This window comes from Macrobrachium rosenbergii, chromosome 48, assembly GCF_040412425.1.
Source record: "Macrobrachium rosenbergii isolate ZJJX-2024 chromosome 48, ASM4041242v1, whole genome shotgun sequence".
Lineage (NCBI taxonomy): Eukaryota > Metazoa > Arthropoda > Malacostraca > Decapoda > Palaemonidae > Macrobrachium > Macrobrachium rosenbergii.
In genome coordinates this window covers 8,828,900-8,900,988 of record NC_089788.1, presented here as the reverse complement: position 1 = coordinate 8,900,988, position 72,089 = coordinate 8,828,900, and the positions used below count along the sequence as shown (strand labels likewise).

The 72,089-nt window shown below is 37.0% G+C and overlaps 4 protein-coding genes across 10 annotated transcripts in view; 1 reads left to right on the top strand and 3 right to left on the bottom strand.

Moving 5' to 3' along the window:
• Positions 1–11,832, bottom strand: part of bigmax (helix-loop-helix-leucine zipper transcription factor bigmax) — a 39,507-nt gene extending 27,675 nt beyond the window's left edge. For 3 of the 5 annotated variants that reach the window (XM_067091307.1, XM_067091303.1, XM_067091306.1), the window contains exons 1-3: positions 11,703–11,832; positions 8,191–8,260; positions 3,052–3,144 (exon numbers count right to left, since the gene is read on the bottom strand). In XM_067091307.1, coding sequence (XP_066947408.1) covers positions 3,052–3,144; positions 8,191–8,218 — 121 coding nt within the window. In that variant the 5' untranslated portion in view covers positions 8,219–8,260; positions 11,703–11,832. Of the gene's footprint in view, positions 1–3,051; positions 3,145–8,190; positions 8,261–11,432; positions 11,557–11,695 lie in introns of those variants that run through there. The other 2 variants (XM_067091304.1, XM_067091305.1) reach the window with 2 other exon arrangements.
• Positions 11,833–12,119: 287 nt separating this feature from the next.
• Positions 12,120–19,768, top strand: LOC136831245 (coiled-coil domain-containing protein 32). 2 transcript variants are annotated; one of them, XM_067091298.1, is made up of 5 exons: positions 12,120–12,253; positions 14,672–14,744; positions 15,932–16,049; positions 17,792–18,034; positions 18,930–19,768. In XM_067091298.1, the coding sequence occupies exons 2-5, from the start codon at positions 14,736–14,738 to the stop codon at positions 19,184–19,186; spliced, it is 627 nt and encodes a 208-aa protein (XP_066947399.1). In that variant the 5' UTR covers positions 12,120–12,253; positions 14,672–14,735; the 3' UTR covers positions 19,187–19,768. The 2 variants fall into 2 exon arrangements, with proteins under 2 accessions (XP_066947399.1, XP_066947400.1); XM_067091299.1 differs by lacking the exon at positions 12,120–12,253 and adding an exon at positions 12,288–12,326.
• Positions 19,769–26,056: 6,288 nt separating this feature from the next.
• Positions 26,057–43,833, bottom strand: LOC136831237 (zinc finger protein 664-like). Its single transcript, XM_067091274.1, has 2 exons — positions 43,734–43,833; positions 26,057–33,009 (listed from the first exon to the last, which is right to left on the bottom strand). The coding sequence occupies exon 2, from the start codon at positions 32,942–32,944 to the stop codon at positions 31,766–31,768; it is 1,179 nt and encodes a 392-aa protein (XP_066947375.1). The 5' UTR covers positions 32,945–33,009; positions 43,734–43,833; the 3' UTR covers positions 26,057–31,765.
• Positions 43,834–46,501: 2,668 nt separating this feature from the next.
• Positions 46,502–69,716, bottom strand: LOC136831236 (uncharacterized). 2 transcript variants are annotated; one of them, XM_067091273.1, is made up of 16 exons: positions 69,670–69,716; positions 67,290–67,392; positions 66,440–66,578; positions 61,060–61,163; positions 58,718–58,836; positions 57,565–57,683; positions 56,320–56,415; positions 55,735–55,784; positions 54,879–54,955; positions 53,510–53,684; positions 52,373–52,534; positions 51,850–51,971; positions 50,669–50,793; positions 48,636–48,662; positions 47,034–47,144; positions 46,502–46,830 (listed from the first exon to the last, which is right to left on the bottom strand). In XM_067091273.1, exons 2-16 carry the CDS (start codon positions 67,359–67,361, stop codon positions 46,652–46,654), a joined length of 1,677 nt encoding a protein of 558 aa, XP_066947374.1. In that variant the 5' UTR covers positions 67,362–67,392; positions 69,670–69,716; the 3' UTR covers positions 46,502–46,651. The 2 variants fall into 2 exon arrangements, with proteins under 2 accessions (XP_066947374.1, XP_066947373.1); XM_067091272.1 differs by having other exon boundaries at positions 69,551–69,689.
• Between the last annotated feature and the right edge of the window lie 2,373 nt (positions 69,717–72,089).

Below are 72,089 nucleotides of genomic sequence, written 5' to 3'. Positions count from 1 at the left end.
CCATCACCCTTTCTTGAAACTCCTGAAGTGCTAGGAAGGGCGCTTTCAACTCTAGCATGTTGATGTGAAGCTGACTGTCCTGAGGACTCCACACACCAAAAGTCAGGTCTTCTAGATGTGCTCCCCAACACTTGGAAGTGGCGTCCGAGAACAGAAGTTCCTGAGGGGGTGAATGAAGAGGCACTCCCATTGCCAGGTTTTCGTTGGCCAACCACCACAGAAGGTCGCTTCTCACTTCTGTCGACAGAGGGACCTATAACTGGGTAGAGTCCCTTGTTGGGGACCAAAATTCCTTCAATCTCCATTGCCTGAACCAGTTAGGTTGTGGAATACTTTAGGCATTAGCCTCGATCATTCTGCATTTGCAAATCCAACAGCTTCTGATCACAATATCTGTGTCTTTTCTGATGCTCCACACTTAAAACTAATAAAGAATAATTTTCATGATCATGGATTTCAGTTACGTGACAAGAATTTTATTAAAAAGAGTACCCATGAGAGAAAATATACAGAGAAGTAAAAGCAATTTAAAAACTTCATATCAATTTTCAGAGCAGCATGTAAGTGCTTTTTCATGAGGACAGTAGAAGCTAGAGAAGTAGGCGAAGCAGGCATGAAGAAGGGAAATTATCCAGGAGGAAACGCAGAAGAGACGAGTAAGCAGAAGAGGGAACCACATCCTGAACAATCTCATCCTCCTCTGAATAGATAGGAGACAATGATTTATCCTTGGACTCTGGAGCAGAAGAGGATTTCTTCAAAAATCCCATGAGCTCGGTCAATTGGCACTTGAGTAGGGCTAAAGAATCTTCCTGGACCGATGAGGAAGATGGATTAACAGAAGAAGGTGCATGGGCTCCAGAAGCAGAAGCTGGGAGTTTGGCTGTTGGCATCGGAAGTTTGGGAGTTGGCGCCAGGCGCTCTAGAGTGGAAGTCTGGCGCGAGACGGCAGGTGCTCATCAGTGGAAGTCTGGCGCAAGTCGGTGGGCACTTGGCTCTCGGAAGAAGTCGGCCACTTAGAACACTTATAGCACTCAGGATGGTCCCCGAACAAATGACAACGATGCGCAGGTGTATCAGGCTGGACTTGAAAATTGCAGGAAGGTTGTGGGCTAGTCTCCCTGTACCCCTTGACAGCCAGGGGAGAGGTTTCGCCAAGATCCGCATGTCTCTCGAGCGGGCGTGAAGAAATAGAGTAGTGATGTGGGAGCTTCTTCCACGGACTGGAAGATTCCGAACCTGAAGAAAGCTGATGCACAGGAATGTCTTTCCAATGGTGTTTATTCAAAGCCTGGGAGCAAACGACAGGCTCGACTGCCCGTCGGCAAACCCCGCCAGCCTCCCTTGGACCTCCAGTACGTCTTCTCCCCTGTGTGGGGGAGCGGGACAGTGACCTTCATCTAGGAGCACTGGTGGGATGGGCAGCCACCACCTCAACATTCACAGCACTATCAATACTCACATTTTTCTCCATTAGAGATTTAACAGCTGATCCCATTTCCATACAGTATTAGGCAGTACACTAAATTTCTGATCGAACCTTGATGCAAGGCTGGCAATGGCACTAAGAACCTGGAACAGGAGTAGATGATAAAATAGGAGGACTTAGGATAGGAGAAGGAGGAATTGGAGGAGTGGTAGTTCTATCATTCCCTACATTATCCAAAGGAATGGAATCTGCATTGGCCCTATTTTCAGCCCTAATGACTGCTTTCCTCCTCCTATCTCTTTCTAATTTCTCTAGATGAGATTTCAAGGTTCTCCATTTCTCATCCTCCCAATCCTGACACTCTATGCAAGTGTTATCCTTAATACATTCTTGCCTCCTACATTTAGTGCATTTTGTAGGAGAATCATGTGAAAACTTAGTTAGCCTAGGTTTACAACCCTCAGAACAAAATCAAATACTGGATGAACTGGAATCCGACATTGTTAACTAAAGCACTTCCTAAAGTCGACTCGAACAACAATTCAGCAATGATAGCAAGCCACTAAGCAACAACTTCTGAATACTTCGTGCAAAGAAAAAGCCGAAAAGGGAAGAAGCAGCTGCATGAAAACTTCCGATGTCGACCAGAAGCCGGCAGGAAACGAATTGAGCTCTCCGCTGGATTGTTCCCTTGAGTCCCGGATGGTGGGCAGGACCTTGTCACCTACACACTAATGATAGAGGCGCCACCACGCAAACTTTGAATTTTTAAGCTGCTGTAGGTTAGGGAACCAACAACTATGTAATTACTTGGTAAGTTACTTATATAAAAACTAATATTAAACATTTGGTAAAATATAATGAGCATTCTATATGGATGATAAAATGAACATTCCATATGGATGATAAAATGAACATTCCATATGGCTTGTTAGTGAATGGGGTCACTGATGACGTCACAGAACTTACCCCTCAGAAGGTTCAACCCCATTTACCCTCAACTTCCCCCAAATTTACCTGTGCATGGGGTGACTTAGTATTCTTTAGACCTTGGCATAGGTAATATTCAAAACTCTTATGATTTAACATATAAATCAAATGCTACAATAGTTGCTTATTTCTATATGAGGAAAAGATAACTGCTATGTACTTGTAGCCTAGAAAATAAGCTACTGACAGCTGTATTATACAGTTGTTAATAATAACAAGTGATAAAACTTCAGCACTCAAGAACTAACTTATGATTGAATTCTGTATCCAGTTGTATTTCACTTTGAGATCTCTGTAATGGGAAAAAGAATGTTCAAAACTACAAAAACATTTGGTTACAGGGCTCTTATATCTGTAGCTTAACTTGGTGGATAAGAGACCACAGCAGTTTGTTTATATCTGAGGTGAGGTTTGTTAATGTAAGCAAAACCTGGTGCTGATAGCCACCTGACTTTTACCATATGGGTGCACTGTAAATTTTCTGACTATTTATTTGGAAAAGAGGGTTTCTATACACTACTTGCAAATATGACATATACTGTAGAATCCTTTAATGGCATAAAAAACTTTTATGAACATGTCTTTGCCAAAGTGAATGTGAAAGTTCAATAAAATACAGACTAACTGATTACCTGTATTATTAGCTGAAGATGTAAGTGTGTGGATGGAACCTGTTGAACTACATCTTGAGTAAGGATATCTGTGATCTGCCTCACGCTCGTCACCTGAGTGAATAATTAAATATTTTTTGGTTAGAACAATGGCAAATATAAATTACACTTTTTGAGGCTAATTAAGACAGCACCAATGATAAATTATGTGCCCACTATTAAGCATGCAGGGTACAGGTAAAAGGATGTGTAAACGAAATAGCATGATCACCCTGAGATGACTGTCAAGACCAGAACTGGTAGGCAAGAGTTTTTGGAAATTTTTAATAAGAAAAAATCAGATTTCAAATATTTCATGTGTCCTATGAATTGTATAAATCTCCTACTATTACTCATGCTTAAATTTTCAGTTATGGTGGAGAGAGGGTATATGACTAGCTGAATAGTGGTTAGAAATTATTTTCTTGACTATTACATTAAACTAAAGATGTGTGGCAATCAAAGGAGATGGAGGGAAAGTCCTCTAGAATACAGTATGAGGTTTGTATTTATAAAACAAAAATGTTATCACTTTAAATCACTATACACTGATTGGTGGCTTACAAGGGCAGTATACAAATGACTTGTAAGCTTATCAACTGTCACTTCTTTGCGAAGTCACCGTTAGGCACCTTCTTCTTTCTAGAGGAACAGGTCAAGTACTCAAGAAAGAAACTTATGAATACAGCTACAAGGGCAAAAATGTTCAACAATGGGACCATACCTGCAGACATCTATATTCACCCTACTCAACTAACAAGTTTCACCAGCAATGCACCCAATACACATCCTTTCATGCCAACAGGGGAAAAGAGACAATGGAAGTCCCCAAGAAGAGGCAAGGAAAGAGGAATTGCCCAGCCCTCCTCACCAACTCCACCTCCTACAGTAGAGGGAGGTTTGTCTTTAGGAGAAACTGAAATCAGGAGCTGAACTACAAGAAACAGAAGTCCTACATCGGGGATACCGATTCCCCTCTCTGAAACAAAATCCCCTTCTCACAGGTGCAATTCAGACCCAGAAAATTTCCATGTGCTCGACAAAGCAGCTCAATCCATGCTGAGGAAAGAAACTATAAGGGAAATATTACTGGAGTCACCAGGTTTCTTTAGCACCACTCTAGTGCCAAAAACCTTGGGAGAGTGGCAAGAGATCACCCATAGACCCGAGTCACCCAAACAAGTTCCATCCGAAGGTCCATCCCCACAGGAGACTTCTAAGCATCTTTGAACCTGCAAGCTGCATACTTTCAATTCTTCATCCATTCTTCATCCACCAAATTCAACTAACTATCTTTGATTCATCTTGGAAGAGAGCTTTCCAAGTCAAGGTCTTATGTTCTGATCTGTTAAAGGATGTTTTGGACCAACAAGATGAGTACTAGCCTCCATGAGCACTTTCATGACTGGCTGATCATGGCCTCTTCATAGGACAATGGCTGATCATGGCCTCTTCATAGGACAACAAACTCATAAGGAATTTATGTAAATTATTACAACTACGCCAGCATTTAGGGCTTAAGATGACAGATAAAGTTGGCCGAGACCCTTAACACATTGGCTACATAAATGGACGTGAATATGGACACTGCAGAAGAATTAAGTTGCAGGACGGCAGGCTACAGCAAATGATTTACGCCATACATCTGTTTTTAAACATACATTTCAATTCAAATGTTTTTAAAAATGCGTTTCCATTCACATGCTTTTAAACACACATTTCCATTCACAAAGACTTTGATAAAAGCAATATGTCAAGTGGTTACACTGACAAATACATCCTACTCAGCAGATTCAAGACTGATTCCCTCAAATAAATTCAGCAAAATGCTCAAAAGCATCTACCATTTGCTTGCCATGGAAGATGCTTTCCATAACCTCTTATGCTACTTTAGGGTGACATAAGAGGTTATAAAGGGTTATTGTTGACAGACAGAAAATAAAAATTTGTGGTGGGCTGTTCCAGTAGTTCCATGGGAACCAAAGATCCTTTTACTTAAGAATGCATCCATCCAAGGTTGGTAGGTTTACACGATCAATCTTCATTCCCACATAAAAAAAATTCCACAGGTTAAAGAGTTGATTTTATTGCACACAGTTCTCTTCACTATGAAACGAAAATAAATCTGTTTTCTTAGTTGATACAGCAGCAACTAATACACTTGATATTTTTGGATCCAGCAGTATAAATTGCAGTGAGGGCCTAAACATCTTATGGTTTATGATGTTATTGATTATGATATATTTCTGGACAAATAATACACATACAACTTCAGACCTTACAGGTAGTCCAAGAAGGAGGCAGTTCTAGTACTGATAGAAATGTGATCTTCATATCAGTCAATATATTAAGAAGATTAGCTCTATATGGAAAGGGTAGGGAATGTTATTCATGGGTTTTTGATCAAACTTTTCAGTAGGAGAATCTCTTCCTGGTACAGTATAGTATTTATACTGCATTTCACATAGTTACTAAGTTACAGAGTGGCAGTTGAGGCTCAATGCTTTCAATTTACCGTGATGTAGTTGTAGACAATTTTAAGCTCCATTGCAGTCTTAATTCGTCAGAATAAGAAGACTACGATTTTAATGTTAGGCCACTACTGCTAATACTGATGCTTTACATACAAGTAAAAATGTTAATCTATCAGCTCCCCTGGCTGTATGAGATCTGATTAAAAACATCTCTGCTTGTACATTTTATATAAGCAATGTAGCTTTCCAGTTCAATTTCGTATTAAATTCTAGGCCTAAGACCTTGATTGACCGATTGGTTGATACTACTTTTCCTCTAATTTTTTGTTTGATTGCACAGTTTTGTTTCAATCTGACCACTATTATGAAAAAAATAGCAATTGTTTTCTCAACAAAGAACTAAAGTTCAAATGAGGCAGAGCCAACTTCAGTTAAAGCCACATTAGGGATTCTTTGTGCATGCTGCAGCCTGTATAAAATATGACAAGGTCACCTATGTCAACTTATTTTTTTTTTAAGTGTGCTATGAAGAACAGGAACTCCATTTTCTAGTTTGTATCTTTTGAAGTAAATATCTGCATTATATCCTTCATACAGTTCAAGGTCGAGAATATTGTTGTGCCTGAGGTGTAATAATTTAAAAAAAACTCTTATCTGGAACTACTACTTCTTCCTGGATTTAAAGAAGAAAATTCCTTGTGTGCAATTCAATGAGTTCCTGTTTTGTTACATTAAATTCCAGAGATTTCTTTGGTATGTAAATGAATTGAATTGAGTATAGAATTTAGGCCAAAGGCCAAGCACTGGGGCCTATGAGGTCATTCAGCGCCGAAACAAAAATTGACAGTAAAATGTTTGAAAAGTGAAACAAGAAGAAAACCTCGCAGTTCCACTATGAATCAACTGTTAGGAGAGGGTGGAAAGTCAGATTCAAGAAAGAGAATATGAAAGAAGGCACAGTAAAAGGAATGGAAGGCATTGCAGCGAGGACCCGTAGGCACTCTGCAAAGAACCTTAAGTAAAGTCTACGGTGCACCGCATGAGGTGCACTGACGGCAATACCCGCCACACGGTAGTGCCATCAGGGGTTTCTTGGGATTAGTGTAATTAACAGCAACCCCTCAAATCCTTTGCACTTCCCCTACCTGCACTACTCTCTTAATCTCTTCTGTCTCAGTGCAACAGTGTTCAAGTACCAAATCTTACTGAATGGCGAGAATTTTCATAAAATTTCCCAGGTGTCAACAGATGTACAAAACTAAGATCAAACTGTGCATTGCTAGCTACACTGGATACTACCTTCAAGTAAGCACACCATTTGAGGGAAAGAGGATTTTTGGTATATGAAAAATGATATGCTGATGGGTTAGTAATGAGACATGCCATGTGGAATGAAAAAATCTAAATGATGCACAAAACAGAAATTTGTTTTATAGAACAACTTTCTGTCAAGAGATATACAAGATACAATTATTATACTGTAACTGAATGTCACAACCCACAAATGATGATTGAGTTGAAGGCCTGTCACAAAAGATATAATTACTGCAGTGTAAGAGAAATACAAGGCACTAAATACAACTTCTTATCTTTCTGACTCATACATTCCCACACACAGACTAACATCCCATTCTCGCCTCACACAGTCAGGCACTACTCAATAGTAACCAGTCCCTTCCACCTCGTCCAGATCAGGTTGAGTATCTTGGTTAGACACACTGTTGTGTAGCCCTTAGGGGAAAGGCTAATTATATATCATGCAACCCCCAGACTGGGCAAGCTTTAAGGTTGGCCAATTGAACAAAAAAAAAAGTGGAAGATATGCAAATCCACACGGTGTAAGAAAAAAACATTCATACAAATTTTCCCTACCTTCCATTGGAAGTTGAAAGTGACTATTTACAATCATGTGTGGGGTCTCTTTTACAAAACACTAGTAAATTTTAGCAAGTCATGCATGTTTTTTCTAATAATTTATTTTATCTTATTTTGTAAAATCATAATTACAGCTCATACAGTATCTTAACAGATAAGAACTAAAATCAGTAACAAATTCTGAGTATATTTGTAAAATATTTTCACAAATTTATTGAGATCGGCAGATGCAGTATCACATGTTTTTCTAATGTTTCTTTGCAAAATTACAATTATAACTGACATCATATCATAAAAGATAAGAACTAAAACCAACAGCAATCCCTGGGTATATTTATGAGCCAAAAAATAAAAAGACATACGGGAGAGAGAGGAGCATGACATTCCCCTTCAAGTCAGGAACAATACTGAATTCCCCGAGACCCCAACGACTGAGCTGAACTGAATTCTAAAGTTGCCACGATTCATTTATGGGCTACTGAGGTGATGAAAACTTTCCTCCTCGATACAGCCAAATCGTATGGCACATAATATTAAGACTCCTCAGTGGGGATATCCACCACCCAAAACCTGTTTTAGATCCTCTCATGATGGGATCCCTCTATTAAGTGCTAGGGAAGACATAACTTCTTTAAACTTTATTCACTTTTATGCCTCAAAAAATACTGCGCCAAAAATTAAAATCCATACCCTCTTGTAACAATATTCAGCATACAGTAAATTTAACCTATTAAATACAGTTAAGGTACAGGTATACTGAAATTTACTGTACCTTCATGGCCTGGATTTGCTTCAGCCATTGTGAAATCTGTACTCCACTGTCTTTGGAAGAATATTTCAACCTGAAAAAAATGAAGCAGCTTTCAAACAAATGTACATTATATAAACTTTTTTCATTACAGAACCATGAAGATACAACTACAGCAAAAATCCCAACTACTACAGTAAAAATATTTCGTAATCTATTCATGTACCAGACAAATAATTCTCACTTAACTCTAAACTATCAATTACAGGTTGGGTTGGGTTTGAATTTATAATTCATCCCAGTCATTTACCCATTTACAAGACAATTTGTGCCAGAAAAACCAAAGTCTCCAAGACAGATAAGATTGGAACATGATAAATTGCATTAAAATTGTAATTTTGGAAATAAATTTCTTTTCTTTCACATGTAAAACCTGAAGTCTTTATATGGATGTACCTTTGGTAAATGCTTGTTCAGTTAATGATGCAGGGGTGGAGTTACCACTCATTCCCATGAATTTCAACCCTTGTCTTTTTCTCAGGTAAACAGAAAAATGTTGGGATGGTCAGAGGTGCGATTATAAAAAAATCTTCAGGTTTGTAAATTTACAAAAGGGGTAATAAATTTACCTTTAAAAAATTACAACTTGGGGTAAAATGATGGGGCATGAGACACATGGGTGGCTGAATTTTCACTTTTCACTCGATATTTAATTTGGGAAATAACAAAAATTAAACCTTTAAGAAAACCTTTCAAAAGATTGAAGCTTCATTAACAAAATGAGCTATAGGAAACTACCATACAAACTAAAATAAGCATGTGAAGTCTTCGTAAAATAGGTGTTGAAGGCAATTTTGAATCCAATATGGCGTCCCCCCAAAATACTGTGACAAAATGAATGGCAATTGGACACTTCCTTCCCAGTGCTCATTTAACAGCGTACTGAACGCTAATTGCGTACATATGCAATGTTTATGGATATTACTCAAGATTTTAGTTGTGATCAGCAAGATAAAACAACGATCTGTTGCCTATACTAGTGAAAATATGAGACATGGAATTCCCGTCTGTCATGTGGTTGAACTGAAATGCATTTTTACCTTTGACCCATGGTTTTATCCTTACTAACATCAAAACTGAAGCTCCGCAATGCTTATTTGACTGTAATTGTGCACATTTTGTTCTTAATTCACTCAAAATGCCACTTAAAATAGTGAGAATGTTTGTTTACAGTACTTTACTCCATCAAAGTAGCGAAACTGTGGCAGGAACAATTTTCCAGCCTTATTGTACATCTGGCTGCCGAAAACATAAAAGAGCGGACGATACATTAGTGAATTGTTTACGACAGAAATGTAGTATTTTGTTGTTAGAACTTTTCATTTATTTAAGTCCATATTACTATGTATACTTCTTAGACATGTACAGTAATGTGCACATATGAATGTTACCACTCTGGCAAAAATGCAAGAAAGTTGAGTATGACAATTTATCTACAATTGGTACAAGAGTTAAGATGCCATGGCGTCAAAATACAGGACTGAAATAAAGGTTTTAAATCCAAAACTATTACTTAAAACACCATTATATTTGACAAACTTACATTCTGTATGAGATATATATATATTACACTGTATGTAATATATATTAATAAATAAAAAAAAAGATAGGAAAACGTGAAAAATATATACATCATAATGTTCACAGCAAAAGCATTGAAATTTGCCTCAGGAATTTGGTCTGTTCCACGAACAAATATTTTCAAATGAATTATAGTGAACAATGAACACATAATACATTTACTCAACTTATAACCTTATTCTTATTATTTAAATATTATCTAGCGCTCTGGCGTCCCAAAAATTCGCTAGAGTTCCCCGTCCAAGCCCCGTAGGTGCCAGCGTTTACCACTGATGTCAAGGAAACAGTGTCAGCGTCTATGGGTACAAATATTTTCCAGATTTAACACAGGAAATGGGCAGATGGTTTACAGAAGTGACTTGGCAAGTATTGAGATGGTGTCACTTGTCCACACTTGTCCACTTTTAAAGTGTTTTAAGTAAAGGTTTCGAGAGCATCATGACCACTAACTTAGAACCACGCACAGCTAAATCTTAACGAACCTCTGTTTAATCGGAAATATGCCATTACTTCGTAATTTAGGAGAAAACTGTTACTTTGATAGAACATAGAGGTCTTGGTGTGTTGTGTAGAGGGGGGCACAAGTCTCACTGATGCTGGTGGGGGCGCGTTCGAATGCACTTTCTGGATGTATCCAAACAACGGAGGAATGACACAGTGTGCCACAGCCAGAGCATTTACCCTACAGGGATATAAATTATCTTTATAAAGAGATTCGCACCTTAGGTGGAAGGTTTGTCTCACAGAAAAGAGAATTACAACATTGAGTCATTAGCCTCTTGCATGTCATATAGTCTGTGCCTGCCTGGGTCCGAGTTGCTTCCCTAATTCAAAACCATACTCTACTGTTCAGAATAACCATGACTTTCCCACCAAAGGTAAAGGAAATAACATTACCCCAGGAGTAACCAACAGAGTAAGCCTTCACCCCTTTTTTAAAGAGTGGATGGAGAGAATACAGAGTTATACTGACAAACTTGGATAACTGTTCGGTTGTGTAGGCCACCTATGTCAGCTTGACCATTAGCCTACAAACATTATTATTTGTTCTAAAGGGTCCACAATAACATAACTGGTAAAGTCTTGAGCAGAATTTTATAAAATTCTACTTGTGCCTTTAACAATTATATTACTGTGGACCCTTTAGAACATTTGTGTTAAACATTTGTGAACTCTCGTGATAGAAAGTTTTTCTCCCAATTATTATTATTATTAAAATTAAAGGTAAATCCATAATTAGCAACACAAAAACTGTAGAAAAAGTTAGCACGCCGTCGCCGCCACGGAGCTACTACTTAGTTCTAACTTGTTATTATTTCAGATGAACCCTATTCATATGGAACATGCCCACAGGGGTCATTGCATGTAGACCCTAGGGCGTAAAGCTGCCTTACGTCCACAAATCCCTTCCATTGTTACATTTCATTGACAAATCCACATCGACATTATTATTATTATTATTATTATTATTAGTTGAAGCATCATACATTCGATCAAAAAAAGATGAACGAAGCTTCAACACGACGGTCGGTCAAAACAAAGCAAAACGTCTTGACTCGTCCAAGACCGAAGATAGGCCTAATATTCACATTTACGGCCCACCTGCTAATTAACCACTTCGTTACCTATTTCAACGACTGTGTCCACTGTTTGTATCCATAAATAAACAAACAAAAAACCACCTGGCACGCTATACTACGCGTTAGGCTTAACGTAGCGTTGTTGTCAAGGGTAGGCCTAGCTCACAGGTACTACCTCAAAGGTAAACAAACAATGGCCAAGATACGATGACCACAAGAAAAACAATTTGGCTTAATCTTGCTGTTAGCAACGTCTGTTTTTAAAAAGTAAAATTAGCTTTAAAGGGTCACCATAACCATGCACTTACGATTTACCTGTAACCAGGTGCCACTAATTATTTCAGTGGAGCTGCAGACTTAAAAAGAGGATCACTTCGAACGAGAGTCTTGTGTCTAACTGTGTCTCTATCTCTGACTCTCTCACATCATATGTTCTCCACAGATCTCGAAAGCACTTAGAGAGAGATGATGGTTTTCCTTTGAGAAATAAAATATTTCTGAATTCTAATTTACATTTCATTCCGATTTCCGATTTCATTCCGTGTTCGTTGCCTAAAATAAAATCGAATTATACCAATATGTTCATGAAACATAAAATATGCGATAAGTGAAGAATACAAGAACACTCCAAAACCCCCAGTGAATGCTGCAGCTCTAATAATTTCTAGACGAGCGGCACATTTCACTCACACATTGTAAAGTATCATTATTGTTATCAAAGTATCATAAATTTTCATTATTTATATTGTTGTAATCTTGATTAAGATTAATGTATTGCACGCCATCACTTTCAGCCATATTGGTTTGACCAATGAGTTGAAGGGGCGTAACTTGAAGAGGTTCCAAGGAAAATAACATAACTGAAGGTAAATCGTTCAATTTAGGATAATTCTTATTCGGGGGGACATATGCACGACTGCATACTTCCAACCTTAAACTGTTAGTGTAGATTACAAAACTATAAGGAGACAGCCTAGGTTGCGCTATATAGACTGGGTTATACGCTTTTAACAATCGTACCCAAGAGCAATGAATTAACCTGAGTAAATTTGGGAACAGCCCAGGGCTTGTCAATAAACATGTAGCTGACACTACCTAAATAATGATTAGCTTAATCAGATTAGCCCTTGATAATTCTGTGCGTTTTAGATGGGATAGATCTAGCTCCAGGCTAGCCTATGCAATGGTGTTTCCTAACCTGACATAATCCAATTTGTAGATAATCCAAGCATCCTATGCAAGCCATCCCACATCAGGTCATGACTTCAGTCTGGACCTATCTGCGATCATGGTCCAGCATTGTCCTTCCAATGTATGCTCATAAATTTTGGAAATTATAGGAGGCTGCTTTTATTTTTAATTTATTTACAAAAACTGTGAATCATTAGCCTAAAAAATTTGGCCCAGACATGCAGTGAATCACAAAATCAAGGAAATATGCTTGCAGGTGAAACTAATGATCAAAACGGTCTTTCATCTTGGGAATACATGAATAGGTCCGTATCAGTTGTTTCATTTTTGAGAGCCAGATGACTGAATTAGTCTGAAAAGCCTTGCACAAGCTAATTATGTACCTAGCTTGAATAGCAAAATATAATTTTCATCTTTGAGCACTGAGATAAACCATCAACACATCTTGTTAATTAAATATCAGTGGAATATACATTATAAGGGTAATTTTAAACTAAATTACTATTCTGTAATGCGCTTCTTGTGTATTTACACACACTCGATCTCTCTTTCTCTTACTTTTTCTAAGGACTCCAAACACTACATTAATTTAAACCTCAAAAAATGCCAATCAGATTTTTAATCACTGTGGGACAGACCATGCTATTATAGTAGTTATTTAGAGCTGAAGTATTCTTATTGTACTTGTATATATCTGTGACACAGCTTTGTCTTTCATTTTCCACATTTGTAGTGCAATCTATAAGTGCTGGAGGCAGGAGGACAGATTTACTGTTCGTACCCATACAGTTGTCAATGTGCCCGTGTTGCTGCCCTCATTAGTCAGAGTGATGTCACTGCACAGGAAAACCCAAAACTTTCAGCCCACCGTATCTTATTCCATCTTGCTGCAACTAGTAATTAGGTAATCTTATGTAAAACAAGAACAACGGCATTTTCGGTTTATTGGTACCACCCCGTTATTTATTGATATAAAAAAATTTCCATCAAGATTTAATTATGCAGAGGGAGCTGTTGAATAATGACATTACTGTACTGGCATCCTTTGCTAACAAAGTACTGTGCTGACAATGGGGCAGACTTATTAAAAGGGTGATCTTTACCGTATCAGTATTTGCAGCAATTAACTCCAGAATTACATGTCCCAATGGACAACTATGCATTTGTTTTGATGAGTAATGCTTCACCCACATAATGGTGTGTATCAATGTGACAGCTACCAATTAGGAGAGAGCAAACAAGAAATTTTGTATTTGACCTGAGTTTTCTTGAAATCAAACAGGTTTTCAGTACATAATCTTTTACACCATTGTTAGTCCTATCACTTGTTCCTCTTCTTCCCAGTCAATGCCCCTTTATTGTCAGAAAGGTATGGTTTGTGGCAGACTTAAATCTTACTGGTGTACCACAGCATTGATGGGAAAATAAGCTAACCCCAACATGAGATGGAACCTTTTATACTTCTTGTCTTTCTAGAAATTTTATTTTCCTTCTAGAAATTGTCACATAATTACTGGAAAGTGTAATTATATAGATGCCAATTACTTCAGGTGTTTCATTATACTTGTGGAACTATATGAGATTTTCTGTGTAGCATAGGACAAATCGTGACTCATAGACTTAACCCAAATTAGTCAATTATTTTTTTCAGGACACCACATCAGGTAAGTCTTAGACCTATACTGTAATATCTCTTTGTATGCTGTAAATGATCTCGACTTGCATGTCTACTATCCCTATAAATGTACAACTCTTTACTTGTTCAGTATCAGTAATTAAATGTAATTGCTAGAACTCAAACTGTCATAGGATTGCTAGATTAAAATGTCTGCCCCTGATCATGTCTTGCATCAACTTATGTAAAATTGGAAATCTCTTACTTTATTTAGACTATTGTCAGAAGTGCAATACTACCATATGTGTGACTGCTGATGCTTTTGAAAAGCTATGATACACTTTCTTCTGCCTGTATGTTGATGCAAGACATTTTTAGGGACAAGACTGATGAGTGAGAAGGAAAGATGATCAATAGTTGTAAATTAATTGAGAAGTTTATTATGCAGCTCTGATTAATGACTTGATTTTTATTTCAGGGATACTCTGTTCAAACAGATACAGATAATTTGGATAAGATTGGATTGAATACCTTTACTACAAATGATGCAGGTATGTTTTCCTATCTCTGAGCAACTTTTCATGTGTAATATGAAGTTTCCAGTGCATTCTAACCATGATTCTCAGAATTATCTGATCACACTTCAAAAATGTTTCAAAATCTCCATGTCTGCTGCTCAGAGAAGTAGAGCTTACACCCACCTCAGATTTTGCTATGTTTCTATGGGAATAACCTTATTTACCAGTAGTCCATCAGTCTCTTGCAAATTGTTCTGCCTTTCTCAAAACCTTTCCTTTTACTAAAAGATGTGCTCCCCCCCCCTGGATTTTTCATTTTGGGCATTTGCATTTTGCAATCATGAGCATCTCCTGTAGCACCATCAGTAATACCCAATACAGTACACAGTATAGCACTCAGCCTTGAAATTCTCTTGAGCAAGAAAGAAAAGTCAGGCCACAAAGCCATGGCTGCAAATATGCCAGCAGGTGTAAAAACTGTGAAATATCTTTCTCCCTTTTTTGTGAAAATAGCTTGTGAATACAGCTACTTTGCTGTAGATGAATATGATTTGAAAGTGGCAAAGTCCATATATGAATCCTCAGAGCAAGCAGAATGCCCTCTTTGTCTCCAGTGACTTCAGACCTGGGGACTTTGTTCCCAATTATTTATTCTCCCTGTTCAGTAAATAGTAGCCTGCTGAAACTTTATAGTACTACTTGGGAAGTTGATGCAGTACATTCATTATTTGTACAGTCATGAATTATGTTTTTCTTAGACCTCGAGATTTTCATGTTATTACAGTATTTGATTATTTATCAGGTCTTGCGTTTACCAATCATAAATTCTTTCCTGTACTCCATAGATTTTATACTTTTCTTCATTTTTGTTCATGTGTTTTCATTTGCTCCTCAGGTTTCAAAACTTTAGTTGATATGACTTTAATGAACAGTATAAAAGTGGCTTCTGTATTCTGTTTTAGTATGATTATTATTTATTCAATTTTAGTTATTATTATAACATACTGTAGCTCCACACAATCTCAAAATTGCAGTTCTAGGCTTCCATATTTTCCATCTGCAAGATTTGAATTTGACTGAGAATTGGAAATGGAGCAAGGTCAAGTTGGAATTAGTTGAGAGAGCTAAGTGAGAGTAATGCCATATCCAAGCTCAAGTTTCTTTAAATGTGTTATACCATTAGTGTTTTTGTAATGTATTTTTTTTCTTTTGACAATTAGAAACAGGACTTGTGGGGTCCTGTTTCAGATGACTCTGGAACACCTGTTGAATGCAAGTTTGAAGATTCCTTCTCTCCACAGTGTTTGCCATCTGACCAAGAAAATTTTGTCGCTGATGGTAAGTCCCCATAACAATAATCATCTTGGTAATTATCTCTGGATGTGATTTACAATGTAATTGCAGACACTGCCACATAATGTCAGAAGTTGCTGTTTATATGAATTATGAACATCTACCTGTACTTAATCCTATATACCATAGCTACAGTATCTTATTCTTGTGCCAAAGATGGGTTTGCACAAAAGTATCTTTAGCATCTTGTCTGGAAGTCCTGTTCTTGACGCTCATCCATTCCTGGCATGATTCCATGGTAAAGTCATCGTCTTGACTAGAATTGAGCCGTTGGTTACAAATCTTGGTCACTACATGGGACTATCCTGGTGTGTCCTAATTCGGCCTACACTTCTCTCTCATACCTTTTAGGTTGCCTCATCTTACGCTATTTAGCCCAGAGCCTGTGAAGAGGGGTCATGGCCAATTTAGACTGAAGGGAATTTGCATCTTCTGTGGAGAAATGCGAACAGATATAACATAAGCTAAATCCACATCTGAGAGTTCTTGAAGTTTGCAGTTAATGATTTTTTAGAAAGTGTTTACTCTCATTTGTTCCTATTCTCATTTGTTCTTATTACCCTTTGTATCATAAATAGACTGAATAGCAATTTAGAAGGAAGAACAATGAAGAGGATTCAAGAAAACAAGTGCAGACCATACAAAATTATGGGAGTTTCTGCAACAGATTTATAATGAAGACATAATCCCAGAAGAGTACACTCACTGCACATGAGGCGTAAAGGTCCTGCATCCCAATTGGTAAATCATACCTGTAATGACGAACGGTCCGTATGATTAAGCAACTTCACAAAAGTAAAATTTTGCAAAGGTGTTTTGTAAACACTAAGTGCCTGCAATAGAGATGGTAGTAGTACTTAAGGCCATGGAGGTGGAGTTTCTCAAACCTCATGGGCCTTGATCCTTAATTGTGAGAAAACCTTTTGAGAAATATCCAAATAAACCCTTGAAAAAGCCTATACAAATTAAAATTTCTTGAAACCAGATTCTGGTGACTTGTGTGAAGGAACAGATGAGAAGCCCAGAAGAATGCAGTTTACTGGAAGAATATTGTGATAGCCCTCACTGGGCAAAGAAGGCTATTTTCAGCGGAAGAGGAAGGCATTGCAGGAATACCCACCAAAGATCAACAGCTTACACAGAAAAAATAGTTTTCTGTATTAGCTTACTGCTCTTCTGTTAGTTAACCACCTGATGCTGAAAATTACCAAATATACCAGTCACTGATAAAGCACTTTATACAGAGGAAACTAACAGTAGACTGGGGAATTACTGTACATGTACAATCTTGTCCACCCAAAAGGAAAGCAAGAATAGTCATTTACAAAAATAGTAATCTTAAATTCTCACCTATTACACAGAACAAACGTAAGAAAAAGATGGATTAAAATGTGAAATGAAAGATCAGATTCTTTTTAAGTGAACTAGGGAGCTCCTGGAAAACAAGCCAGATTCGAAGTTAACAGTGAGCTTTTAACAGCTTTGCAGACTCAAAAAATGAGACAGTAAACTATTTGGAACTCAGGATCCAAAGGCACATGCACAATTGCACATGGCTACCTCCAGGCTAATGTAAGTATAGTACAGTAATGGGTTTGTGGTGAAGCAGAGAGCATTGCACTGTTGTACTGTTTGTCATATAGTGCTCTGTAAATGACATCTAGTATATTCAGATTTAAATATGGCTCTTTAATGTAGACATTATAATTATAATATTGTTCTTACAGATGATTATGTGCCTCTAGACGACTCTTCACAGTATCTAGCAGGCCTCGAACGAAAATTGGCACGCGTTCAGGGACGTAGTGCTGGTCGGAGACAAACAGAAAGTCGCAGGTTAATTGATGCTCTCATAGGGTCTCGAGATGCTCACGCTCATGAATTAGTAAATGCAAGTAATATAGGCAATGATGAGATTATTACTTCAGAGAGTGAACCAGCCCATCAGACTGGTGCAGTGGACCCCCAAGGTATGGAGTTTTTTCTCCATACAGTATACATTATAATTTTTGCTGTTGACTACGGATACTGTGCTGTATAGTTGAGTTTTCTTTGTTTTCATCATTAAATAACTTTTAATAATTCAAGTAGTTTTGCATTAATCTGAGTTGTATCTGCTAGGTAAAATTACTGATTATTGTAATGGCATGGCTTAATAGCAGGTTTTTTGGCTTCTTATTCTGTACAGTGCAAATATGCCATACTGTATTTAAGTCAATTACAGCACAGTATACTGTAACAGAGATAGACCCTTTGCAACAGACTATTGTCAATGGAATAGGAATAACAAAACTTGTTAAATAACACTTTGTAATTTATAAAACATGAATATTTAAAATCATGTTACTCCTCAGTTTGAAATGGATAACCACCCTTTAGAGGATGAGATCCCTGTCAAGTGGGATAGGTCCCCATATACCTCTCATTCTAAAATATTTTGTTTGAGATTAAGCCAATATCCTTGGAAATTGTTTTCCTTAAATTTCAGTTTATAATTCAAGGATCATCAATATGACCTGAAGTAACACATTTTAAAGCAATATTTAGACATCCACAAAAGTATGTTAGACAAAGAAATGAGAGGAATTTGAGGGCTGAGTTCAATCACTGCCCAGTGACACCTGTTTACTCTAATTAGTAATTTCCTCTAACATCATCATCCTACCAGGTTCTTCATAAAAAACTAAGTATGCTGTTGTCTATTGAAAAACTTAACCTTGATACTTCCCGAAAGATTTGTGCATTTACAGGCTAAGACAAAATTGAGCATTGGTTTATATGTCCTGTAAAATTTTTAAGAATATGTAAGCTCATACAATTATTATAAATAGTAGTCATATGATGAATCAAGTAATTTTTCTGTAGGTGCAATTGGTGCAATGATTAGACGTATTGCACCTGACAAGGTGGCCCTCACACATGAAGAACTGTGTCAACTTCTGGAAGCAGATTTCCTGTCAAAGATTCAGGAAGCAGCGGCAGCAGAAGAAGAAGAAGAAGCAGCAGCATCTAAAGAAACACATAGTGAAGTAAGAAATGATGATATAGCACATGATGATGATAAAGTTAACCACGATCTAAGTGAGGAAAAAAAACTGTCTTCAGATGAAGGAGAAAAGTAGAAAAGCAAATAAACTGTTCTTGCCTTGTAGTAAACTATTTTTGCAAAAAACCTGCCAAGTTTTCCATTGATGTGTTTTATGTTTAGAAATGGTACTCATAAGTAGTAAAGTTACTTTGAAATAAATGGGAACTGTTTTGGTATGTAAACACAGTATAATTTCCTAGATGTTGCTTTCCTAATTAGACAATGAACATTGTTATCAATATCTGTGTGGGAACAGAATTAATAAAAAAAGCCACAAGATGAAATCATATGCTAAAAAATCACTAATGAACTGTTTCCACAGACAGCAATAACAATGGTTCACTCTAGCAAATTAGCAAAATATTTAGAAAAGAGTCCTGTATTTATACACCAAAACTGTCCATGTTTACCAGTATTTAAAACAGCAGATATATGCTGTAATAGGACTGAAAAAGGGATGACAGATAGTGATAAAACTCAGGATTTTCCATTTGTCATACTTGTTCTAGAAGCTTCTTATGCCTCTCAGATTTTGTCTTATTTTATCACCCAGTGATAGAGGCAAAATACTGTACTAATTAATCTTGTTGCTTCTAGTAAAATGTTTTTTTCAAGAGTAAGTTATTTATTGCACAGTGAAGTGTGTTAATTATGCTTCCTTTAGAACAAGAGTTACACACACATATATCACAAGCTTCTCACCAGCACAGTAGAAGCAAGGTGGTACATGTAGTTTCAGTATATAGTTGAAGTTTTCCTTCAAGTAAAAAATATACTTCAGTAATACTAATCCTTGACTAGGCCTTGGAGGCCTACATCTCTTTGAAAAAAAGTGGGAAGGCAACCTAAATGTAGAACCTTTAATGCTCTTATTATAAAGCAGTCGGCAACTTCCCTTATTGTAGGTGGAGTCACCAGAAAGCACCCACCTAAACATGAATTTCAGGACTCAACCATTTAGTTAAATTAACTAAAACTTTCCTTTTTCCATTATAATTTTCTTTTTTATCACTTTAGTATAATTTTTATTTGTTAAACTCTTACCCTGAATATGATTTTTGAACATAAAGGATGGAGAGGTTGAATAGTATGCCTCCTCAAGGATGGAGAGGTTGAATAGTATGCCTCCTCAAGGATGGAGAGGTTGAATAGTATGCCTCCCCATCCTGAGAATTAAAAAAGCTGAAGTGTGCATGAAAAATATCATGCCTAATACTTGGCCCTTATTGTTGAAAATGAGCTTGACAGACTGACAATTCCTCCAACACTGGGGGAGGCACCTCACTTAGTGCAGCAATATACAAGGTACAGTGGTATTGTTGCTGTCTTGGTAGGGCCCCTATAGAAAGCAAGAGTTAATCCTATTTGAATAGTTGAATTCTTCATTATAGGAAGCAAACTATGATACAAAATGATGAACAGGCAACAGAATGACAGGAAATGGTAATACTGTACATACTACCTCATATGACCTTGACTTATATAATCCCAAGTGAGTAAAATTCTGGTACAAAATTTGGAATTTTTAAAATAAAAAAATTCCTTTAACGAAATCCCCCCTAAAATCAACAACCATACCGTAATTATAGACAAGTATGCTATGTTGATTTATACTTAAACCATTACAACGTATGATATCCTCCAAATTTGGGCATACACATATATACAATGTTAAAGGCTATGCAGTTTGTAGATGTGAAAATAATTCCACAGATCAGACCTGCAACGCCACTCACTGTATGAACTGTGAATCTGAACATTGTGTCATATACTGCTGATAACAAACACTGATATAACAGCAAACGAGATACTGCTCTAACTGAAAAATTCTTAAACCAGGGGAAAAATGACCCATACAACTTTAAAAATCCCAGTCTCATATACATAATGTTATATAAAACCAAAAGGAACAAAATGTACTTTAAACCCAAATTTATTACTCTTCTGAAGGAGAGATAAGATATAAACAGCAATGATAAATGTACGTCAGTTTGTCAAAACCAATAGAACAAACTGTCACTGACACCACAGTTTAAATAGACACAATGCCACCCCTGAAAATGAAAATTAAACAATGCAATGAATACTGTATTTGAATAAATACAGAATTGAATAGGAAATCATCCCAATGCCATTCATTGAAGCTGCAGCAAAATATTACAAAACCTAACTTTCAATAACGATACTAAGACAAAAATTGTAGTTGCAATAATTATCACTGTGAAACTTGATGTAAACTTGACAATTTTATGTTTGATGCCACAAGATAATAAAAAATCTAATAAAAAAATCTCATCATATAAAGATCAAAGTAAAAAATTGTCTTTAATGCTGTACCCGACTTTGAAGGTAAAGGATCCATATTTGTAAATCATCTGAATCCTCCTAATAAAACTTTTATGAACAATTACATAATTCAGTAGAATGTAAATGGCCTTAAAACCCGTGTCTTTCTTAAGCCCAACTACTGCATACTTAAATCAATTGCCATTTACGTATAACCTGTGCGTATAAGTCCTTTCATAGTGGACACTTGAAATTAAAGAGGAAAAAAATATTACATACTAGAAAATTAGGCTTCTTAAAATAAAGATCTCAGAATAAAATTGTCTGAATAGTTGCTCAACATATCAAAAATATTTATACAGTGGCATCTCAACTTAACGGACAGCTTGGAGTCTGCCCCCATCAATAATTAAATCTGTTAAGTAACAAAGACTTGCATATACATAACCTACATGATAAGGTGCCTCGGGGACAATTTGCACAGCTTACAATGAAGCACTATTCCACATACAGTACTGAACAGCATACCCTATCCACTATTTTGTAATTAGCATTTAAAACATTAATTTCCTTATTCAAATTTTCTGAAATATATCTACAAAATGAAATGCTTCTCAAAATATGTGTATGTACCTGTACCTACAGTACTTATGATTATATGATTATATGAATATGTAAACTACTATACTGTACTGTATTATTATACTAAAGTTATACAATATAAAATTAACATACATCTGGAGTGCCTTCTTGTGCATGCACTGGCCAGCCTGTGTACTAACTAACAGTTAAGGAGAGACCCACAAAAGTTGGGGGAGGATCAATGCATATGTGTACCTATGCCCAGTGTACATACACTATTGTCTCTTGACTTGATACATGAATAGAAGTGTTTGTAGTGTGTTTGTTCACTGTTCACCATCACAAAGAAACAGGAAAGTCTCAGTTGTGTGAGGATATTCATTCGTTCATTGTCTACCTCTAGTGTATTCAGTGGGTTAACCCTGTCACACTTACCGGATTTCTCTGTTATGGACAAAATATTTGTATCTTTTTATTGAACTTGGACAAGTCATGAAGTAACAACATCTGCTAAGCTGTGGTCCATAAGTTGAGGTGACACTGTTGCTAATTTCATAATTTCCTCTACTAAACAAAAAGGATTTAATGATTGAGTTTGCAGATGAATTTTGGCATCTCAATTTTATGCTTCTTCGTGCTAATAATAAAAATGGATAATCAATCCTCCTCACTTGTAAAAACATCTCGACAAAAAAAATCTGATTCCTAGCCCATATTGTTGGGGCATGCAGTTTTTATCTGTTTGGCATAGCCAGAAGTGAAATATTGACAGATGCAGCACAAGGAGAGGGTAGTTAACCCAATCGACCAGAATCTTCCTTCATAAACATGGTACGAGGTCAGCACTTAAAATCTTAGAGTAAGTCTATACTATGGAAGGAATTTTTGTACAATCACAGTATGGCTTGTGACATAGCAAAACTTTGAATTTAATCATACTTAAGAAAATAATGATAGTTTTTTAAGGATAAGATAGTACTGAATAAGGTTACCATCAAAGAAAATCAGTCACGAAACATATTCACAGTTTTCCTAAACTGAAAGACACTAATAACTGGAAAGACATTTTAAATAAGATGCTAATAATTGGAAAGACATAGTAAATAAGACTATACAGTATTTATACTTGCCTATCGCTAATTACTACTCTGTATTGCTAGAGTTCAGAGGTCTGGTTAAACAAATCATTTATAACTAACTAACCAGTGACGAAACAATAATTGTCTTGTAAACTCGGCTTTCCTATGTCTGCCAGGAAACAATACCATAGGAAGTACACTTCCTTCCAACTGCACTGAAAAGTTGAACTGAATGCCTGTATGGTATACTGTATATGAGTTCAGAGCCTGGTCAAATTTTGCAGGTTTAAATCTGTTATTTCAATCACAGTAGAACATTGATGGTTTTGTACACATTTCTACCGTACATTAAGATTACAAATTAATAAAACTGTGACACCTGTTCACTTATTTTACCTATGCCATATTATTTAGTTTATGCACAGTTAACGACTAGCTCATTATTTACATAATAAAGCAAAGTGGTGATTAACACTGCAAACTCACCAGAAAGAGCTCCCTGTTTTACTTGCTGTAATAAATCAATGTACAGCTTAAGCCTAAAGTGTTAACATCAGACTGCTTAATGGTCTTGCATTTTTTATGTTAACTCTTTTTATCTTAAAAATGAGTATAGTAATCTTTTCAGTTGCATATCACTGAGTGAGGATATTCATCAAAGCTCATTTTGATATAATCGTAATTTTATTACGGCCTGTTCTAAATATGAAGTAAGTAATGTACATGTAAGGTGAATTTAATGAACCATTGAAGTGATTAACATTTTTCATACTATTTAATCTATTCTTACTCTTATTTGCCTTTTTTATGGTATATAAAGCCCATGAATGGATTATAGGAGGCATTTGTATATGATGATTTATTCAGGACTTCTCAACTGATGAATATCTTCAGCCTTTTTGGATGCATATACTTATATTTTATGTTACTGTTATTCTCGAACCTATTTCACAATTACTTAGTAATTCACTTTGGTAGGTTGCTTGCACTACCTGCATGTTTTATGCAGTTTCAAATTCTGGTTGGCAGACCATTCCATCGGTAGTTTTTAACAACTGAGACATAAGCATATCTAAGCTTTCAGAGGCCCATAAACTAGTGTTTTCCTTGGACAAAATCTCCTCAGGTGAACTGTCATTATTAACTCTCAATCCCTCTTGATTCAGCATGAAACATTGCTCTCTTACATAGTGTCTACGTCAAACTGTAAGGGAGGGGGAAGAAGCCTTGACATACGATGATGGTTTGTTGACACAAAGCATAACATGTATTACTTATAATGTATACAATTCCAGTAGAGTACAATTGCTAACTTAAGACCTGAAAAGTTCATTCCTTAATAATTCACACCAGCAAAGAACAATCAAGAGAAAATAAGAATAAAAACTGTTCACCTCTGAGTTGATGAAATCCATTGCTAAAGCAAGTGTATTAAAAAAAAAAGTAGAGACTTAGTTTCTATAGCAGCACAGTAATAGCAAAGGCCCATCCAACTGGACTGGCATAATGAGAATGGGCAGCTTACTGGGTGTGGATAAGCATGTAGCAACCTTGTCTGAAAAGCTCTTTTCTCATTCTCAAAAGCCAAACTAAAGTATATACAGTGGACCCGCCCCCTTCGCGGTTCTGGATTTGCAGCTTCACCTATTCGTGGATTTCTCTGTGGAAAATTTGCCTATTTGCGTTATTTTCCATTGAGAAATATTCACAAATTACTGTATTTTCATATTATTTTCAAGGCTAAGTGCACTTTTTGTGATGAAACCATTAAAATATTCAGGTATAAGGATTTTTAGAGGGTTTTTTAGTGTTCTGGACCATCAAAATAGGCAGTTATAAGTGTTTTAGAGGGGTTTTAAGTATTCACAGATTTGAGCTATTCACAGGGGGTAGTGGAATGTATCCCCCGCAGTTACCCAGGGTCGACTGTACTCCATGAATCGTGACTGACCATCTGAGCCAAAGTAGTTGCCTAAAGGGGCCTACTGCATTGGCAAGCAAAGGTGGTCAACAAGCCATCAACACATGACACGAGTGTCTCAAGACTTCAACAATTTACTATGTTGAAAATGGATTTCAAAATGGAATGGAGGAAAGGTGCAAACTTTTCGATCATTCCAAGGGTGCATCACAACATCTACCTTCCAAGGGGGCCATCAGTGATGCTCCTTAATGAGACTTGGCAAGGTCATGATGCTCTTAAACTCTACCCAAAGGAAAACTTCAAGTTCTAAGTTATAGGTTTAAGTTTTCCTGAGTATTTAGATATGCTATAATTGTCATACTGTCTGATATAATGACTTGTGTGTGAAACCTGGACCTGTTCTTGAAAATTCGTTAAATTTAAGAGGATCACTATTAGCTGTAGATGGCTGATTTGTTGTACATGTATATTGTACGTCTTTGTGTTCTAAAGCCTTTAATATTTATGTCTAAGAGTTGAGCTCCCCCAACTATTGATGAGGAATTGCTAAAGTTAAGATGGTATGAAAGGTACTGCCCAGAATATGAATTTTTTCCACTCTTAACTATTTTGCAATTAAATGGCAAGCCCTACATATAACCTACGACAAGATTATTCAATCATGACTCTTTCAGTAAACTCTGGAAACAGCATAAAATTCCATACACAATTTATTTGCATGTTTGCTATACATAATTTGTCAAAAAAAGTACTGCAAAAATGGGACAAATTACAAAAATGAGATTACAATCTCAAAGTGTGAAAAACTTACAAAAATGAGATTACAATCTCAAGGTGTGAAAAACTAAGTTAAGCAATGATAAAACACCATAAGATATAATCATAAAGGTCCATTTTGTGCGATATATTAATGCAACATAATTAAAAACTTTTAAGACGACCGAATCAAAATTCTTGAATCATCTGTTACCAGCATTCAGTAAATAGCTTTAGTAATGTGCAGAAATTGTTCGATTAAAAAAAACAATTGATGTATCAAATTGAGTTATTTTTATTTACTTTTCTCTAATCATATCTATCATAACATAATATTGGCACCTATTGACAGTGGGATGCAGTCAAGGAGAAATACAATATGCATAAAAAAAAAAATCCCAGCCCTGCTGGTTCACAACCCTATTTATGGCTCAAGTGCACATAGTATTCTTCAAAAGCATTATACACATCATTTGTTCTGCAGCAATAGAGAAAATTAGTAAAATCTACCTCCAAGAGACTATGTGATGATTAACAATATTGTGTCTTTTGCAATTATATATGCTGTACCCACTGGTTTGTGTCAGTTGCAGCCTTCTTATGTTAATTGAAAGAGATTACTACTCTTCAGCACGTTTTGGAACGACATCTAATTTCACACTTAAAAGAAGCACATACAAGGGGAAAAGTGTACAAAATTGTGTCTGTAATAACTAATTTACTTAACAGTAAAGAAATTACTTACTTTTAATATGAAAATAAACAATGGAATATTCACCAGTAAACAATATAATCTGAATGGCTGTCCTTGGTCAAGATTTGACCAAGCCCTTTGTCATGCATAAACATGACAGTACAAGAGAGCTAACCTACTACAGTATACTTGCCATCAGCAAAATTTGTAACAAACTAAATCCAAATTTATGAAATTTATGGATTACACTTTATTGAAGAAAACAGAACCAAAATGAGCCTGGACCTCAACCAAATGGTATATTTTTAACACAATTATCAGCCATCTTACAGGTGAAAACAATTATATCCATATGAGTTACCTAGAGTAACTTCCTTATTAAATGTAAACAGATTTGGCAATTCTTATCTACTGAATACCAAAGGAAGCTATGGGCATCTACCCCAAGAACAATTAATGATGCCTCCAAAAATCAAGCACTCTCCCATTTCCCTCATCAACTACAGTACTACAGCACAGACAGTCAATCACTTACGGAAGGAAGAAAGACAACATTTCCTCTAGTGGGGTTGGACTAGTTCAAATATGTGGTCTTATAGAGAATAAAACTTGCTGTAGAAATATGTGGATCTGCAGCTTCCCTCAATTTCAAAGAGGTTTAGGGCTAGGTCCCTGCAAAAAACTGAAATTCTGCAAATAATTCTTGCCTGCAATCCTAATACAATACTATACAGTGCTATTATTGGTCATAAATTCAACTGATATATAATGTACACTGTTGATTACTAATCAAATTTAATGACATACAGTAAAATACACCATTTTAACAACGTAAAAGAAAACGAGAGAATACATGTACAGTAAACCCACCGTATTTGCAGACTCACATGTTCACGGATTTCTATGTGGAACGTATCTACCCATTATTCGAGGAAAATTCGCCCATTCGCAGTATTTTTCACTGAGAAATATTCACCAAAATACTGTATTTTCATATAATTTTCATGACTAAATGCACTTTTTGTGATAAAAATATTAAAATACTCAGGTATAAACATTTTTAGAGTTTTTTTTTTGGTTAAACTATCAAAATAGGCAGTTCTAAGTGTTTTTGGAGGGGTTTTAAGTATCCGCAGATTTTAGCTATTAGTGGGGGTGCGATCGTCCACGAATACGGGGGGTTTACTGTACTGAACCTGTCCTACTGTTCTATATGGCATATATATGGTAGTTTCACTTTTTTATGCATACATAAGGATATGCTAATACTGTACTGTATACATCTATTTCCACTCACATCTTTCAAAAGACAACTCAGCAATACTGAACAATGATGAGGGTAAAAACAAAGACACAGTACAAATACACTGAGGCAGTTCTCACTACAAATTTATTACACTTGTACATGAAATTATACACACATACAAATGACTTCAGTCTATTAACTCTACAGCAATATTATCATTTATTTCATAAGCCGAGGTAGATCGTCAGGATCTTCATCAATACTTCCGTACGAGGCAGTATGAAAATTCTGTGATTAATCAAATCTGTGAACCAACAACCAACAAAACTAATGGGTTAACTGTACATTTAATTATAGCTTTGGCCCCAAAATTTATAGTTACCAGGACAATCCTAGCCAAATATTTTTACAAAGATAATCCACATAAATTGTCACTGTTGTTGTTTTAGCTGCAATGCATACTTACTTCCACACTCTTGTCAATCTTGTCAAATATTGCTAAAACTATTCCGTCTTGGAACCAAAGCTATAAACAAGAAATGTCCTGTTTTGCAAGGAACTGCAGTTTATACCTGCCACCAAAGATGTAGGTCTAAGCAAGGGAAGTAAGAGAGTACGTACTGTACTGCATCAGGAATTGATGCTTTTACTTCATACTGCAGGAACAATAATTCAGAGCATCTTGTATTGGCATAAGTCACTTCATGGTAATGAACACACTTCCCACTTTTATCACAAGCCCGCTCACTCTCATATTGATAGTCATCCTTTACATTTACTCTATGTGTGTTGATTAATTATCTCCAAGGGTCTGGATATAAATGCTTTCCCAAAGATGTTTACTAATAATATACCATCTGGCTGTCTTAACGTTATGTTCACAAACAACAGAAGCAGTTTCCATGCAGCTGTAATACATGAGTGAAACATGGATAATTTTGCAAAAAGACAAGAAGGCTGCAAATCAACATTTCCTGGGGAGATTGTTCTTAAATCATAAGCATTCATGATGGAAAGCAAAAACTCTTCCAGTTTTAACAGAGAATAAATAATAACCCAAAATAAAATAAACAGATATACCATTATGCAGCATCTAATTTTATCAAAAGCCTCATATTTCACAAAACACACTCACTCGGTAATTTTATATATCTTTACTTCATATAAATACATCTTTTTACTTAGTACATAACTATACTTTATAATTTCTATTAACACTTCATAAATATTTCAGGAAAATTTTTGATTTAGGGAATATCAAGAAAAAGATATCTAAGAAACAGTCTAGTTTACAATATCTAACAGCCATCTTTGGGTCTAAATCGGCATCTAAATAATTTACTTTTGTTGGTTATTCTAATCTTAATCATTACCTACACTTGAATGAAAACAACTGAAGCACAGCACATGGGAAACTATAATTACTTACTGTGAATGGAAATCCAATAAAAAAAACTTTTAAAATGAACTGATGAGGGATTATCAGCAAAGTACAGTAAGCTTTGTAAAACTAGGTTTTTGCTTTGAGTGTTCTGCGTTGAAACTGTACAGATTTATTACTCTATACAGACATTTCCCTGATGTCAGAGTCTACAGTCATTGATTCTAAGACTTGAGACATGACAACAAAACTACTATTATAAAACACGAGACTGAAAGCATTAGATATTTTAACACTGCACATGAAATATATTGTCTTTATATTTACTGCATAAGAATGGAGAGCATTTCACATCAATGTTACAAGAATAGACAACTCAACCCTTTGTGATTCCGATGAAGCCAACTAGCGTTGGCATATTCCCAGCCGATGAGATGAAATGATTTAAAATCTGATTTCTGACATGAAATCGTTCAAATGATGTCCAGGTGTGTGTGTATGTGTGTTGACACCTAGTTCAATTACATCCTCCATGCAGACAAAATATGTTTATGACTTACAAAATAAAAAAAAATTTTTGCATATTTTTCCTTAAGCTAAACTGGCATAAACACTGATTAACTATGTATCACTGGAAAGAATATTGTAGTTGTGCGTGTCAGAGAAATAATCATTTAGATCTCTATTACAGTAGCAACTCTACTTATAAGATTTTGTACTTAACGGAAAGTTCTGAATAATTTAGATGTAAAAAAAAATCTAATATCATAAGGGCCAGAAAAATCCCTTGTGAGTACTAGGCACAGCGGATCCTGAAACAAACATGATCATTGATGACCTATCTAATCCTGTAAGTGTAAGTTTTTTTTTGGCTATGTAAATAACTCATCATGTCCCGCACTTTGTCATTTTCTGCGCATTCTCTGCATCATAAAATATTTGTTTTCAAATTCCAGTCCGCTGTTCCTGTGCTTTTGCACAAAGGTACGGAAATTTTGTAAGTCTTTCTTTTAATTACTCGTCATATATGTTAAGCAATTTAAGCATACATCATTAACTTTTTTATTCGACAGTGAATGGTAAACTACTGTATACTTGAAGAGCTGTTTACCTAGCAACCGCATACTGCAATTTCAAGATTTTTTGGTAAAAAGTGTAATTGTAAATATGCATGTACAACAGAATAGACACTAAGTGTTAAATCATGCTTTAAAGCAATAATTGATGTTAAAATGATTAGTCGTATGCTGAAGTCACTACCATTGATTTTTTCTTTAAAGAATCCACATAAAGACTCTTTTTATACAGAATAACATGATATTTTTTCGAGCAAAAAAGTACGTCCATTAATTATGCTTACACTATGCACCTTGCTCTAAAAAATGTTTTCTTTAATATAAGTCATCACCAAGATGTTGAGAACCACACCATGCATTAGAAGTGTACCATACAGTTTTGTGCATAAATCTACGACACTGAATGATATGAATAAAGTATAGGCTAGGGTAAGCTACAAATTGTACAGAATTATACATAGGCTGAGTTCAAGTGTAGGGTGTTCTGTCTGATATCATAACATATCTGAATGCCTAACCCTGAAACATCTGATAAGTTGAGGTGCTACTGTACTAGATTTATTTTTACAGATATTCTTTACGGCAAAATAAAGAAATTTCTATTTATGGCTAACTTCAACTTTTCATTTTGACTTTTATACTGGATGTTTTGCATTTTTGATCATCCTGCAATAAAATAAAACTATTCAACTTCAAAAAGAAATTGCCATCAGTACCATAGCAAAAAAATTAAGTTTGCAGGAAGCAATCACACTATCGCTACATATTAGTTTCGATTCTGCCATGGCCCAGGAATCTCAAGGGGTCAGATGTGTCAAATGTACCAACAACATTTAGATGGAAATGCTTCAAAGCAAGCAGATTTATAATTCTCCAGTATTAAACCGACACTTGTCCCTGCATATTTCAATGGGTTAGAGACCAAACCATTCACATTGGCACATCACAGACTTAAAATTCCAAAATATTTTACGTTTCCAATGATGAAAATGTTAGGCATAATAGTGAACAGCCCGGCTTATTTCCAACAAGAAATACGTGTACATACATTCTGTAATGCAATGTCTTACTTGATAATGTAGCACCCAAACAATTTCCAAAGGAATGTTTCTAATTCTTGCTACTAAATATCATTACTTAAATCACTTCCATAAATAACTGTAGTTCATGTAAAATGAAAAGTTCAAGAAAAACCATACTGTAAGGCAGAGTAATAATTCAATGCAGATCTTCATTATTACACAAAAATTAATGAGGTTTTTTCATGGTAATAATACTAGCAGTCTTAACCTCGTTGTTTTACAATGCCTTCCAATGATGGTGCTCTCAAAAATAATACAAAACCAATCATATTATGTAGGATAAGACAATACATTAGAATGTTCACCTTATCAGAAACTGCTATGTTTATGGGTTCTAAAACCAAAGACAAATGATGATGGTCTAATTACTTTCAGAACATACATGATTACTGATTATTATTACGAGCTAAATACTGTATAGATGAATTTGGAACATATCACAAATAATGAACATGAAGATGAGAAGGTACAGTAATGATGACTCTCCATCTGACAACTGTACAGTGTTCATAACGGCTCCTCTTTGATGTGAATATCATCAGCGGCATTCTCCATTCTCCCAACTGGCTGCTGCACAGGTTGAGCCTGGGGACCTAGAGGACCAGGAACCACTGAATCTGATGCAACGGAAGAGTTAAAACCACCTAGCTGTAAGTGGCCTCCCGTCTGACTCGTTAGCTGATGTAACTGAGGGGATGGTTGAAGCTCATGTAACTGCAATGTGCCCTGAGACTCCTCATTCTGATTGACCTCTTGTTGTGGCTGCTGTTGCTGTTCCTGCTGAGGGTGTAAGTGCTGATATTGTTGATAGTCATGGATTTGTTGCTGTTGATCGGAATGGTGTCCCTGCTGCATGTGAGTTGAAAGCTGCTGATGGTCCTGAGAGTTTGCTACACCTTGATTTGGTACATCTTGGTTGGGCAATTGCTGAGTGCCTTCAACTGACAGGTTATTGTCTGAATTTGAGAAAGCAGCAAAGTATCTGTCATAGTTGAAGGGACGTGCTCCTGTGTGCTTCCTCTGATGCTGTACAAGACCATCCTTTGAGGTAAAGGCGTCTCCACAAATATCACAAACATTTTGCCAATAAGATGATTCACCTCCCGAGTGTTTCAATTTATGGTAGTCAAGGCTAGCTCTCACAGCAAACATGGCTCCACAATCTTCACAGCCAAAAGGACGTCCACAAGAATGTTTCCTTTTATGGACCATTAGTGTGTTAATTTTAGGAAAAGTCTCTCCACATTCTGAACAAGGATACGTCTTGTCTTGGTTGTCATCGTCAGGAGCACAACGTGCTCGTTTTTCACCACTTAAATTATCACTTAAGGTGTAAGCAGCTTCCCATTCATCACTATCGTACCTACGTTTACACACATTTTTTCTCTTATGGCGCTGCAAATTGCTGCTGTTCATGAATGATGAATCACATCCATCACATTTAAAAGGTCTTTCCCCTGTGTGTTTCCGATAGTGCATGTCCAACTGGCTCTTCTTAGGATAAGAAACACTACATATATTGCATTTAAATACATTTTTGAAGGTATGATCCTTTTTATGCATGTCCAACACTACCTTAAAGGGGAAGTCTTTCCCACAAACATCACACTGGTACAGCGTTGCTCCACCATTCTGCTTGCTAGTGGAGGCTCCCGTTGTACGTGACATTTTGCCAGAGGCAGACATTTAACGTACACAAACAATATCAAGACTGTGATTCCTTGGAACAGGCAACATCTTCTATTTCTCTCCTGAACAAAATATGCAAAAAGATTCATAATATATATTCTACATAATGCAGCTCCACAACATATTCATAAAAAATTTGCAAACTGGAGATAGAGTAATCTGCATTTTTCCTAGATATACAAACCATGTCTTTTATAAGGATATTCCTCTGGCAAAAGTTGGTTCATTCAATGAAGCTAAGTAACAATGTAGGTATACTGAAAGTCAGCATTCATGTTTCTTTCAGCAACAGGGGACAAGTGTGAGGCTGTTATAGGTGGGATTAGAGTGAAAGATTTTATGTATGTTTATCTAGGAAAAATGCAAATTATCTTCAATTTGTATTTGTTCCTATGAAAATACAAACCTGTTTTTTAAAACTTGACACTCCTTAGGTGGGAGATACTGTTTGAAAAACTTGACTAATAATGTTCTCATCACCTGGAGACGCCAGCCTCCCAGTCACATACATGAACATAAGAAGGATGACTCCTGTAGCCATCTGTACAGCGTGGCATATGAGACTTCAAGACTGGCAAGGCCCTGTGCCAGGGATTAGCACCCTTGTAGCCTTGCTCTAGAAAAAGATGGGAACCAAGTTTTCCCCTCCAGAACAGGAATACCAGCTAAGAAAGCAGCATTATTATTGAAATCAGACCTAAAAATAATGTTCTGCAGCCTCCAAAACGTGTTAAAAAGGAGACGGAGCAGGTTAAATCTGCCAACTATAACTACAGTAATAAAATGCTCTGTTGTGTAACAATTGTGCATTAAGCCAAACCAATGGTGCTTGGGTTGCTAAATATGTTGACCTGCCATTACAGGTGCTATGGAGAAGGTATCCAAAGACTTCGAGTTCAATGTCCCTTAGATAAAAAGAGATAACAGTGGTCTGTGCCACTGATGACTTCCTCTTACATGCCACGAACAGGGCAATGTATCTGTTCCCTGGGACACTGTTCATGGATAAAGAGCCATCTCCCTTGCTCAACAACCCATATACAGTACTAGCTTGATGTCCACAAAAAGTCTGAACAAAATGAATCACCTCCCCAGGGCTGACTTGTTCAGAATTTTTGCCAATGGTAAGGCTAGCATGACAAAAGCCTTATGCATAACACTCCTGTCTAAACCCTCCACCATGGGTTCATATGAGGCCAGGGACTATAGAGCACAAGAGTCATTCCACTCCACAGACCTGACTTCTTGGAGTGGCCAAGACTACCATGGAGACTCAAACTAGGCAGAAAGGGTCATGGCATTCAGCTGAAACTCCTGGAAAATGGTTGAATGTTAAGCCTTTACCAAAGCAACAAAAAAGAACTTGTTGCAGCAGAGGTATACAAGAAAGTCTGCAATCTGCTGAATGGTTGCTCCGAGTGTGGAGACAGCCTTCTCACAACACCAATGAGCCTAGCCTGGTGTGAACTCATGGTCCAAACATCTGCACAGCCCTACAAGAAAAGCCTCTCTTTAGTAGGAGCTGCTGGACACTCCAGGCATGAAGTACAAGAGAATCCATGGACTGGTGGTACCTCTGTGGACGGGACTGCCGACGCTGTGTGGACCACAGGGTTATTTCTATTGGATCCTCAATAAGGTGGCTCAGCATATAGGGATAAACTTGGCTTGCAGCTAACAAAGAGCCATTTAGGTTATCCTGAGACCAGGTGTGAACAACACAGAAAGGTCATATTCAGATAGGGATCACTCCAATCCTACAACCTGTCGCTGGCAACTAACCTGGCTTGCCACTACATTCCAACAGCCTGGGTATCATGCCAGGCCAGTTAAGTGGCATGATGCATATGCCTTGCCAAATGGCAAAGGGAGAGAGATGATATCCATATTTGCTTGTTGACACATGCCAATGCACTTGTGTTATGACTCATTAGCACTAACAAGTGGCCCTAAAACTGATCTCAAAATGCTTGCAGCGCTAAATGCATCACTTGCATTTCTGGAACAATGTATGGATGGGTGAGATTCTTCCTTTGTCCTTATATCCAAAGCAGAGGAACCATTCAGATCTGTGCCTCACCCATCCCTCAATGCATCCAAGAACTGAACCATATTTGGTTGTGGGGAATTCAGCAGAACTTCTTCAAGTAGGTTCTAGTTGTCCAACCACCACGCCAAATCTGAACTAGCTGTTCGCATTGTGACAAGAATTACATTGATAACCCTTTATACTTTCTGATCTGACAGTCTGCGGGAAAAATTCTTGATGCTACCTTATTGATCAGTGAGCTCATGAACTTCATCTGCGGCTTGGGCTTATGGGATAATTTTTAAAATTTTATCACAATCCCCACATCATGACAAAATGTGTCTGGCTGACATCACAGCAAACCACCTGCAAATGCACAGGCCTTACCAATTGGCCAAAGGTGAGAGAGATAATCAATTCTTTCTTGTTGACATATGCTGCTGCAGTTGTGTTATCATCAGCAATACCCAGAGGCCAATCAATTGATTCTGAAATGTTTGTACTGCCAGAGGCCCACTTGCATTTCTAAAAAATAAATATGCAGGTGAGAATCGTCTCGTGTCCACAAATCTGAACCATCCAGGTCTGTACCCTGTCCATCCTTCAATGCATCCAAGAACAAAACCATATTCAGGTGTAAGGATTCAAAATTCAGATGTAAGGATTCAAAAAAACTCACACAAGGAAGCTCTTATCATAAAACTACCATGCCAAATCCAAGCTGGTTGTTCATATCTAGACAAGAACTACAGTGAATCTGCCATGGACTTCCTGATCACAAAGTCTGCAAGAAACTCTCTCAACACTACCTTATTGATCAGCATGCTCAGATATTCATCCACTGCTCAGGCTGAAGGTACAATTTCCCCCCAGATCGTGGCAAAATTAAAGCAATCCCAATCCTGGAGCAACTACTACTTGGAGGATGCCATGATCAACCATATCATACACATAATGTAATACTCAAATCTCTAGTGAATGGGCCCAAGCAGACACCTAAGGGAACACTCACATGAACACCCACAGCCCTATAATAAGCACAAAGCCTTGAACTGGAGCGTTATCCTATCACATACAAAGACACCTCCCAGAGCACTGAAGGATGCATATCTCAAAAAAAGCATCTTTTAGGTGTATTAAAATCATGAAATCACCGTCTCTGATGGCATCCACCATGGAAAATTGGTTTCTGTCCTGAACCAAGTCTGGAGGATGAACATGTTCAAGAACAGAGATCAACGACCAGTATCTAGCATGTAGTCAATTTCTCCGCCACAAAAGGCAAGAGGTTTGGAAAAATCCTAGAAAACATGTTGGGAACTGGTTCATTTGAAGAGATGGTGTCAGTCCTTGAAAAGCAGCTGGTAACCATCCTGATCAATACAGACTACCCAGGGTTTGGGTCCTGTTGCTGCCACATTATGCAGTCACCTGGCAGGGATTCCCACCTCTGGGATAGTGTGTAAGGAGGAGTGACAGCTTCAGTGTTCTTCTCTCTTCTATTTCTTGTCTCCTTTTGGTCCAAAGCCTGAGATAGACTGAAATGGCCAGGAAGACTCGAGGCTCTTCTTAAAGGTTGAAAACTACTGAATTTGAATGAGGCCTGGCCTCCAAAAGCTTGGTTGAGGTTGCCGTTACAAACCCAAAAATACTTTACAGGGTGCTGCACAATGGATTAAGTTGTTTTGAATGTCAGAATATATTTTGTAAACTGCCAACTAACTTTATTTTTCAAAAATGTTAAGGAGGAACCCAGTAGCTCTGACCCATTCTAAGAGAGACTGTAAGAAAGACTGCTCTCATTTGAAACCTGTCTTGAGAATAAATCCCAAATAGCACTACAATAAGCCAGTAATAGGTTCACCCACGGGTTAGGAGACTGATGGAAGAGGAAGGTCCACATCCTTCATCTAGACACTGACAACCTTTGAAATGGAACCCAGAGGTGATATATTGCAGGATGACAATGGTACCAGGAGCATGAGACTGCTAATGGCAAAGTGTTTTGATGTAATAGAATGATTTTAAAAATTCCTAGGCAGTGTCCATTCTTCCTTCTGTATCTACAGAGAGGTAACCCAGCAGGTTGGCCCTTTTCTCCTGAGAGGACCAAGTGGGTGTCCAGTGAAGAGCAAGTTCATAAACTGGAGATCAGTTATGAGCAAGCTCATGAATTGATCTTTCCATTCCACCCAATGGCCACTTGTTCATACCCCATCAAGGCCACAGCCAAGGTAGGGGCACCCTTAAAGAGAAAGAAGTTAGTATGAGCAGCTGTAGCAATGGGAACAAAAACAGGGGTCTCAGTAGGAGGAACCATTGTCAAAGCAGAAGCATCTACGAGACCATCACTTTTTGAGGTCTTGGCAACAGCCCAGTGCTGTAAGATGACGATTAGGGACAAATCCCATGCTAACCCAAGAGAAAACATCAGGGCCTTCAGCAACTCGGCGTTCTTGGGGTGCCTTGGAGTACTCACCAAACATGACTAGGCATAAGGAAAGCAGGAAATGGGCCAATGGGTGTAAGAGGCACATTCATCTCACTGTCCACTATCCTGTCCTGAGTTAGAATTATCTAACTCAAATCAATTTTAGGGAAGTCTTTATCTCTCAACTTACCTGCACCGTCTTCTAGATCAATTTCTTTACATGTCCTTCGAATTTTAAAATTCTTGAATTCACTTTTAAGCAAAAAGAACACCCGTTCTTTTGTCCGACTAATACCAGCAACACTAAAGACTCCTTGTCGGACCAAAACCGTCAACAACTCCGTTTTCTTTCACTTTGTCCGAAACTCTCGAACAACGTTGAAAAATAAAGACGGGAAAACAAAACTGTTTCCTTATAAGGAATACATTTAACATTAAATTAATTAATTCAATTAGAATATAAAAAGGGGAAAGTTAAGAATTTACATTTAATATTAACAAACGGCAATCATTCAGTTTACTTTCCGTCCATAAACGAACACCAAAAAATGGGGACAAAAAGTAAGAACCAAACGAACTAGTCAATTCGACTATTCTCCCACGAATGAAATTACCATTCTCCAATCAACTATTTCTACACCTGGAAGGAGCAAGCAAGCCAGTCATCTTCCAACCATCTGTTCCACACACAGGCTAAAGGTCTGGGGGTTCGAGCAGCCAGGTATACTGTGTAGAGCCAGAAGCTAGGAACACAGACGGCGCGAATCACCAAAACTGAGCTGGACGGAACAGAAGGGCCTCACCCTTGGATGAAACTGATGATGCCTTACTAAATCACTTTCTCTTCTACCCAAACTTCTTTCATTGGGTATAAGACTATAAGACCAGTCTGCACACTCAATGCAGCTCACAGACAATATACAATCCTCATCCTGCAAAGCAACCATACAGAAAATATGGATCTTCACTCACATGACAAAGCATCCACACCCTATAATGCACTAAGCATCTACACTGGTCTTACTTTTCACCAGGAGAAATAGCCATCATCACTCAAAACACAGTCATATCAAAGTCGAAAAGACGCCAAAGTCTTTAACCAGAGAGGCTCAGAAAAAGAAAGCAAACCAATATCTTCCACAATAGTAATATACAGTGCAGGAAGTCCAGCAGCAGTGGAGATGTCTTTAAGCAAAGTGGTCAGAGAAAAATAAATGCTAGCAGTTAAATGACTGGGTGATAATTCCAACCCATAACTGATCTGCTGCTAGTTAACTACCTCACTACCAAGCTTCAATGTACCAGCGTTTTCTGAAGGTATATCAATATCAAAAGATGAAAGTATGTATACTCACAGGAACAAACTTATATTTGATTATGCACATCAATGTGGCCAGAATACATATACTGTAATAATTTTCAACAACCAATAAGTTCAAATAATTTATCTTTCATAAATACAAACCTCTTGTTCTTATGCATGCCAAAATGCCCAGTTAGGGCAAATAAAGTAAGGTCAGAATAACCTTTTATTAAAGAAAAGCAGACATTATCCAAAAGTATACCATAAGAGTTAACTTTCCAGCCAGGGGAGAGGGGCACTCCAAATCAATGGTGACGAGAGGGAGGTACCTAAAGGAAAACAGAGGTTTATATACATCTAAAAATTTCAATAATTTATTCAAATATTCTGTGCTCTAGAGAATTAAAGCTGCTTACTTTTATCATTTCACAACAGCCATTTACAAGGGGACTAGATTTTGAGCTGTTCTGCTATTGTTTTCTTCCAACTGAAGTTCACCATCATACTGGCATATGGTACTAATACAGAATCATTGTTGAAGGTCCAGCACAACTTTGTGAATAGTCCTGACTTATAGGGGGAAGGTTTTGTTGGTAACGATGATTTGCTTACGTACACCTGTATTTAATAAACAACTGTAGCTACTGCAGTCTGCTGATTTGCCATTCCTTGGAACAGGCACTGTATTGCTTAGCTTGAGCTCATCCGCAAAGATACTGTGTCGACCTAAAAATCTACAGAATCTGTAGACATATTTTGTAACATATTTACACTTAGAATTTTTGCCTATACGGCATATGAAGTGCATGTACAATATATAAGAGAGAGAGAGGAAAGTACAGTAGGCTACTAGCTTAATGTAGAAGAGTATACATATTAGAGAGGGGGGGAAAGTATAGTGCTAAATGTATTGTACATAAGTGTGTACTGTAATAATAAATGGTGAAAAAAGTATGAAACTTTAAAGCAGTGATACTGAACAATATTCAGTAGCATCACTTAAGGCCTTCCATACTTATTCAGCAAAGGATATCCTAACCTTGCCATAGTTCGTCTGATACGTTGTCAGGTCAAGATTACCTAGTCTGGACAAGGGCTAGTATAAACTAGGCCAAAATGTTGTAGATACTGAAAAGTTTACAGATTTATAATTTATGCTAATATGCACGCTAGGCATGAAGAGCTGTTCAAGTGTTGCTTGCATGTGTGTTTAATGATATGTAGGAACAAGACATTTTCCTGGAATTGAAGCTTGAGTTGAACTACTAAGATAGGCTATACTTAATTTTTGACTTAGCTAAAAATGGGATAGCCTATACCTACAAAATGTGCTAAGATAGTGTTAAGTCATCTATGATAATGTAGGATCTTTCGAGAGTTGGTACAGTAAATGTTAACTTTAAACTTACAATCAAGTAACCATGTAATTTATTGATAACTTTTGATGTGATCTAGATGATTTTGACATTCATTTCAGTGAGCCAAAAATGGGTTGTTAGCCTAGCCTAATCCACTGCAATTCCAGAACATTGGGAAACTAGGGTCTTTGAGTGAGGTAAACAAAAACCAGCTGAATACTGTACAGGGATACATCTTAAACTTTCTTAACGTAACCTAACTTAGGGCAGCAGGTCCTGTATAATGGTATGGTACACCCTCTACCTAACCTTACCTAAGGTGGAATGGAATGGCATGGAAATGGAATACAGTATAGAGTTTAGTCCAAAGGCCAAGCAATGGGACCTATGAGAGGGTGGATAGGAAGATGGAATAAAGATAATATGAACAGTGGTATAGTAAAAGGAATGAAAGGAGTTGCAGCTTGGGGCCAAAGAACCTTTAGTAATGCCTAAAGTCAGGGGTAGATTAACCACAGAACTTTTCCTTGGCACAAATTTACCATGGGCCATAAGGTGCAATACTGCAAATGGTGCAGCTGAACGAGGATCCGAGTTCCTCGTTGGGCGAGTCGGTAGAGTTGTCAGCTAGCACTCGCTAAGCCCGACTTCGAGTCTCCGGCCAGCTAATGAAGAATTAGAGGAATTTACTTCTGGTGATAGAAATTCATTTCTCACTATAATGTGGTTCAGATTCCACAATAAGCTGTAGGTCCTGTTGCTAGGTTAGCCACGTAAAATAAGTCTAATCGTTTGGGCCAGCCCTAGGAGAACTTTTAATCAGTTCAGTGGTCTGGTAAAACTAAGATATACTACTTTTTGAACCAGGATCTGAAAAAGGGGCCCCCACATTAAAAGAAAGCATTACATACAGACATATACAATATTAAAGAGAGCACTCACAGAGTGCAGACCTCTGCCAAGGATCATGAAATCGAAGGAAAAAAATATCTGAATGCCAAAGATAAATTTTGTATCACCACCTTTTACACACCTGTTGACAAACTTGAAACCAAGATGAAAAGATGAGGAGGGATATAGAAACAGCAGAGAAATTTTGTTATCTAAGTGATGTGCCACATAATGTCACTTTATCATCTACTAACACTGAAAGGTATTCTAAGTAATGTCAATTATTATTATTATTATTAAAGTAGTTTAACCAGACCACTGAGCTGAAAGCTGATTGATGCTTACACCCTGACAACTTCAACAGTAATTTCTCAGCTGAGCTTCAGCAGTTTCATTCATATGTGAGCGATAAGGTCAGGGCAACAAAAAATTTAAAAAGATTCAATCATGCTGAACTTTAGTTTTCAAATATAAAGTGGAAGTATACAAAAAACAAAAATTACTTTAAATGTTACTGTAAGCTTTGTTTAATTTTGATAAATAAAATTTAATTTTATTGTTTATTATTGTTTATATATTTTGAATTGCATATATAAGGGGGCACCAAAATCTTTAAAGTCCTTAGGGCCTCTAAGGGTCTTCATCCAGCCCTGCCTAAAGTGCCCCCAACGAGGTGCACTGATGGCACTAGCTCCCTACGGCGACCTGACCTACGGTTCCATAAATGATAAAGAAACAATGTTTGGTTGCTTTCATACCAAAGTCATTTGTTGCATCTGTTCCTCGTCCACATAACTTATGCATAACTTGGGTTTCCCATTGCTGACCTCAGTTATTGTTAAACATACGGGTGTGTTTAATGGATTAACTAATCATTTCATAGAGACATAAATGCCAAATTCATAAAATTCACCTCAAGTACTATAAGAAAACCCCGTTTTCTGAATTTTCAGAATATACACACATTCAAATACAGGTATAATGTTTCTTCTAATTCATAAAAATCACATGCAGACTAGGCCCATTACATATTTAAAAATACAGGCAGTCCCCGGTTTACGACGGGGGGTTCCGTTTTTACGGGTATACTGAAAACGATGTAAAGTACATTTTTATTGAGTTTTTCATAAAAAAACTGCAAATTTTTATTATTCTGCCATTTTAGAGCCATATTTCTTCCGTCAGATCATCGTACGACGCGTCGTAACCCCAGAACATGCGTTGTAAACCAGGAAATAATTTCTGATGAATATATTTGAAAAGCATCGTAACCTCAGAACATCGTAAGCCAGAACCGTCATAAACCGGGGACTGCCTGTACTCACCTCCTATGAGGGATAACCTATGAGTTTTCAGAGCCTGTGCACATCCAAGTTTAAAGTACTTAGATTTTTCTAATTGTTTTACCAGTAAGTAACACACCAGAAAACACGCAGCCCTCATCCCCTAGTCTGTATCTGCTCCAAATGACCAGTTACGGTAATAACATCACAGCAAGAATGTGCCGTTATACTCTGGCATCGGAATAAACCTTTAATGCACCATCTCCTGAAAGACCTGTATTACCAAAAGTAAACTAGGTAGAACTATATAGTAGCTCTACGGTGGCGACGGCACTATAACGTGACTTTTACTACCGTTTTTTGGTTGCTAATTATGAATTTACCTTTCATTTTTGGCGCTCGAGTGTATTTAACCTGTAATTAACCCCCAAAGTCCATCCAACAAGGGGTTTCCATACGCGATCTTCACAAGACAGAGCACGGGTACGTCTGTTTCGAACGGTTCACATCCTGTCCGGCAAGTGCAATAACTTGTTAACATATGGGTACCCAACAGCCCCCGGGCCAGTACTAAACACGGCAAAGGGACATTCCATTTGGCCGGCAACAAACAGATGCACCGCCAGTATCAGAACCCCTAAAAGTGTAGAAAAAAGTTGAAAAGGTAAAAACAGGCACGGAGCTAATATATAGAATTACCATAAACTATAATCATCATCCCAAACGCTACATTGTAGGCGTACGACATCCCATTGGTGCCATTTAAGAATGACGGACACAGGTTCCACCGACAATTAAAAACCTAGCAGGCTATGCCATGTACCTTACCATATCTTACCTTCTAAATCCGACTTAGGGCACCGTGTCCTGACCTGGCTGGGAGAGGCTTTGCCGGCCCCCATACCCCACCCAGACACCCACAAATACCAACTAACATGGAAAATGGACCAAGCTTCTGCTCAAGAGTAACTATTAGGCTAGGGTTTGCTCCCAACGTTCTCAAAACTATCCCCATTTTTTTGCAGTCAATATGGGATAGGTAAAGGTATAATCTACAAAAGTAGGCTTACATAGGTCCTGCAGGAGGCTGTAACCTGCAGGTAAAATTGAATAAATTATAAAAATGTTAACCTTTCGATGAAATACGAACCAGTTTGGCCTTGCCAATGCCCACACTAAGAAGGATGATAAGTAGGATGACTTAACCTTGAAACGACCCTGTACCAAACGAACTGTGGCAAGGTTATGACACCCTTTACTACACGAGCATTATAAAACCTTTACTATATCATAAAAACCTTTAAACTTTGGGGTACCTCACAGCCATAGAGGCTGGCTAACGTAAGGTCCTACCAGATGAAGGCGTAGCCTATTACGGTACAAGGTACACTAAAACTGTCAGTTTTACTTGTCTTAACGCACAAGGCAATGATACATGTTCGTTAAATCGATAACTATCGGAAAAAACAACTGTCACGAAGATATCATTACCCTTCAAGTGTTCTGGGCATTGCGGCAGAAGTGCAACGATCAAGGCCTTGGGTTCTAAGGCGTTGGAGCCATTTTGTTTTGTTTTGACGCGGGGAGCATCAGCTGATTCATAGAAAACGGGACATAAATCGTTCATAGAAAACGTATTGAAGCCTAACTATGTCTAAAATGATCACTTGTTTTTATCTAGTATTGTCACTGAAAACTTTAAAGAATATATACTGAAGATATTTAGGTAAACGCTGTTACGTTTTTAGATTACCTGCATAAAACTTATAAGGTAAAACTGAAGGTTGTTGCCTCGGGCTGGTTCTCGTCAGTCGTTGAACGAGATATTTACTGCCTTTTCCTTATTTTTCGATTATGTTTATGTTTATGATATTTATTGTCTTATGTTTATGTTTTTACGTTCACATCCATGGGGCTAATACTAAACACGGGACCCATTTTTCACTTAAACGAGTAGTTACCAAAACCAGAGGGACGCGGTGGTTTTCTTCAGTTTTACCAAACCTTTAAAGAATATTCTACATGATATTTGGGTACACTCCGTTATACCCTTGGTTTACCTAAGCAATACTTATAATAGCGATTTATCCCCTAAATTTCTCGCATGACATCGGCAAAGTAGAGGTGAAAAAAATGTTCCTACCACCTAAAACTAAACTGAAATAAAAATTTGGTGGAAATAAAAATAAAGTTATTTTTTTTCCACAGGGTCCAATTCACTAGAATGTCACTATAGGTGACACTCTAATGAGTATCAATAACAGTACAAATTATTGATAAAAAGCTACAAGATTAATGAAGGATATCAAACCTTAGGATGAGATTACTCCTGCTTTCGCTAAATGTCTGTAAGAAGTAGATTTCGTTTAAATATACCTCAACAAGCTCTCAACATTTATTACCAGAATACCAGATGGCATAAATGAATTGGTCTCTTGATTTTGTATAGGAAGAGGGATAATCGAAATGAAATCGTACGATTTAGTGCTTTTATTTTAAATCAGATATACATCAAGGCCTTTGCTGTTCCTTATTACTCAACTGCCCAACTCCTTTGTGGTATATGCCAAAATTTATTTCTGTCTGCTGCATGCTTATAGCCATTCAGATAACTAATATATTACGATATAAACAATGACAATGACAAAAGTTTTTTTTTCTGTGCAAACGCAGTGACAAAAAAGAAAACAATATACATGAGGGTAGCTTATTTTTTCTTGACAATCTTACAGTGCAAATTAAAATATACATTGTGCGCACAATTCCAAACCATTTCAAATGCAACATTAAAATGTAACATGGTGCATTTTTTACATTTTACTGACTTTACGCGAATACATCTAGGACAACCCTGCCTTCGAAATATTTGTATGAATGTCTGGCGTCCTTAGGTACCTTTCATGGTGAATGATCGAAGTCAATAATTATTCTTCTTTGCCTTAAATACCAGTATTTCACAAGTCAACTAATGCAGGACGTACAAAGATCACGTGATTAGTACTTTTATTTTTTTTTTTTAAGTTTAGGCTTCTCTTAATGAAGTATCTACACGTACCTCCGATAAGTTGCTTGCGAACTAGCTGTGCTATTTTTGAAGAAAATCTTTCGGAAGAAAGAAAACAGACAAATGTATTCACTGAAAAATCAGAGCTAAACTGCACTCACCCCGCCTGCTGTGCGGACGCCTATTTATCCTTGAGGCTTGTCACCTCTAACAACAATGAGAGTAACAGTGGTTGGCCTACTTTTTTTTTATTTAATGAAGACCTTACAGATAAGAGTCTGAAATAACGCTTAACCGTCTGCTAGGTAATGTAAAGGAATTTTACCACACCACTGAGCCAAATTCTGGACCCATAACCCTAGCCCTAAATATCTATTTCTTTGAACAGTAGACTAAAACTAGAGCAAAAACAACCTAAAGTAGCTGGAGAGCTAAGCGAGAAAAGATCTAGAGCCAGGGATAAACAGTTGAAAAAAAAAGAGAAACTGCTAGTAGGCCTAACCGAAGGTATACTGTGAGAATTCTTCATACCAGCTGACTAATTAAGCAGTCTGGAATGTCTCAGAATGACACTTAAAACTGAAGGGAAGAATTACACATAATAGGAAATATAGGCGTTCAAGGAAATCTTTTGAGCCTTAAAATCAAATACATGATTACATATGAGAAAAATCTGGTGCTACACCAAAATCACGAGATGTAATTATTTACTGGTTTAGTAGCCTATACCACGCACTACTTCCATTCCTATCACAAATAATGTTCCAAAAATATATATATAAAGAAGAATACTTAACTTAAATGTAACTGATATATACTGTGTAAGATATATATATATATATATATATATATATATATATATATATATATATATATATATATATATATATATATATAGATTTAACTACTGCAAAGAGTAATACAACAAAATATAATAAGCAAAAGAGATAAGCATTGCTATAGACAGCATCACCAATATCTGAAAGAAAATGTTGTACTTCAATATTGGACAGGATACTATGACAAAGTATGGCGCAACAAAAATATTAAAAAGCGTATAGTATACCGCTTATAATTTGGAATACACAGCTAAAGATAGTTTGTTAAAGATATACCCCATTTTAGTGAAACAACACTGAAATTTTGACATACCATAAACACAATATCACAAAGTACTGGACCACCTCGTAACTTGAAGAAATGCTTTTATTACTGTTATGATAAATATGAATTGCAACATACAATGCTTTTCATGTTAGATCTGTTGAATAAGAAAAAAATTCTAAGAAGAAAAATACAAAGAACGTAAAGTGCAGTGACGTCAATGTTCAACGAGTTGGCCATTGGACTGATGTAACATTCCTCTCTTCTTCTTCTCTGTGTCGTGCAGGACCTCAGTGAGTCTTCAGTAACAAGAAGTATAGCCAAAACTATAACCGCACGGGTTGGGGTTGCTTGTGATGTAAGTACTCAGAGTCATGGAGGAACTACTGACGATGTCGTAGCAAGTGGAAGTGATGTTGGCGACCTCGCCGGGAGACAGGCTCCAGTACCAGACTCCGCCACAGGAACGGCACTGCACTTCTGTTGATTAAACGAGATATGAAATGCATTCAGATTCTGACAATTAACTTTAGTTCTATTTCACTAAAACATAATATATTTCCGCCTCCTCCTTACAATTATATGGTTGAGTTCAGTAGGCTCATATTTCAAACTCAATGACTATTACCTACTGAGCTTCACAGAACTGTCTTATAAAAGTAACACAAAGCCACTCATCTGACCTGTTGTCCAAATCAAGTCCACGACGTCCATTTCCAGCAGCTGTCTGAAGGGACACATCGGAATGTGGGGAAACAGAGCTGAACTTGCTGTGAACGTGAGCGTTATTAATCCTGCCAAGGAATGAAAAAGGTTTGTTAAGTATATATATATATATAATATATATATATATATATATATATATATATATATATATATATATATATATATATGTGTGTGTGTGTGTGTGTGTGTGTGTAATATATATATATATATATATATATATATATATATATATATATATATATATATATATATATATATATATATATATATATATATATATATATATATATATATATATATACACATTATATAAAACCTTCAGTTTTATATAATGTGTATATATATGGTGCTGTTTGAGTTTTATATTATCTAATCAATTCACTTGGATTGCTGTAGTCTTAAGATTTTGCTCGATAATAAGTGATGAAGGTATGATATCTTATAGAAACATAGAATAATATGCTATAAGTGAATCAATGAAATAGGCATAACCTTCAGTTTATATAGTGTGTGTGTATATATATATATATATATATATATATATATATATATATATATATATATATATATAATGACAAAAGTATAAAAACAAACAAGAGTAGTAAAAAGCTTATAGTATACCACTTATACTTTGGAATACACAGCTAAAGACAGTTCGTTACATACGAGTATATGCCCCATTTTAGCGAAACAATATATGTATATATATATATATATATATATATATATATATATATATATATATATATATATATATACTTAAGATTATGCCTATCCCATTAATTTACTTATAGCATATTTTTCTATGTCTCTGTAAGGTATCCTTCCTTCACTACTTATTATCAAGCACTATTTCGATGTATTCTCTGTTATCGTTGTCGATGACGGATTTAAGCTACTTTCGCCAGCAAGATCTCTTGCTAACAAGGGCACCCTTTAAAACGAAAGGTTACGATGGATCACTGTTTATCACGAATAGCAACAGAAATATAATTTTTTTTATTCAAAACTCAGTGTTTGGCACGTCATGTCGATGATCCTTGCTTTTCATACACAAGTTTTATGAAAGAGAAACGGACATTCGTTGCATAAAACGTTTTCATCTCTTGAACCTGACCCTTTTGTTGTTGTTTCTTCTTCTAGCTGAACTTACAGAACTATGGAGCGCACAGACAATGCAGAAAAGTAAAGCGGCATACGCCCATTTCCAGTGGTAACTAACAAAAGCTAACTCGAATGGAAATCCATAAGTAAATAAGTAAACAAATAAATAAGTGCAACAATGCTCACTTAAATGGAATACAAAATATGTAAATAAATTGGTAAGCAAATAAACAAATACACAAAGTTACAGGAATGACTAAACCTGGACTCATTTTAACAGTATATCAACAAATCTCCTGTAATAGAAAATAAAAGCTTGCTTTTTAGAAGTCTGCAGGTACTGGACTGAATTGAAGATAGCGAATCATTTAGATGCATCTGAGCAAAACCATCGTAAACTTTCTTTCTGTTTCTTACAGAGTTTCAGACACGAATAATCAAAGAGAAAGACGTACCGTGGCTCGTCCGAGTTGTTACGCCTTCTGCAATAAAATTAAAGTTTTCATTAGAGAAAAATCCTCGATTCAAAAGGTTTCGGGGAAAATAAAATCTTTACAAATTCTTGGGCAGCACATGTAGCCTTCATAAGCATTAATAAGGGTTTGCAGAGATGAAGAAATGCCATTAACATTTATGCTGTCATGTTTCGACTTTTCATGTCCTACGTGACACAAAAAAAAACCACTCTTTACTTAAAATGACCAAGAAGACAGTTATTAAAGATAGTAATGAACGGTGAGCAAAAATGAACAATTCAAAGTAGTAGTGTGAAGTGGGGTAGGACCAACAGAAGGAAAGAAATAAGATAATGAACAAGGGGTAAAAACGCATAATGCCGAAATGAAAACTCCGTTCAGTTATTACGTTAAAAAAAATATATAGGCCTTAATGTTTAATTTAACTTACAACATTGCACAAAAATTTTTTTTTAATGAGGTTTAATATTCATGGACAAGAGAATGGGCTACGTCTGAGGAAAAAGAGAGGGAATTTAAACCATTACATGTAATACATTAAGCGGATTCTTCAATTATGTTTTAGTTTTCTGTAAAAGAAAACTGTTGTGCCAGCTTTGTCTGTCCGTCTGCACTTTTTTTCTGTCCGCCTTGAGATCTTAAAAACTACTGAGGCTAGAGGGCTGCAAATTGGTATGTTAATCATCTACCCTCCATCCATCAAACATACCAAATTGCAGCCCTCTAGCTTCAGTAGTTTTTATTTTATTTAAGGTTAAAGTTAGCCATAATCGTGCTTCTGGCAACGATATAGGATACGACACCACCGGGCCGTGGTTAAAGTTTCATGGGCCGTGGCTCATACAGCATTATACCGAAACCACCGAAAGATAGATTCGTTTTCGGTGGCCTTGATTATACTCTGTAGCGGCTGTACAGAGAACTCGATTGCGCCGAAGAAACTTCGGCGCATTGTTTACTTCTTTTTTTTTTTTCCGTGAACGATAGGATGAACAGACTCTGCTATTTGCACGCTTCCAACACGAGGTCAATAATTACCACAAAAATTGCCGCCCATTATTACCAATACCAGTGGTGAATTTACCTTTAAGTGCCGTAACGCCAGATAACACCCAAAATCAATCAATCGATCATCTGTAATAAGGGCAACTTATCTCTAACAAAGTTAAGTTTCTGTTAGTAATAAGGGCAACTTATCTCCAACAAAGTTGTTTCTGTTAGTAATAAGGGCAACTTATCTCCAACAAAGATAAGTTTCTGTTAGTAATAAGGGCAACTTATCTCCAACAAAGTTGTTTCTGTTAGTAATAAGGGCAACTTATCTCCAACAAAGTTAAGTTTCTGTTAGTAATAAGGGCAACTTATCTCCAACAAAGTTAAGTTTCTGTTAGTAATAAGGGCAACTTATCTCCAACAAAGTTGTTTCTGTTAGTAATAAGGGCAACTTATCTCCAACAAAGTTGTTTCTGTTAGTAATAAGGGCAACTTATCTCCAACAAAGATAAGTTTCTGTTAGTAATAAGGGCAACTCATCTCCAACAAAGTTAAGTTTCTGTTAGTAACGAGGGCAACTTATCTCCAACAAAGATAAGTTTCTGTTAGTAATAAGGGCAACTCATCTCCAACAAAGTTAAGTTTCTGTTAGTAACGAGGGCAACTTATCTCCAACAAAGTTAAGTTTCTGTTAGTAATAAGGCAACTTATCTCCAACAAAGATAAGTTTCTGTTGGTAATAAGGGCAACTCATCTCCAACAAAGTTAAGTTTCTGTTAGTAATAAGGGCAACTTATCTCCAACAAAGTTCAGTTTCTGTTAGTAACAAGGGCAACTTATCTCCAACAAAGTTAAGTTTCTTTTAGTAATAAGGGCAACTTATCTCCAAAAAAGTTAAGTTTCTAAAAGTGCAAAAATGCACCTTACAAGAGTTTAACGTAATAATGAGCAAAATTCCTCTTGGGAGAAAAGGTTCTCCTCATAAGCCAGAAATTCCAGGGGCTTTGAATTCTTCTTACCTAGCTGAATAGAGCCCGGGGAGATGGTGTGGACGCAGGTGTCATGAATTGTCAGCGTCTCAAGATTCGTGGCTGTGATCTTGAAGGCAGCGTTTGCGACCAGGCTCTGGCACAGCTTGGCTGACCTGTGGGGTAAATGAAGCTGTGTTTGGTGTTTATGTATTTACAGTGTTTATATATATATATATATATATATATATATATATATATATATATATATATATATATATATATATATATATGATTATTATCACTTGTACGTGATTCATTTATCACACATTGCCACAGGTGAAAAATAAGAGGTCCTGACCGGTTTCGACTTCATTTCAAAGCCATTGACCTGTGTAATGTGTGATATATATATATATATATATATATATATATATCTATATATATATATATATATATATATATATATATATATATATGTATATATATATAGTATATATATACAGTATATATATATGGAAAAAGATGTAACATAGCAGTAAACAATAAACTATATATGAGAAATTATAAAGAAAATAAAATGATACTCACACACATATATATATATGTTTGTGTATGCATGTATATATATATATATATATATATATATATATATATATATATATGTATATATATATATATATATATATATATATATATATATATATATATATATATATATAATGAGTGTGTAAAAATATAATGAAAAACTATAATAGAAGGTTAAAGGGAGACTTGATTCCTGAAGTGATGGCACAAGATGCTAAAATTTCTCGAGAATAAAGTTTGGGAAGGGAGAGGCAAAAAAAAAAAAAGATTGCAAATGAGAATCACCACACCCGATCTCCATTAAATTTCTGTGAAATAAAACCAAATCAAATATGGAAAGATACACCTCTTTCTAGAATGACTCTTTTACAGTTAACAGTTTAAGATTATATGGGTAAGGCCTGTCCTTTTGTTCTCGTTTAAAGTCTAGCAACTATAATTTCACTGGACGCAAAAGTGGCACTGCAGATTGTTTCAAATTTCCAGACTACTGATAAAAAAATCCTTAAAGAAGTAAATATTGCTACATTTTGGTGAAGAAGCAAGACCTATTGGCAGTAGCACTTGAGATTTAAATACAAAATCTCCAAAATTCTACAGAGTGCCACTACAGACCTCAAGAATTACATGAGTGGTTTACTTACAGCGTATGAAGAGCAGTCATATGCGAGAAAGCATTGGCCTGGATTTCAATATCCTCAGAATCCATTGATATAAACTGCAGGGAGTTATAGCCCAAGGTCCCAGCAGCAATTGTCAATATGACCTGTGGTAGATGCGAAACAGGTAAAATTGTCAATTAGTTCCTGACAGGGTGTGCGTATTTCAAACTTTTTCTTATCACTGTCTCCATCCTGAGGACGAAGGTTTGGAAGACGACCATATAAATGTTACTTTCTAACTGTATGATTTGTAATTCTTATATTTAGGGGGCTTCTTCGATAGAGCTAATTATTCTTAGCCTACTGTAAATACGACTGCTACGAAGAACCAAAAAATTTAATACATGGAAAGGAAATTAGGCTACAGAACAGATTTGATTTTCTCATCTATAAAATGTTGCAGGATTATGCAAAATAAATAACAACTCTCTGATATCTGAAAGCATACATTTACTCATTTACTCTCTCTCTCTCTCTCTCTGTACAGATGTGTGTGCTTTCTTACGTCGTGCAGATACAGGTTAACAAGGTTGGGAACGGCAGCGCCATTCGGCAACGTCACGGAATGAGTGGCCCTGGTACTTGGTTTAACGGAGGACTTAGGTCCCTCTGGAATGATGCTTCTTGACAGCGAGCAAATGTCAATGAGAGGGCCGCCGCTGCAGTCCTGTTGATACGAAGAAAAGATAAACGTGATTTTCGTGGATGTCCCGATGGCATATTCACCAACTGTATTAAGGTTCGGCCAGACGAGTGAGAACTGGCGCGCGCTCAGTCTTTTGTTTGTGAACGGTAATCCCCAACGGGCTTGTACTAAACACGCCGCAGAGGTGGATACCTTTAAATTTAAGGCGTGGTAAACATATTGAGATTATTTTCAAGAAGATTCTATGACTAGCTTTTAAGATATGGCGTCCCGCTTTTTTCAGGAACCCGCTTTTTTCAGGGAAAGTCCCGAACCATAATGCGTCCCGATGGCAAATTCCTGAGATGTTTGCTGGTATTGCACCAGCCCCGGTTTTTTTCCCATGCCCCTAGGTTTGGCTAGCTTAGGTTGGGTTAGATTATGTTAGATAAGGACCTTCAGTTTATTTGGGTGTGGGAAACATAATGAGATTATTTTCAAGAAAATTCTGTGGTTAGTTTTTAAAATATGGCGTCCAGCTTTTTCCAGGGAAAGGTCCCGGTACTCGGTTACATCTCGGGAAAATGCGTCCCGATGCATGGTAGGATCTTCAAAAAGCAAGAGATTATTCTATTAAGCCATGATGTGCAGAGAGTTATAAAAAGTTCCTTCACTATTAGTTGGGAGATTAAATAGTTCCTTCATTATTAGTTGGGGGATTATTAACCCTGACTAAAACCGCGCACATTCAAGTGGTTTTCATATGTCAAGATGGTCCTTTCTGCTTAAGCTTTACCAGTAATGTTAGAAAAACCTCACGAAGGCTTCCATAAGACGTAAATACTAACCACCCACTTAAATTCCCAAATACCTTTTATAAACAAATAAATACTTCCTTCATTAAGAAATAAATAATACCTACCCACTTAAATTCTCAAAATACCACTTATAAACAAATAAATCCTTTCCTTTATTAAATCTCCAACAACTTTCGTAAATAAATAAATTCTCTCTTACCTGATAGGCCAAAGTCTCGAGGTTGACCAGTTCTGCAAGCGGGAATGACACGTGAGACATATCTTCCTCCACACATATCCTAACAGCCTTGACCTTGGCAGAATTGTGGAAGAAGTAGCCACTGGCATCCATGGTCTCCGCACAAGGAAAATGAGGCTCTAGGACGATGTCCAAACTGGAATATGTTAAAATATGTTGCATTTGGAATGGATGGAATGGAATATAGAGTTTAGGCCTAAGGCCAAGCACTGGGACCTATGAGATTCATTCAGAGCTGGAAAGGAAATTGAGAGTAGGTTGGTCTGAAAGGTGTAACAGGAGGAAAACCTCGCAGTTGCACTATGAAATAATTGTTAGGAGAGGGTGGATAGCAAGATGGAAGAAAGATAATATGAGTGGAGGTACAGTAATAGGAAAGAAAGGGGTTGCAGCTAGGGACCGAGGGGACGCTGCAAAGAACCTTCAGTAATGCCTACAGTGCACCCCGTGAGGTGCACTGGCGGCACTAATCCCCTACGGGGTATATGTTACATTTGTTACCATCTACTATATTGATTTTCACATATTATTCATGTAATGTAATAACAATTAATTATGTACTGCACACAAGAAATAATATTGTACTGAACGTCTTGAATGAACCTATGAAGTCTAGACTGTCAAGCCAAGCACTGGGCACTTTCGGCCATTCCATGCTTAAGACAGTGACCAGAGGGAGTTGGAGTGATTGGCCAGCAAGATAAAGAGATCCATAAAAAAAGGAGATGAGGTACAAGGCTCTAAAAGTGAAATTGAAAGAAGACTAAAGGTTGTACTAAGAAGTCGAAGAGTTAAAGTGAGCTTAGATATTCCTGAGACCAGACACTCCTTCAATGACACTACAGTGAATCATGAGAAGGTGCTTCTTCCCTCGCTACAACAGGAAAATCTGCTCAAAGAAGATACTGATTTAGTTCTCCAAAATAAATATCTTCCTCCCATTTAGCACATCTGATCTCAAGTAGCAGGGTTTCCCAGGTTAAAACATTTTTGAAAGGTCCTTCCTCCACTTACTACACTAGATTACTCTTCAATGCTAAACCAGTCTAAACCTTCCCTGGTAAGAGTAAGGACACTGTTACAAAATAAGGCTCAGAATTTAACGCTACTCAGAAGTCCACACCATGCATACTTAATTTTGTCACTTCTAGTCTTAATACCTTTGTTAATATTATTACTAGACCCAAAATTATGAAAGGCATCGAAGTCCGAACCATACATACTGAATTTTGTCACTTCTAGTTTTAATACCTTTGTTGATATTGATACTAGATCCAAAATTATGAAAGGCATCAAAATCCAAGAGGGATTCTGTTGGACCCAACCTTACCTGAAATCGAGAAGGGCGAAGAGGTCAAAGTCGCACCTATTACAGAAGTTACACGTCAGGGACATTTTGCCACTGCACTAAAGGAGAACATACAAAACACAAATTAATAAAATCAAGTCAAATCGAGCTGGCCCCTCCATTCTTATATATAAGATGGTAACGACAAGTTACTATTTTTTCAGAATAAAATTCTCAGGACGGATTATAAGTAAATTCACACACACACACACACACACATCATGAGCATACACACACACATATATATAATATACAGTATATATATATATATATATATATATATATATATATATATATATATATATATATATATATATATATATATATATATATATATATATACATAATATACAGTTTATATAGTATATATATATATATATATATATGTGTGTGTGTGTGTGTGTGTGTGTATGTATGTGTGTGTATGAAGATAAAAAGGCCCATAAAACACTATTTGAGCGTTGCAACCACATATTTCGAGTACTCTCTTCTGTGCCCCTGTTCACTGGTAAAATATGGACAGATGATGTGTTACAAGAGTACATATACAAAGCATATGTAGGTGACCGTTTCCCTACATATGCTTTGTATATGTACTCTTGTATCATATCATCTGTCCATATTTTACCAGTGAACAGGGTCACAGAAGGACGTGCTCGAAATATGTGGCTGCAACGTTCAAATGGTGTTTTATGGGCATTTTTATCTTCATATTATACTGTTGTATTACAGTAAAAGACATTCATATATATATATATATATATATATATATATATATATATATATATATATATATATATATTTGTTTGTAGAAAAAATTAATGGTCTATTTACTTACATCAGTGCAAGTGCAGGCAGAACTGAACTCCGCAGGAATATCAGAGCAAGCTGAAATTTTGAGAATATCCAAAATAAAAATGGTCATGATATTAGTAGTCATAGTGGCAATACATTTCATTTACATTTGACAAAAAGGTCATTATTCTAAATACTCGTAACAAATGATGCATCGAATTCAATCAGAAACTGAATCCACCAAACCATCTCAAGAATCTGCGAAATTTGGAGTTTCGTGAGAGAGAGAGAGAGAGAGAGAGAGAGAGAGAGAGAGAGAGAGAGAGAGAGAGAGAGAGAGAGATAATATGCATCATTCCTAGTCCAGGTTTTCGCACAGTAATATAAATTTGAAATCAGGAACTTCACTTTTCGTCGCAATCTCGCCATTTAATTGTATCTCATCCGTGCATTTATTCATCTTTACCTTACAATCTCAAACTCCTATTAGTTTCAATCACGAATTGCACCCAATGACACTAACAGTAAAGAATCTTCAAAAAAAGGCCATAGACATTAAGATACATGGTGTATTATTTTAAAGGGCTAATTGCCAATTAACCCGAAAAGAGAGATCACGTCGACTCACACGCAACAGGTGTTGGCACACTTGGCGGGAAAGCGGGTTGAGGACAAAGGGGACTGAACGTGGTTGTCGTCGTGCTGGTTGTTGTGGTTGGCAAGCCTGCAAAGTAATAATAATAATAATAATAATAATAATAATAATAATAATAATAATAATAATAATAATGTACAAGGTCCACAATAATATATCAGTGGTAGAATGTGAGACTTCATAAAATTGTATAAAAAAGCTTTCGAACCCTATCCTGGGTTCATCTTCAGTACACCTGAAGATGAACCCAGTATAGGGTTCAAAGCTTTTATACATTTTTATATAAAGTCTCACATTCTACCATTGATATATTATTGTGGACCTTATACAAAATTACTTCTGTTCTCGACACTGAGAGTTCTACACAACAACAACAATAATAATAATAATAATAATAATAATAATAATAATAGATAAAATTCAAAAAGGAAAAAATGGGACCTTCAGAACAATATCCCCTGTATGGGACATCAAATCAATCGGAACTGCTAATTTTATAGTAAATTATGACACGACACTAAATCAGTTAAATAATCTCCGATGATCTTCAAAAAACCTGATTATTTTCACACAAAAAAAAAAAAAACAGGTAAAACTAAGTATTTTTATTTGATTTATGAAATTCCCGATGTCAAGTCAAATTTTAGGGCTTTTTCGGCCAATCAGCGCTCAAGGCAGTGGAAAGCGGGAGGCAAATTCCTGAGATGTATGCTAGTATTGCACCAGCCCCGGTTTTTTTGCCATGCCCCTGGGTTAAATTAGGTTAAGAGGTTTACCCTTCATAATTTGGGTGTGGGAAACATAATGAGATTATTTTCAAGAAAGTTCTATGGTTAGTTTTTAAGACATGGCATCCCGCTTTTTTTCAAGGAAAGGTCCCGGTACTCCGGGCGGGGTCGAGAGTGGTATGACGGCAATATAAAGCTATCCAGGAAAAAAGACGAAGTTCAAGAATCTAACGGTGGAACTTTGGAAAAAAAAACCACAGTGCTCTAAGAAGTAATAGTTAGAGACGTTGGACAGCAAGACTGAAGGAAGGAAGCGGGAACGGAGGAAAAGTAAAAGGATTCAAAGTGCGTGCCTATAATGTACAGAGTGAGGTGCACTGACGACACTAACCCCCTTCCGAGACTAAGCGTTTTTCCCTCTTAAATGAATAATGTAATGTTGTCAAAATGACATAAATATTCTCCAGAAACCTCTCTCTCCTTCCCTTACCTTCGCATCGTACTGTGCAAATGAAGCCTTTGGATGTGGAAGTATCTCCATTACTCTTGAAAGTTATCTTCAGATTCTCGTAAAACGTCCATTTATAGTTGTTGATGCGACCACAGCGCCTGGAAGCACATGACGCCATCTTCAAAACTTACTGAGTTTTTGGGAAATCTATTTCTATAAAACTGGCAGAGAGTAATGATTATATACAGTCCTTTGATGCTTCAATTTTATGCTTATGGAACTGCGCATCGTGATATGAATCTGTGCTAATTCATATCCACTCAACGAGAACAAGAATTAAAAATTAAATGAAATTCACTTAATATCTTGCTAATACACACACACACACACACACACACACACACACATACATATATATATATATATATATATATATATATATATATATATATATATATATATATATATATATATATATGTATATGTTTGTGTGTGTGTAAAAGCCATATTCACAAAATGGTAAACTGGCGTACAACAACAATGAATTTTTCTCATGAATGAATAGTAGAAAATAAAAGGTATTGTAAATCTGAAAAAAAACCTTAACTTAATATTCATTAGATAAACTTCCTTTAAGAAACTGAAAAATTAAGAAAGAGAGTATGCAACAGGAAATAACAGGTACGAGTTTTAACATTTTAAGCCCCTTGCATTTAATAAGGCTTCCTGAATACGTTAATGATTCCTCATTCTTAAAAGGTTCAGCCTGTTTTCTCTTCGGCTAAATACCTCTCCTTGCTTGTATCGAACTCCCTGGTAATTGGTAAAATGTTGTTTTCTTATAGTTCATCTTAATTAATCTACCCTTCAATGCCTTAACAAAAATGCGTTTACTCTTCTGCATAATTTCCATCCCTTGTACAATTGTTGAATCTCTCTCTCTCTCTCTCTCTCTCTCTCTCTCTCTCTCTCTCTCTCTCTCTCTCTCTCTCTCACATTAGCAGGCTAATAACTTTCAACAGAAAGATGAACAAATTTACCAAATGAATTAAAATGTTAAAAAACTCAAATTTTTTCAAATGAATTGAAACCTCCGTGAAAAATTTTATCTCATGGCTGATCATCAGATAAAGCGTCAAATCAATCAGTCAGGGGGAGTTTCGTATTTAAATCCAGGCCTTGCAAGTCTTACCTCACTCCTCTGATGAACTTATTCCCTCCGAAGATGACGAGTTTATCTCTCTTACAATGCCTTGAGGGCATTATCCTGATGGCAGGACACTGGACCTTTACCAAGGTATCGCTGTCAGTCTGCAAAACAAACGATTATGGAATATCAGTTCGGTAAGTCATATCATTTGTCTACCCCATAGAACAGTACAGAATCTGTAAATAAGGTTAAACATATAAGGAACGGAATATAAAATTTACGCCAACGGCCAAGCTTAGGGACCTATAAGGTCATTCCGTGCTGAAAGGAAAATTGACAGTAGAAAGATTTTAAAGATGTAACAGAAGGAAAACCTCGCAGTTGCACAGTGAAACAACTGTTAGGAGAGGGTGGAAGGTAATATAGAAGAAAGAGAATATGAAAATGAACGGAGGTACGGTAAAAGAAATGACAGAAGTTGTAGCTAGGGACCGGATGGACGCTGCAAAGAAACTAAGTAATGGCTACAGCAGGGTCCAAGCAGATATACCCTGGGCTACAGTGCGAGTGAGGTGCGCTGACGGCACTACGCTCCTTCGGGTTTACGCATAGGCCTATAAGGCGAGAAGTGGTCTCCTTTAGACTTACATTGGAGAGTCATTATACCATAATCGTGTTCTTCTCAGTTGTTCACGTGTCCAATTTCTTTTGAAAATTTGCAACTTTTGTTTAAAACTTCTCGTTTTGATCTCAGGCTGTTTCAAAAGCAATGTGTCTAATAAACGACCTTGTCCTCTTCTCTTCGTAAGGGCGTGTCACATGTCATAAACACATGTTGAAAACATATCACTTATAGATCACCAGCATGTTGAAAACAAGTCAACAACTTTAAGCGGAGGACGAATATTTGGCAAATGCTGGATAATCTTATGAAGCACAGGTTAGGACTTCCAATAAGTCGTTGACTTGTATTTAACTTGCTTGTGATGTGTGTGCAACAAGTTGCAGATGTCTGTTTATGATATAAATTGCCTGATCATTGCCATTCTTCTACAGGTGGAATTTTGGCTAGCGTTCCACTAAGCTGACCGAGGCGGTCTTTCTTTTTGATAATACTTGCAGTGTAATGATAGCGCTCACAGCTCAGAGCGAAGGAACCCAAGTCCGATCCCTTGACTGGATGAATAAAATAACGGTATGGGGATATCTCCTTATAAATGAAGCATGCCTCTGTTGGCCTTCATAATAAATTATGCAACTGATTGCCAGTACATTTATGTGAGCTGCAGTTGTTGGTGGAGAGACAGGGAAATATTACTGACAAGTCAAAAGTTACATCATCATATAATTAAATCGGGAGGAGCTCGACGAGGTAACTTTCATTCATCAGGCATTTTCAACCTATCAGCCTACAGTTTCTGTGCAGAAATGAGCAGTCTTTGTACTGATCAGTTAAACTTTCTTCTGTCACCAGTTGTGGAATTCTCTACTGATGTCAGTCGTTTCCCGATCCAAAGAGCCCTTTATCTTTTAAGAGGTGGGTTTATCTCTTCACTCAAAGTTAGCAGGTCCCTCTTGTTTTATATTTTTCTCATCAGATCTAGACTAGCTAACAGCGCCAAGTTGCCTGTCCAGTCGGCCTTTACACAAGCACACACAAAAATCAAACCTACGCGTGAAACATTAGTAATGTAAGATTCAGGGATTCAAGTACTATTATGTCATGAAAAAAAGGACTTCAGTTACCACTAAAACTTCAAGTGAAAATAAACACAAAATCATCGATAAAATAATCTTTGTTCAGAGTCGTTACAAGAAAATGGTAAAAAATATGAACTTCTTTGGTTCCAAAAACCAAGTGAACAGCAGCCTACAGTGCGGCAGACCTTTTCCCTGTCTCTTCTCTACGATTTGGAAGTTAGGTGGATTTTATCTTGTAAACTTATAGCAATTAAAAGCGTAATTTGAAGATTTATCAATATCTCTACAATGCAAACAATAGCAGTCCTGCTTTCGTCGAAAACAGACTGAAAAATACTCGAATTATTTCCATAGGTATAGCATTAAAACGCAAGCGTAATTTGAAATGTTTTGAATGTCCCCATTAAGCGGTTCATAACGGTCAGATTCCTTTCAGAGAAAAAAGATTTACTTACATACTTTAACAGTAAAACACTACAGAAAGTACTAAAATACAAACAGCCCTCTCTCACTGATAATTGTCTTGAAAAAATTAAAATAAATACATAAACTAGAATGAGATCAACTTTAAAAAATAGCCAGTCATTTCTAACCTACCCCCAGAGTATATGTGAAGGACCTTGGCTCGAACATATGAAGAAAAATGCCATTAAATCAACGAAAAACTTATCCCTCACACAAACCTTGAATATCCACCTCTGCTTGGTGCCCCTCGGATAATCCTTCGGGTAATTCCTGCTGTGTATCAAATATTCCTCTCCAACCACACACTGATACTTTCCTGGAGCTGCGGAAATGGAGGAGGCAACAAATTAAAATCAAGGATTTTCTTTTAATTTTAGACCTTCGTCGTATTTCGTAATTCTAATATTGTATATACTTTTGCCATATCCATGTCTTTCATTCACTTCGGCTGATTTTTGAAAATGGTACAAGATTAATACCGAAACGTTAAAATAGAGTTGAAAGAAAATATGCTTCGGATGTTCCTCGTCCTATAATTCATCTGTCTACCAAAACAAAGTCCTTACAGTGCTTGTGACAGAAGACTTGAAAAACGACCAAAATAAAATACCTATGTTGGCTTCCGAGGTTGTGTTAGGAAGGTTGGACATTTACAAAGATATAAAGTGGATGATGTTTATACTGTGTTTAGGAAACGTAAGCCAAACACTTGATTTGTAAAACAAGAATAAAAAATCTAAGTACACGTTTCTATTTAGCTTTATCGAGATAGTGGAAAGAGAGAAAGAGATCATCCTCACTCCCTTTCCATCCTCCTCCTTCCCTCCACCCAGACAAGGCCGCATCATCCCCTCAACCCTCCCGCCGCTCTCAACACTTGCTTTTGTTTGTTATACTAGGCCAGCCATGAGCTGGCACGGGCTCTTGCTCCGAAAATTTACGATGCGAGAATCTTAGAAGGAAAATTGAAAACTCAGGATGAGCATCCTATTCATGGCCATCCTACTCGATTTTTGGATATCCTACTATCTGCCCCTATTTTAGGCTTCAGCAAAACCCTGTTATTCGTCAGTTATAGTTTACAGTTTTCGTGAACAGTTTTCCTGTAATATACATCTTCCCCGTGGGGAGTACTGCCGTCAGTGCACCTCGTGCGGTGCACTGTAGGCATTACTTAAGGTTCTTTGCACCGTGCCTTCGGACACTAGCTGCAACCCATTTCGTTTCTTTTACTGTACCTCCTTTCATATTCCCTATCTTCCATCTTACTTTCCACCCTCTGCTAACAATTTATTCATAGTGCAACTGCGAGGTTTTCCTCCTGTTACACCTTCAAACCTTTTACAGTCAATTTCCATCTCAGCGCTGAATGACCTCCTAGGTCCCAGTGCTTGGCCTATGGCCTAAATTCTATATTCAATTCAGTTCAATATTCATCTTCGTTCGTCATCCCGAACATTATTCTGTTAAACAGCTAAGACTTGGATTAGTTTCTTCACTGTTTAAAATCACTGTGCAAGTAATCTTTTTTTTTGTTTTCTGAAAAGAAAACTGTTATGCCGGCTTTGTCTGTCCATCCGCACTTTTTTCTGCCCGCCCTCAGATCTTAAAAACTACTGAGGCTAGAGGGCTGCAAATTAGTATGTTGATCATCCACCCTCCAATCATCCAACATACCAAATTGTAGCCCTCTAGCCTCAGTAGTTTTGATTCTATTTAAGGTTAAAGTTAGCCATAATAGTGCTTCTGGCAACGACATAGGCCAGGCCACCCCACCGGGCCGTGGTTAAAGTTTCATGGGCCGCGGCTCATGCAGCATTATAGCGAGACCACCGAAAGATAGATCTTTCGGTGGTCTCGGTATAATGCTGTGAGCCGCAGCTCATGAAACTAACCACGGCCCAGTGGTTGCCTATCCTACATTGTTGCCAGAAGCACGCTTATGGCTAACTTTAACCTTAAATAAGATCAAAACTACTGAGGTTAGAGGGCTGCAATCTGGTATGTCTGATGATTGGAGGGTGGATGGTCAACATTCCAATTTGCAGCCCTCTAGCCTCAGTAGTTTTTAAGATCTGAGGGCGGACAGGAAAAGAGCGGACGGACAGACAAAGCCGGCACAATAGTTTTCTTTTACAGAAAACTAAAACAGAACAGAGGAAGGGGAAATTCCAGAGGTTATTTAACTCGCAACATCCCTAAGTCTTCCATTTCCCTCAAGGGCCCAACTGAGAAATTGCCAAATTGTGGTGTCGACAGGTGATATGCCAATTAAGCCGTATTTAATCACCTCTGAAGGACGGCTAAACGCCCTAGAACTCAAGTGGCGAGACAGGTGTTAATCCAATTAATTGGACAGGTCGTCATTAACAGCCCACTTGATTTCAATACCGAAATTACGACTCCTAATGACCAGAAACTTTTGGTCATTAGAAGAATTTACGAGGTGTCTGGATAGTGGTGAGATCTTGGGAAGCTCTTATAACTTGAAACAAGTAAAAAACGCGCAGAAGTTTCTGTACAGCATATAACGCTGTATGAAAATTCCAGCCACGGCCCATGAAACTCTTAGCCGTGGCTCATGAAATTCAGCCATGGTCCGGTGGTGGCCTCAGCAATGGCCCATGAAACTCTTAGCTGTGGCCCATAGAACTCAGCCAGGGTCCAGTGGTGGCCTGTGTTATTGGTACCTATAGCGGTGCCAGAAGTACGATTATGGCTAACTTTAACCTTAAATAAAACAAAAAACCACTGAGGCTAGAGGGCTGCAATTTGGTATGTTTGATGATTGTAGGGTAAATGATCAATATACCAATTTGCAGCCCTCTAGCCTCAGTAGTTTTTAAGATCTGAGGGCGGACAGAAAAAGTGCGAACGGACAGACAAAGCCGTCGCAATAGTTGTCTTTTACAGAAAACTAAAAAGGGGTAGATGGTAAAAGGAAGTTCAAAAGAAGCAAGCGAGGCATTCTTTCAAAGATTATTTTCTCTTTCTTACAAATCTCACATCAGGTTACTAAAATAAAAGTAGTTGACTAAACTGGGAGTTACAAAATTATTATTACAGAAATTCATGAAGCCTTTTTGGAGCCGGTGAATAGATATCGCTCATCCTCGTGGCAACATTATTCCTGCTCCTTTTCGTACCTAACTCACGAGTCTCATCTAAAACATTTCACGGCTATTTACTGTAGTTTCTTCAATATGCGTTCTCCTAACATTTACTGTATGTCGCGAATGCCAATTTCAAAACCTTCACCTGGATAGTATGTCGTCCCAGCTTCTTCTTCTTCTTTTAATGTGCTTGTCTTTCCCATTTGTATGGGGTAAGCACGATGCCTTCTTTTTGAAGGACTTTGATTTGGCTTTGGGGAAGACTGTAGTGTCGATCGGCTGCCCTGCCTGTCATTGCTTAGACACCGGTAGTGTATGTACATGTATTGTACTAGTCACCAGCGCCCTTTCTCCCAGCAGCGAGGAGTCGTTGCGCGGTTAGGTCGACAGTCGAGACGTGTGAGGCCTATGTTATGTTTTTAGAAGATGTTGGAGTGGCTTTGTTTGTGTGTGTATTAGTCTTTAACGCCCATTTGCTTTTAAGCAAACCTATCCGTTGATTAAATACATAATCCCGGGGTGTCTACACGGATAGCGAAGTGTCTCGAGGTCTAATTCTGAAACTCGGTATTCCTATAATTGTCTCCGTTATACAAACAAGAATTCGTATGCTTCAAGGATGGACATATTCATTAACCTGTTTCCGTAATCTGGTGTTGCAATGATTAAGGTTATCAACGTCGACAATGAACAAACCGTTGACATCAATTATACCTTGTGGGATAATGATGGGGATCAAATTAGAAAAGTACCAAAAATGCAGGAAATTATCAAGAGGAAATTGTAACACTGAATTTTGCAAGAAATTATCAAGAGGAAATTTTAACACTGAATTGCCAAGAAATTATCAAGATGAAATTTTATGACTGAATATTGCAAGAAATTATCTAGAGGAAATTTTAACACTGAATTTTGCAAGAAATTATAGAGAGGAAATTATAATACTGAATTTTGCAAGAAATTATCAAGGGGAAATAACTGTAACACTGAATTTTGCAAGAAATTATCAAGAGGAAATTTTAACACTGAATTTCCAAGAAATTATCAAGAGGAAATTTTAACACTGAATTTTCCAAGAAATTATCTAGAGGAAATTTGAACACTGAATTTTGCAAGAAATTATCGAGAGGAAATTGTAACACTGAATTTTGCAAGAAATTATCAAGGGGGAATAACTGTAACACTGGATTTTGCAAGAAATTATCAAGAGGAAATTCTAACACTGAATTTAACTGAAAACAAAATGTGTGATTCGACAGCGAAACAAAATACCAAATTTGAAAAAGTTCCATAAACAAAAGCAGTGCTATCAGGTAACATCGAACTTAACTAACTGACCTTAGGTCATAAAAAATTTGCCAGATTTTATATGAAACAACAAACTAAACTTCAATACAGGTTTCATGGATGGCAGACAGGCACCAATCACTAAAAAGCACCCACACAAATTGTTCTTGCCTTTGTAGAAATACTTGGGAGTACTTTAACATCCCCATCCTTGAAGGGACCATTGTAGCTTAACCTGGCCATGGAATACCTCTCCATTGATAAAAATCTAGTGTTAAGCGATACATCCTTACCTAACCTAGTATGCCATATCCAACTTGGTCAGACTTGGGGCTTTGCTCACACGGACTCCTTAAACTCACAGAAAAGGATACGTCTTAAACTGACCTAGCCCAGGGCACTGTACGCTTCCTAGCTGAGGCCTAAGTCTTAACCTTCTTCAGGCTAACCTAACCCAGGGGGCTCCATCATAACCAGTAGGAGACAACTGGAACCTGGCCATCTGAACACTGCATGCACTTTAACATCCTTCTCCTAGAATAGCCTTTTTAGTTTTCTGTAAAAGAAAACTATTGTGCCGGCTTTGTTTGTTCATCCGCACTTTATTCAGTCTGCACTTTTTAAAAAATCATCAAACATACCACTGCAGCCCTCTAGCCTCAGTAGTTTTTATTTTATTTAAGGTTAAAGTTAGCCATAATCGTGCTTATTGCAACGATATAGAATAGGCTACCACAGCATTATACCGAGACCACCAACAGACAGATCCGTTTTCGGTGGCCTTGATTATACGCTATAGTGGCTGTACAGAAAAATCGATTGCACCGAAGAAACTTCGGCGCATTTTTTTACTTGTTAACAACCGTCCTAACCTTTAGCAGTTAAACATCCTTCGTGCTAAAGCAGTCTTGGGGTGAAGGAAATGAAAAGGATCAAGAGTTGTTGCACACCAGCACAGAAACTGAAGAAAATGGCTATAAAAATTCTCTGTGCAAAGGAATAAAAATTCTCTGTGCGGAACGGAGTGAACCATGCAGATTTCCTTGCACAAGTACCTGAACCTACTATGCACCTGTAAAAGGACTAGCTTCCTCTCTTTATGTCCTGTGACCCTCATTAGATCCACCGATATATAAAGAAATCAACTTTCTCATACCTCGTGATTATCATTAGATCCCCTGGAATTATCTTCACTTACGAGAGCTGTGCATATTGCGAACGCCTTTGTAGTACTTCATGACTCTTGCTAGCTCAGCATCGTCCGCTTTAGACTTCACCCATTTCTTGACGATTCCCTTGGAGTCTTTGCTGTTCCATTTCGGTGGAGTCCATGCTGCCTAAAGAAGGGGAAATAGATTAGGTAATTAGGGTCATTAGATAATTATACTATGTTACATGTCAGGATTAATAGAGTACAGGGATAGTCCACCTCGGAGTTACTGCGCATGCGTTGCTGGATGCTTGGAAGCTTACCATAGAAGAAAACCGGGAAAACAAAAAAATGAAGGCTCACTATTGAGAATATTTTTAACACGCATTCTCTCTCTCTCTCTCTCTCTCTACTTCACAACCTTAGATGAGGGAGGTCCCCGTTAATCTCCAGGCAGTGCTGTGCCAAGGGATATGAATAATCATCCATATGCCTTTTTTATTGACATTTGGCTAATGCAGTAGGCCTACCCGTGTTAATCCAGGCCAGGTGCGTCTCCCAAGCTTCCTTGTTCTTCACTCTGCTAAGGTCAAATACTGACTGATGAGTGATGACTTTTCTTTATCTCAACCTCGGCCTAAAGCAGCCAGACAATGACATGCGTGAGACTGTCCAAAGTCAAATACTGAGTGATGAGTGATAACTTTTCTTTGTCTCAACCTCGGCCTAAAGCAGTCAGACAATGACATGCGCGAGACTCCTTTTTTTTTGCCAGAGGCGGACTAACCCTGTACTCTATAAATCCTAGTTACAATGTCCCTTATAGGAATTATGGGAAGTCACACAGTTGTGGATGAAGGAAACTGGGAATTAGAGACCTTTAATTATTTGGCATTACCTGAGAGAGTTGCAGAGCCACTAGGAAGCAACACAGCAAGGATGCAAGAGACAGGGACGTGAAACTCGCCATGGCTGAGACACACACGCTGCGTACTTGCTTCCTGTAGAGGAGTGAAAAAAATAAACGATTCTTTTTGGTATCTCTAAGCGTGATAGACACACACACACATACACACAAATATAAATATATGTATGCATGTATGTATGTATATATATATAGAATTTATATGAGGCTGCAACAAAAATAAAAGGAGGACGTACCAAGCGCTTTCGTTTTATTTCAACACGTTTTCATTGTACCTTGGAGATTTGTTGAAATAAGAGGAAAGCGCTTGTTATTTACTTTATTTACTGTAGCATGAAATTAAGTGACATAGAACTGTGTGTATATATATACATACTGAACACACACACACACACACACATATATATATATATATATATATATATATATATATATATATATATATATATATATATATACAACGGAAGCATAATTCCTTATACAGTAATCAAGCACAATCGCCTGAAAATATGTCAACAAAGACCTCTTCCTTGCTTTTTGAACTGCCGGCTACTGAAGCAATAACCAGCCTTACAAGCAAGCCAAACAGATATCCAAGGGTGGGGAAGGGGGTGCGGGGATAGTAAAGTAAAGACGAACTGTTTATAAGCTGAAGTCACTTGGAAAGTTCAAAATGAAACGACAGAGTGCCAAGTACTTTCGTGTATTCTTAACACATCTTCAGGGCACAATCACACGAGAGTACCTGGCACTCTGTCGTCTCAGTTTGAACTTTTCCCGTGGCTTCAGCTAATTAGCAAAATCACGCGCTTACTTTGTGATTTCTTAGTATGAACTGTTTATAAACAAAAATCCAATACATTGTTGTGGCTTGTCTAATTTTTGTATAGCATAGGACCTTCATTTGGTAAGACCTGTGGCTTGCCTTTCGCAGAACCGTAGAAAGCAACGAACGACGCTTTTCCAAACTGGTAAAAGATACGTTTCATAATCAGCAGGAAAAAAAACTACCTAAGCCATTAAAGAAAAGAAAAACTTTAAATCGGTGTGCAATTTTTTTCTTTCGTCTAAGCTTTGTGATAATAAATTTAAGGTTTTGTGAGGAAACAAATAAGTAAGTAAAAGATATGTTCCATAATCAGTAGAGAAAAAATTACCTAAGTCATAAAAAAAAATACTTTAAATCGGCGTGGAATTTTTTCTTTGTGATCATAAATTTAAGGTTTTCTAAGGAAACAAACCACAAATTATTGTGAAGTCTTCAAGGTTCTGAATGGAAAAATATCGAATGATATGAATCTTTCAACATAAGTTATGCTAAGTCTATCAAATCGCTGTTTTTTATGGCAAAATCCCAGTGCTAATTTTCCTGATAATGACCCAGGAGAATAAAATGACTGAAAGTTGGAGTCAATATGAACATAACTGCAAATATCTTCCCAGCCACATTGGTAATAAATCGCAATTTATAAACTCACGGGAGTAATATATTAAACAATTATTTTCTTAAGAATACACGGGATGGTTTATGTATATACCATTTAACAAGTGAGTCTAATAATTGAGCACAGTTTAGAACTGAACAGAAATAGTGCGCCAAAATTCCTGCCAAATGGACACCGATACAGACTCGAGGTTCACGGTAATGAAACAATTTTATACTTACCGCAAACAACGATGTCAATCATGTGAAAACAACAAGTCAAAAACAGGTAATAACATTAAACTAAGTGACTCGGCGTTTCCTACCCACAGCAATGCAACCCCTAATCTTCAACTGGACGTTCAAGGAAAAATGTAAAACTCAATAACTAGATGTCAAGAGCTTCGACAAACGAAGCACTGTTTGATGCAGATAGCAAGTCATGTTTTCTTTTCTTTGTAATCATAGACATTACTTTCATGTTCTACAGTTAGTTCGCCTAGAACTTAGACTCTCTTTTGTATAAGCAATCCAGGTTTGTATTCCCAAACTTCAACTAAATGAATATTAATTTCCGATATTTCTTTACAAAAAATCAAGAACTCTGAGCAGGTCTAAACTCGCTGAATTTCGTCTTTCACAAAACGATGTGGTTTTCTTCCCATTATCAGTCTGATTACTCGAATATCGCCATGATGGTCTAGTTTGCCGAATACGCGTTACTGCTACAAAGTAAAAAAAACTTCGCGTAGACATCGTAATTGAGTAATAATACTCGAAAAGTAAGTTTCATTCATCTATCGTAACCTACCACTGCCTTCAACGTATGGCTCCCCCAAGACTGTCCAGAGAACCAACAGAGAGTCCCGTCAGTGTCCTTCCGTCTCGATGGCCTCTTCAACACTGAACTCGATCTTACCCGCCCGTTACCTGTTAGTCCTATAGATTCTAGGTCACAACTAGACGCTCCCCGACCCCCCTAATAGTATCCCAGAAACTGAACCCCACAAACCACCACCTAAACAAGCTACCCTCCCCCCCACTTTTCCCCAACCCCAAACCTCTTCCGGTCCATGAAGACCTAGGAGCCTCTAGTTGTAAGTCTATCGTTTCGCGATGGCCCCAGCACCCAGCTTTTAGCATAAAGTAATTGACCATTTAATGAGGAATGATACGTTGCTCATTAGATAGGAACAGGTGTCAAAGAGGAGCAGGTGAGTTTTCTGATCGGATGTAAATGGAATGTTCTTACATGATGTGGTCGTGTATCCAACAGCATACCTGAACCAATGAAGACAGATATCTCTCTTGAATGGAAGCGCGAGATTACTGAGAGAGAGAGAGAGAGAGAGAGAGAGAGAGAGAGAGAGAGAGAGAGAGAGAGAGAGAGATGATTACTTAGAACAGGAATGCTGCAAGCCTGTCACCGTACAGTAAACCATTAATTAATTCTAAATACTTAATAATTGCTCTCTCATTCTACCCTCGGCATTTTAGTTTAAAAAAAAATAAAACATGATTAGTTATATATACCATTAAAAATTTATATTTTGGTTATTTATTTACTCTATGCTGTCACAGTATTACTGCTAAAGACATTACCAAGTTATTGTTATATTTGCACGATTCACGGTAATAATAGGAAAGGAAATCGGTGATCCTCACATTAATCAATTCATCAGGGATCCAGCAAGATGCTCTATCACTTCATTTTGTCTATTGCTCCTATTTTCTTCGGGCCTGGGCCAGAAAACGGCTTCAGGTTAACATTCACATTATTATTATTATCAATATTTCAGTAGATGGAACCTATGCACCTATGCACATGAAACAAGCACGCCGAAGGGGCCACTGAATTGAAATTCAAGCTTCCAAAGAAAGTTGGTTTCAACCTGCCACCACAGACCCCACACCGCAACAGTAACTGATCATGATACTGAGCAGATGATTTTTCATTGCCCCGGGGGAGACGCGAACCCGTGACATCCGAGTGGCATGCCACGATACTAACCACTATACCAGCGGACCAGCTTGAACTACTTATAATTGTACATATCCTTTCTATTCTCACAACTCCACTCTTGCTCACATTTACTCTCGACTTTTCCCTTTGCAAACTCTTTCGAATTTTTCACGAGTCTCTGTCGTTTCTCCTCACTATCTACAGCTAGTACTATACCACCAGCAAACATCAGCCATTCCACAATTCATTCACGACTCATTTTCTTAGCTGACAAATTGGCTCTTTCATCTACTGTTATTTCTTTGATTACATCACGGCATCCATAAATATATCAAGCAGCCACAAACAACACGTCATTATCTAGCTTGCAGCTAGGGGTCGAAGGGACGCTGCAAAGAACCTGAAGTAAAGCCTACAGTGCAACGCGTGAGGTGCACTGACGGCATTACCCCCTATGGGATCTTATGAGCGGAAGGATTCTGACTTAAAATACCTTACTAAAAGAGGAAAAATTCCTTCCTCCTAACTTCGCCATTCTTTGAGAAGGTTGTTGACTTCGGGAATCACTTACGAAAAATAACAAGATAGCTTAAGCTATCTTGGGTTAGTCTTCATCTGCATAAACACCTGCATAGCCATTCAAATATGGTGGCACCCTGGGCTACTTCGCGTCATTAGTGAACTGTTTTTGGTTAGAATGGTCAACAGTAATGAAGAAATTAAAACGTACAGCGGTTTACCTGTAATATGATACAAACATCAGAATTGCGCAATAATTACGATAATATTAAAAAAACGATTAATAATCATGACGAGATTAAAATCAGGATCAGTTTCTGCCAAAATGGTACGAACGTTGTAGAACTGTGTAAGTGTTAGAAAAATAATCACAGCGAAGGCATTAAAATTTCACACCCACTTATGGTTCGAATCTGAAAAATGTTCAATGATAAAATAATCGCAATTAAGAGAATTGCTTGTTTCGGACATTAAGTTCTTTGTATATATATATATATACGAGTATATATATATATATATATATATATATATATATATATATATATATATATATATATATATAAATATATAAATATATACAAATATATATATATATATACACACACACACACACATATATATATATATATATATATATATATATATATATATATATATATATATATATATATTTATATATATATATATATATATATATATATATATATATATATATATATATATATATATATATATATATATATATATATATATATTTAACATACCATTCAACACACGTGCCGGCAAATCGCACCAAAAAATTAAACGACACCAGCCAATAAAATATTTACCTCTCGATACCAACAAAACATGATGAAGGGGCCCACTT

Coding starts and splice junctions, on each gene's coding strand:
- LOC136831245 (XM_067091298.1), top strand. Junction 16,050..17,791: donor AGAAAATTTTGTCGCTGATG/GTAAGTCCCCAT, acceptor TTGTTCTTACAG/ATGATTATGTGCCTCTAGAC. Junction 18,035..18,929: donor TGGTGCAGTGGACCCCCAAG/GTATGGAGTTTT, acceptor ATTTTTCTGTAG/GTGCAATTGGTGCAATGATT.
- LOC136831237 (XM_067091274.1), bottom strand. CDS start 32,944: ATGTCTGCCTCTGGCAAAATGTCACGTACAACGGGAGCCTCCACTAGC.
- LOC136831236 (XM_067091273.1), bottom strand. CDS start 67,361: ATGGCGAGTTTCACGTCCCTGTCTCTTGCATCCTTGCTGTGTTGCTTC. Junction 51,972..52,372: donor TTAACCTGTATCTGCACGAC/GTAAGAAAGCAC, acceptor CATCTACCACAG/GTCATATTGACAATTGCTGC. Junction 50,794..51,849: donor ATGACTGCTCTTCATACGCT/GTAAGTAAACCA, acceptor TTTACCCCACAG/GTCAGCCAAGCTGTGCCAGA.